General features: G+C 38.8%; 1 protein-coding gene across 1 annotated transcript; it reads right to left on the bottom strand.

The window, feature by feature from the left end:
• Positions 1–17,575: 17,575 nt before the first annotated feature.
• Positions 17,576–69,136, bottom strand: epb41a (erythrocyte membrane protein band 4.1a). Its single transcript, XM_053333765.1, has 20 exons — positions 68,954–69,136; positions 68,321–68,515; positions 66,561–66,665; positions 65,307–65,349; positions 65,121–65,196; positions 61,942–62,160; positions 60,923–61,010; positions 58,828–58,980; positions 58,638–58,735; positions 58,343–58,518; positions 49,157–49,404; positions 47,856–47,930; positions 46,889–46,924; positions 45,178–45,240; positions 40,930–41,100; positions 28,052–28,057; positions 21,591–21,719; positions 20,503–20,604; positions 17,955–18,035; positions 17,576–17,674 (listed from the first exon to the last, which is right to left on the bottom strand). The coding sequence occupies exons 2-20, from the start codon at positions 68,372–68,374 to the stop codon at positions 17,576–17,578; spliced, it is 2,022 nt and encodes a 673-aa protein (XP_053189740.1). The 5' UTR covers positions 68,375–68,515; positions 68,954–69,136.
• Between the last annotated feature and the right edge of the window lie 2,953 nt (positions 69,137–72,089).

The following is a 72,089-nucleotide window of genomic DNA, read 5'->3' as shown; positions in this document are numbered from 1 at the left end:
CAGTAAATGTTTGATAACCCAATCTTTCTATCATATGTTTACATTGACTATCTCTTCAGGATATTCATCTAAAAACAGAAATTTCATGCCAGTTTTGGTCATTTTTCTCAGACCATATAATTTTAATAACTACACCATAAAACCAATAATAGATTGCAGCTTCATTCCTGCTAGACTGGAAGAAACTCTCTCTTTACCTCGCCTTAATAATCTATTGGAATAGCTACTGGAAGGATATTGCTTAGGTGAGTAAAAATTTAATCTTAAAATATAAAGAGAAAATTATGACAATTTTGATTCTGGCAACCAAGCACTACTTTTTTTTGTTTTTTTCCAGGCATGATGATCTATGTCTACTTTACATTTCCGCAAAAACCATATGACTGTGAAGTCTGTGATATCCAATTTTAAATGCCACGTCGGCTTATTGCCTTATTTCCAGGTCACTTCGATCCAGCATGTGTTGGCCCTGACTTTATGACTCTCCAAATCCTTTATGTCTCTCCTGATCAGAGATAATATTCATAATCTTAAATTGGGTTGGACACATAATTGATGAATCCTCATTTAAATTCAATAGCATAGAGTACTTTCTTATTGTCTGACAGCAGCACAGTCCTGCTTCAGATTCAATTCACACAACATGAAATAACATGCCATTTATGAGCATGATACAAAATTGAGAAATTGAAATTGAGCAACATTGTCTTCTTTCCAGTATTCATCTTTCCCTTTCTTCATCTTTGCTTCTAAAGTTAGAAGTGTACTGTTTATTGTTACTTCAGGTGGATTTTGTAGCTTCACTGTGCAGAGTGATGTTTGTGCATCATTGGTACTAGAAGACTATTTTCACATTCATCTGCTGATAACAACAACAACAACAACAACAACAACAACAACAACAATGCATGGGGGATTGTGGATTAGTCTTGAATGTCAACAGGAGGATTTTGAAGTCTATTCGGAACTTGACCGGAAGCCAGAACAGGAGTGATGTGGTGGATGGATGGGTGATGTGGTGGCTGGAGGGGTGATGTGATGGATGGAGGGGTGATGTGGTGGATGGAGGGGTGATGTGATGGATGGAGGGGTGATGTGATGGATGGAGGGGTGATGTGGTGGATGGATGGGGTGATGTGGTGGATGGAGGAGTGATGTGGTGGATGGAGGAGTGATGTGGTGGATGGAGGGGTGATGTGGTGGATGGAGGAGTGATGTGGTGGATGGAGGGGTGATGTGATGGATGGAGGGGTGATGTGGTGGATGGAGGGGTATTTGTGAGGTAGACCAAAGAGAAGGGAGTTGCAGTAGTCCAAACAGGAGGTGACAAGGCTGTGTATAAGAATAGCAATGGAGTGGGGAGAGATGGAGGGGCAGAGGCGACTGATATTACGTAGATGGAAATATGCAGACTGGGTGATGTTTTTGATATGTGATTGGAAAGATAGTGTGCTGGCGAGGACGAAACCCAGACTCTTAACCTGAGGGGAAGGGGAGACAGAGGAGTGGTCTATGGTGACAAACTGTCGGCTTTTGCGAGGGTTGATTTTGTGCCAATGAGGAGGATTTCAGTTTTGTCACTTTTAAGTTTGAGAAAGTTGGCGGAGATCTTCCCTTTGCTCACCTTAAAACTGGCCTGTAAGCATGATTTGTGACATCATAACATCATATTCATAGAAGTAGGAGAGGTAGTTTTAAGGGTGTTGAGTTAATTTGACAGTTTTTTGTGGAAAAACCTAATCAGACATATTGTTATTATTATCATTATTATTATTATTATTAATAATATTCCAAGTTCCAAATGTTTTTCTACAGTATATTTTACAATATGTCTGGAGGCGTCTATCATTTTTACAACCCAGTTTAGATTAAACACCTCCCTATGATGAAACCCTTGACATAACAAACCGTTTCAAAATGCATAGCGTCTCTTCTGACTGTGCTGTAGCGGATATCAGCACGGAGATGAGCTAAACTAAAATCAGTCAAAAACTTTTGTAGTAGGACTGTTAGTTAGTCACTTTCTTAAGATTTATTTTTAGACATTATTAGACAGTAGCTAGCATAGAGGGAGAGAGGGGAATGACCTGCAGCAAAGGTCCTTTGCCAGAGTTGAACCATGGACGCTGCCATTATGTGTCATTAGTTTCTATTAGATTCCTAATGTTTTTACTGGACAGAACAACAGCACTGCCTCCAGGCTCTATATGTACAGATAGCACCAGCTTTACAGAAATATAAATGTATTATTTTATTAAGCATATTCCAGTTCTCAGAAGTTTACTCCTGAAGCTCCACTAGCACATTTTTGTCATACAAAAATCAAAAAGTCTGAAGAGACACAATGCATTTTGGGATATTCGTTATGTCGAGGCTTTGTCATATGGAAGTGGGTGTGGTTTAATCTAACAATAGGTGCTGTCTGGAGAGGATCTTCAAATTAAAGATTTTACATTTATCTTTCAACACCTGCAGAACAATCTGGCCAACATGGACCTAGCATGCTTTGTTTACAAGGTCTCTAAGGTATCACCTGGTTTATATTTGGGAAGGAGACAAGTGGAAAATGTCATTCAAGTATCGGGTCATGCCATTTGGAACAAACAGCACTCCTACTGTTTACCAGGCTCTGACGAATTAATGACATCCTAACCATCTGGAACACAGAACACATCTAGCTGTTGGTATTCAGACAAGATCCAGTCAGTGGCAGATGGGTCTGAGACATTCTCATTAAAAAAGCTTCAGCAAATCCTTGTGCTCACCGATTTTTATTGACTGTTCATTAGAAACTACAGCTGTGTTACTGTGCCACTCACCCAGCTTACCTCCACCACACTATTTAACTGGACTCCTCAAGCAGACACTGCCTTCTCTGAGTTGAAAAGACGTAGAGGTGGATGTCTTGGTCACAGGTGTTTGGAGCAGTCCTCTCCTAGCACTTGCCCTCCAATCAGAGGTTGCATTCCTTCCTTCTCCCATCTTCTGTCCCCTGCAGAACGCAACTATGATGTCGGGAACTGGCAGTTAAACTGACCAAGGAAAAGTGGAGACACTGGCTTGGGGCAACTAAGCTGACTTTCATTGTTTGGATGGATCGCAAAATGAAGTGCCTCAATTCATAGCATGCCTGCTGGGCTTTATTCTTTGGGTCTTTCAAATTTACCCTCACTTACTGCCCTGGCTTCAGAAATGTTAAACCTGTGTGTCTCTGAACAGGACTCGGCCAGTCCTGATTCCATCCTTCCTCTGTCCTGTGTGGTGGCTGGCAGTAACCTGGGAAATCAAGTCAGTGGTGAAGGACATTCAACAGCACCAACAACCAGTGTTGGGAAAGTTCACTTTTAACATGAACTAGTTCAAAGTTCAGTTCACAAATTTTAAAATGAACTAGTTTAGTTCATAATTCAAAATTTTGAAATAAGTTCACAGTTCCAAAAATGAACTAGTTCATAATTCTTTTTTTTCAATATGTAGCTGCAAGCTATTATTTTTCAAAATGATTGCCACAGCCCATATAGAACCACAGACATCAATTATTTTATCAGTTTTAACACTGAAACTATGCATCAGATGTCAAAATTGTTTGAAGTAATCATACGAAGATGCTGTATTAATGGAAATCTGGCTCTTTCTTGAACAAAGTTAAACTGTGAGAGAGTGCCGTTCACAAACGCCATAATGAACGCGTTCACAATAACGTTCATCAGGCAGAAATACGTTCAGTTCATGTTCGCCCAAAATATGAACGAGTTCATGAACGATCGTTCAGGCACAACACTGCCAAGAGCCTTCCTTACCATCTCTGTTTATTCTTAGGTCCTCCAATAGGCTCACATCTCTGCTTGTCAGTCTGGAAGTGACCGTATCTTGGACCTCCTCAAACCTTCTGGCTTCTTTCTAGTTGATGTATGTCGACACTCATGCCTTTGTACACACCTGTTCAGTAATTGCTTTGGGGAAGTCCTCCCACCTGCCGGCTTGCTTCATCCCCTGCTGGTTCCTGCCTGCCTCAGGTCCCACATTGCTCTGGACTTTCCCTCTGAAGATAACACTGCCATGCTCACCATCACTGACAGATTTTCTAAAGCTGTGCATCACCTCCTCAGCCAACACATCTGTCATGTGTTAGCTAATCACCTTTCCAGCATGTTCCCACTCATTGCCAGATGGCTGTTTCTGCCACTTTGGTACCTATACTAAGGCCCTCTTTGCAAGTTGATACTTCCTGAGTTAACTTGCTCATGTTTGTTGCCTGCATGTTACCTCCATCAATCTTGCTGCCTTACCAACTCCATTCCTCCTGCCTTTTTCAGCCAGCCCCAGTCATCTCATAATTTTTTGAAGAACAATGAATCAGCAAAACGTCATCTACCTCTGAGTCTGTGTTCTCCAGATGTGTCCACTAGCAAACTAATAATGATGGTGTCTTTATGACGCACTTTGGTGTAAAACCTGCTTGCTTGTTAAAGTGCTACATATAAATAAAATAAACTTCAGATTCCTTTATTTGTCATTTTTATGCTCCACATAAAAATGAAATTGTGTTTCACACATCCATCAATTAGTAATTCAGTGCAAGACAGAGGACTGTAAAATTATAAGCTAATAAATAAGGGCACTAATAAATAAACAAAGATTATGCTAAAATACAATAACATACGTAGTGTTAATAAAAGAACTCTTATGTGCAGTTCACATTATCTGGTTAAGCAGTCTGATTCCTGTTTAACAGCTGAGTAGTCCTTGATCTGATACTTCTGTATCTTTCCTCAGAGTGTGAACATGCCATGAGAGGAATGAGTGATGCTGTTTACTCTATGCACACAGTGCTCAATGTGGTTGTCCTTCAGATGCGGCAGTGAGGCACCAAGGCCGTTCTCACTATCCTGTTTAGTTTGTGTTGTTTGTCTTGTTTCCATTGTTGTTCCATGGTCCATGTGCAAGTTCTCCTGCGCTGTTACCAAACCAGGAAAATGTGCAGTATGTGAGAATGCTCGCTATGGTGCCTCTGTGTAAAACATGGTCATGGCCAGGATGGGGAGGTCCAACCCCTTCTGCCTGCAGAGGGAATGAAGGCGCTGTTGGGCCTTCTTGGTAACAGATGTGGAAGTCAGTTTGTCCGTCAGATGGATCTCCTTGGTGTTGTGAACCCTCTCCATCTCCCAGCCAGTGATGGTCAGTGGGAGATTACTGGTGCTGGTTACCAGTCCTCCTGAAGTCAACTACCATCTCCTTGGTCTTATTGGTGTTGAGGGCAAGGTTGTGATTTATGCACCACCTCTTTTCTGTAGGCTGACATGAAACTAGCTTCCAGTCTTCATGCTAAGCTAAGCTAAAAAGTGAATACAACTTTATTTAAATATAAATATAGTTTTTATTTAACTTAATCTTCATATTTAGCAGGATGTCCAGTCAGTGGTGCACATTTTGTCTCTAGTCTTCTACTACACTGGTGGTGCACATTGATCATTTCATGCTCTTACAGATATAGTTTCTAATGTGATTTGCTATTGCCTCGTTTTATGCTGCAAGAAACCTAAGAATCCTACAAGGGTTCACAGTGGTTTATGTGAGGACAAACTGGAGGGAGGCTCACTGTTGCTTGCTCCACTATCCTCTGACAAGCGTGTAATCAGATTCTAATGAAAGATGAAAAGTTTATCTCCCCCATGATCTCTACATGCACTATAACATACCTAAATGTATGCAGGGCTTCGTTTAACCATCAGGAGATATGGAGGTCCTGTATAATGTATTTTTGTTTTCTCCTCTCTTTCTGTCCTTTTCAATGAAAGTTACTGCGAAACGTGGTTAGCTCTAGCCTTAAGGGCATATAGTATCTGATATATATTTATTCATCAACTTCTTGTTCGTAGCTAGAAGGACAAGTGTTCAGTATGCTGGCTTGCACCTCTACTTTTAGTAGATGATGTCATCCTGCAGTTTGGACATAGTTGGCACACCTGGGGAATTACACTAGTCTGATGGTTTTGGGGGGAGCTGGAGGAGCTGGAGGATGTAGTTTGGGGAGGCGCTGCCCTCATCTTACCTGCTTTCATTCTGTTACAGACCAGTATTAAGCTGGCTGACATCGATGGGTACATAATGCTAACACACATGGATTCTAAAGTGGCGGGCTGGTACAGAACAAAGCAGATCATTTACTGCTCTTTTTTAAATTTGCTAACTAGCTCATAGCAATGGTGCATTATTGCAACCTTGCAATATGTATTGTTTTGTAGAACACAGCATTGATCCACAAGCTGGCATGATTTGTTTCCACTGAGGGTCTCTCTGTGTGTGTGTGTGTGTGTGCTCATGCTGGTCCCTGCCCAGAATCCTTCAGTGTGGGTGCATCCTATTTTGCAGGATAATGAGAGTCTGGAGCTGCAGTGACTGGAAGCTGTAGATATATATTGTACACTAATGCTGGCGAATCAACCCTCCAAGGTGTGTAAAGACCTTTGCATTCAAACTGTCTCAACTCTTCTGATTTGCACTGCTTGGCTTGACGGTATGCATCAGCCATCAGATGTTATTAGAAAACACATTTTAATTCTACTTTAAGCTAGAAATTTAGTTTGTTCTGTCCAATAAGAACATCTATTCCATATCTCATTAAAACCAGAAGTTCTGCCACATATATATCCATATGTCCATCCTTTGCATGAAGGCAGTCTATTCATGTGAGCTGTGAATTATAAGCTGTTCCTGCAATTTTCATTTGCAAACTCAGCTGTTACAGTGGCAGCCAGCACCAGCTATTTAAGCTATTAGCTGTTCTGAGCTTGGTGTTGCTTGCGGTAAAAGACTTATTAGAGACTTATTTTGCATTCACAATTATCTTTTCTGTGATTTCACATAAGTTGAAAGGGAAAGTTTTTCCTAGAACTTGTACTCAAGGAATCTCATTTACAACTGGATAATGGTGGAATCATCAAAAACAGTGAACAAACTTAAAACAGTTAAAAAACAGCATCACAGAAGAAAATAGCCCCTTCAATAAAAAAACAGTTTTTAGCTTGTTTTATCATTTTATTTTTTAGAGGTTTGTTCATGGACTCCTGCTGCACAAAAGAGTTAAGAAAAGAGTTGAGTTGCAGCCTTAGTATAGATTTTGGGTTGTCAGTATTTCATTTAATGAGTATCTATTTCAGCAGCATTTCAGTTGGATTTCATTAGCAGGCTTTCTGATCTCAGATAAATCCTTTTGAGTTCTCTTTCACTGACAGAATGTTCCAGGAGGACTAATCACACTCAGAATGTGAGAGAAAACATTAATATGGCCACAGTTAATTCTTTCTCTACTATCTTGAAGTATGATGTCACCATAAATACCTGAAGTTAAATTGACAAACACAGAAAAAGCATTTGTGGCCCTGTATTTTCTGGTCCATTATCCAATCATGGCTACGCTCAATACAAAAATAAATGAGACTAATGATTCTCTTGACTTAAAAGGGTTGGCTCTTTTGAATCCCTGTGTATTTTATTACTGATTTGCAATTTCAAAGATACAATTTTAGTATGAAAGGTACTTCTTCTTTTTCCAAATATCTTTTTCTTTGAGAAAACCAACTAGTAGACACAGAACAGGATAATACAAAGTCTACGTTTTTATTGTGTGCATGGTGCTCTTTTATTACATGTTGTATTCCTGTGATGGTAAAGTGAGGGTTCACAATGAACAAAGAACTAAGAAATGTTGGCCTGCTTGTTTCCAACAAGAAAAAGGAGTGCCACAATGACACAGTGAAAGAACTAGAATAAGTTGGAGAACTGTACAGAATATTATGTACCAAAAAAGCATCATGTTTGAAAATTGACAAAACATAAACTACATATGCCATACTAAATATGTTTTGAATAGACAGTGTGTACCCAGGAGGAGGTTGACTTCATTCTACTAGACTTGTATATTATTATATATTATATACTGTTATATTATTAACAGTGTCATGTTGCAGTGTGTTTGCATGCACGTAAGAATATTAGGTAAAGATTTAATTGAAGGAACAACATGGTATGCCAACCACAGTTATTGTAATAAAGGATAGTATCAGTGCCCTGGATAATCAACATTGTGCCTCACTTTTTATTTAACTATCAAAAGCATTTGACATGGTAGACCATGATAACTGAGAAAAACTACCCTTTTTAGTTTTAATTTAGGGTCTATAAATTGTTTTCATTACTGTCTCTCAGGAAGAAGTAAAGCAGGTGTCCTGCAGGGATCTGTTCTGGGTCCTCCTTTTATCACAATGTAAACACATTATATCCATGATACTCTATATTTCAAAATACACTGTTATCTTAAGAACTGCTACAACTCATATTGGGTTGGTTGAAATAACCATGATTCCTACAGTTGGAAAGATTTGGAACATTAAAATATCTTATTTCACTTGAAGACAAAAACATTTTATTCAAGCTTTCTGAATACTACTTGGACCTGTCCTCGTTAATACTGAACTAATTGTCAATTATATATATATAAATCATATTTGAGTTATGTGGGTTAGGGCTAACCCTAACCCTATTTCTTGGACACACTTGAACAAAAGATCCTTAATCTTAGGACTGCCTGTTCAAATAAATAACTAACTACAGCCATTAAAACTACTAACCTGCTAACCTCTGTTTATATAATGGGGCTTATTTCCAAAGGACATACTGTAGCACATTCCTTGCTTATGCTTACTCTGTGCCACAGAGTCTCATACAGTGATGTGAGTGAATTCATAAACAACTGCCTGCAGCCACACTGTGTGTCTTTGAGTGAAAATTAACTTTTAATTCTGGAGTAATTCCTGAGTTTAGTTCCAGCTGTGATTATTTGACCATCATTTTCATGGTGAAAGGTACCTCCTTAGACAATAATGAATGGTGTACACCAATCAGCCAAAACATTAAAACCACTGACAGGCAAAGTTAATAACATTGATTATCACATTAAAATGGCACCTTTCAAGGTGTGGTGATATATTACGCAGCAAGGGAACGGTCAATTCTTGAAGTTGATTTGTTTGTTTGTAGGAAAAATGAACAATTTTAAGGATCTGAGCAATTTTGACAAGGGCCATATTGTGATGGCTAGATGACTGAGCATCTTCATAACAGCAGGTATTGTGGGATTTTTTTGGTATGCAGTGGACAGTGTGTACCAAAAGTGGTCCATGGAAGGACAACCAGTGAATCTATGACAGGGTCATGGTGCCAAAGGCTCATTGATACATGTGGGAAGCCAAGTCTAGCCTGTCTAGTCCAATCTCTCAGAAAAGCTACTGTAGCAAAATTGCTGAAAAAGTGAATGCTGGCTATGATAGACAAGTGTCAAAACACACAATCCATTGCAGCTGGTTGATGAATCACGTTTTCTTTTTTGGCTATGTGTGCATTGTGTACCTGGGGAGAGAGGGTACCACTATAGGCTGATTTATACTTCTGCGTTGGAGCGACGCCGTTGCTACGCCATCAGAGCGACGCCGCTGTTGTCCTTTCAAAGTTCTGCGTCGAGGGAACGTGTTGCTTGGGCGTGTACTATGTGTGTGTGGAAAACACATACCTTTTGTTCATTATTAATAAATAAAGCAACTGCTGGAAGAACTGACGCTTTGACCGGACCAATCACAGCCCTTGAGGTCCCCGTTGCCTTGACGCGTAGTTAGGATTTTTTGGAGGTGCACGTCAGGCTACGGCGTAGGGGTCTGCATCGACGCAAAGAGCTCTACGCCATAGGTATGCCATTGTTCCGACGCAGAAGTATAAATCAGCCTTATGGGAAGAAGGCAAGCTGGTGAAAGCAGAGTGATGCTCTGAGCAATGTTCTGCTGGAAAACCTTAGCTGCTGGTATTCATATGGATGTTTGACACATAAACATTGTTGCAGACCAAGTACACCCCTTCATATCAATGGTATTCTCTGATGGCAGTGGCCTCTTTCAGCAGGAGAGTACACACTGCAAAACATGTTGAGCAATGCTTTGAGGAATATTACTAAGAGTTCAAGGTGTCGCCTTGGCCTCCAAATTCCCCAGATCTCAATCCGATCGAGCATCTGTGGAATGTGCTGGAAAAACAAGCCTGATCCATAAGGACCCCACCTCACAGTTTTCAAGACTGGAAAGGATCTGCTGGTAATGTCTTGGTGCCAGATACCAGAGGACAACTTCAGAGTTGTTTTGGAGTCCATGCATCGATGGAACGGAGCTGTTTTAGTAGCATGAGGGGGGCCTACACATTATTAGGCAGGTGGTCTTAAAGCCTGATCGGTGTCTTATTTTTGTGGTGGTTTTGTGTCACTACTAGATAGTAGTAATAGTGATTTAATATCTCAGGTTGAACCATTGGACCTTCAGAAATATCTTGGCAAGACTTTAGTTGTAAGTTGTAAATTTGCTAGGAAATATCAGCACCACAAATGTTTTCTAATTTCAGGTGTTTTTGTATTTTGGGAAATGTTATCATTATTAGACAGCATTTTATTGGGTCAAGTGTTCGATCAGATATGATCATCATTTAGTTACTCTTATAAAACTAAATATGTATTGGCTCTGATCCCTTGGTTAAGAATGACTGGTTTAGATAATCTGGATAAACAGCTGGTTTCCAATCTCTCTGATTTATTAGTGATTCATGTACCATGTTCCTAGATTAACAATTAAGTTAATTCACTCACTATATGTCAGGAACGGGTGTAATTAATGGGTATGATTAAGCACATTAACCTGATAACCTTGTTAATGTGTTGATGTGACAGTTACAATAATTGGAGTATTGCCTTAATCAGGTTATAATGAAATTACAAGCATGCATGCAAAGGCTCTGGTAGAGTGAAGCGATGTAAAGGGTAGCTTTTCAGTTTAGTGAGACGATGATCATGTTGTCATCTCTTCAATTGCAGTACCGATCAAGCAAAATGTCAACTTTTAGTTCTAATCATCTCCTGTCATTAATATTCTCTCTCTCTCTCTCTCTCTCTCTCTCTCTCTCTCTCTCTAGATGAGTACACACTGCCCATTAAGTAGAAAAGAAGAAATGTGAAACAAGAGACACTGCTGCCATGCTCAGTAGAAATGACTAGAACTGTATCTGGAATGCTCTTCATACAAAATCATGAAGCTACATACACCTGCGCTGAGAGGATTCAGAATGCAAAACACACAAAAAGAAGACAGAGGAGGGAATAAATAAAGAAAAAGTGAGTACACTGCTGTCTCCTTGGTCCTGATAAATCCCCATTCTAGTGACAACAAGCACTACAACAACAACAACAAGAACAATTAAAACAACCAAAAGATGTGAAGATCACTCAACAGATGATTAACTCTTAAATAAGGTGAAAGAAGTAATTGCCCCCCTGTTTTGACAAAATCAATCTTTTTTTTTTTTACACATTATTGAAAAAATATTTTTTCACATTGAGAGGGAAAATAAAATATTTACTATACAAGAAATGACACCAAACTGTCGAGCACAAAACATTTAGAGGGATCCTTGAGTCCTGATGTGTACAATCCCAAGAAAAATCACCCACAATCCATTTGTTTATGCTGTTTGGAACACATTGTTAAAAAAAAAACACTTGACCTCCAAGTTATTGATAACCAATTCTGATGGTAAGAAAAGCTGTAGAAAAATAAAGTACCAGTAATCTCAAGATTAAAAGACCAAATGCCATTGAAATTTTTCTTAAAATCTCCAGACAAATCGGAGAGCAATAAAATCCACAAATGTTGTACTTTACTTTCTTCTTTCTTTTAAAAAATGATGTTTTTCATCAGTCCAGTGGTTGATCTTTTGGCAGTAAGTGGAGCAAGAAGGAGATTGTGGGGAATACTGGGAAGGTTCTTGGGAATTTTCTGGCGACTCTTGTATTCTTCAGGCCGAACTCCACACTCATGGAGGTTAAAGTTCATAGTTCAACGTTCCCTCTGATGTTGACTGGTGGTTCATATCCAAGGCAGTGCAATTGGGTGTGATGGCTGGGGGGCGCTGAGGTAAAATGGTGGGATGGAGACACAAGTGAGGAGGGGTGGTGGGGGGGGGGGGGGGGGGGTAGGGACAGCTGACAGAATAAAGGTAGGATTCATAGATTGGTAGAATGAGAGATGGACAGAAAATGTGGAAAAAGAGAGAGAACTTTAGTGGATTAGAGCATCTTAATGAAAAAACAAGGACATTGGAAGGACTGAGGATAATTACAGGATACGATTTAAAGCTGGAGAAAATAGATGATAAAATGAAATAGTGTTTTTATCCTAGAATGATTAAGTCACAATAACATTAGGATGGTGGCCTCATATTTGAAACCCTCACAGTATGTTCCAGGTCAACTCTGACCCAGTCTAAGAATCTCCTCATAAAAAGTGTCTATACCCAATGTTGAACCACAGATGTGTTTAGAAATCATCAATAGTGGATCTGACTGATCAATAAATGTGATTAAACCTTGATTCATGTTTCAGAGAGCAGAGAGAGTGTATGTTTTAGCTCCTATCACACAATATCATGTCCTATTTGACCTAAGACATGAAAATATAACATAGCAATAATGATGGAAATGTATTTAATGTAAAGTGAAAATGAACTGTGGGGTTTATTGTATAATCATTAGAGCCATCAGTCTTCACTGCTACATCATAAAAAGAATGATTCAAACTATGAACTATTCATTTAACATAAACACATGTCAATAGATACAGAGATCATTTGACCCAGAACACACTCAATGGACAAACATTTGGAGCATCTATATAAAAGTATAGGTTTGAAATATCTTCATCTATGTGCATTTTGGGCCACTGTAGGAAAAGTCATCAAATTTCAGAGTAAAAGACATTTGGGGTGTTTTAACAGTTGTCTAATGTCAAATTCTGGTCAAATATGATCCGAACAGTATGTAAGGTTAAAGGTTAAGGTTAAATTGAAATGATTTTATATAATAATGGAAACCATAAATGCTCAAATAAAAACTGGTATTGAAAGAATAGCGATCAAACAAAAATAAGGCTTGTCTTCAATAAATGACGTGTCATTTCTACTTAGCTGTTTTTTCAATCATTGTTAAAAGACTGTCAATGGTATTTAACACTCCCAGCACATGACTTCATATTAAAAGCCTACCAAGAAGGTACTGTGTTATGCCTTTTGAGTAACTGGAAGGTTTTTCATGTGGAACATCTGCAAGAAATGCTTCATTCCATTGAGAGTAGCACCAATTGAAAGTAAAGTGCAGCAGAACTGAATAAAGACATTCATGTTTCATACTTGAGTATGATGTGACAGATGTTGCCAGCTGTTATTTGAGTCTAGCTTTTACTTGACAATATGCACTTTATATTTATAATGTCAAAATAAATGGTCTTTAACATGACGAAAGTGTAGTTTTCTTTAACAACAAACAGTAAATACAAACAACAGCATAAAGAAAACCTTCTTAATCGTATTTATGTGTTTCAAATAAAAGCTTGCTTCTATGCTGCTTGTCTTATGTCTGCAGTTGAGATCAATAACGGAATTTATACACAATATGCTGTTTGATCCTGTGAATAGTTTAAGTTCAAATTTTAAGTTAATGATGAATAAAATTTGACATGTTGAACAAACATTTTGTCTTCCATAGTGATGAACACAAGGCTAACAGTAAAATGACATCATGCATGTTATAAAACTACTTAGCAGGAGTGTGATGACGCTGCATTGCATTGCATAACCTTTTATACCAGGAGCATGAATGAATATTTCCCCTCCACTAAGCAGCTAACTGTTCAGTGTTAATAATAAACACACCTCTGCAACATCTCAAGCCTACCTACAGTAGTATAGATCTACTGTAATGTTTATCTCCAACAATGTGAAGGCTGCAGAATGTTTTCATGGTGCTGCAGCTTACACTCAACTAAGTTTAATTACAGTAATGGTCTGTGGAGAAGGATTATGTTGTCAGTCAGAAATGTGAAGTGAGCAGGTTAAGAGGGAATTATTCCCACACATGGAGCAGTGCAATGAGCATGTCTATGCTGGAACAGTGGAATATACAGCACAGGACTTTAACTCAGAGTAAAGATGTAGTGGTTAAGGATTGAGGGATTAGCCTTCACTCTGATGTAAACACACTGACATTGATTGAGTGTGTACTGCTTCTTTCCATTACTCCAAGTTAAACTTGTGTGCAGATCATATTAATAATTGAAGGTTACAGAGGTTTAGGAGTTGATTAAACTTCAGAGTTAATATACAGAAAACAACACTGACACTGTTTTGACACAAACTTGGTAGAGAGTTATCAAACACATTCCACTCAAACCAGCAGGGATGATACGACCTAAGAATGATCTATCATATTTTTTATTAATAATTCTTAATGATATCATTAATAAAATGACTGTGGCCTGGACCTAGTTAACATCAAGCATCAGAAAATGGATCAAGTGTTTCTGCGATGTTATAATGAATTAAAATTCTGGGGGAGAATTAAAAAGACTTCATTGCTGGGGGGAAAAGCTGTTAGTAATGGCAGGAAGATATGGTAAAGCAGCATAACATAAAGTCTTCCACAATATGTTACTTTCTCCTTTGGCTGTTCACTTAACATTTGAAATCCGCAGTTTAATCGTCTGTGTAAACCGAGGTGAGCGCCCCCTACTGACGTTATACTATACTGTAACACATACTATGCTGACTTTTTCATACTTTTTTTTTCTTAGGAAGCTTTTTAAGACTTTCAAGATCTACAGATACCCTGATAATAACAGCTGTTGAATGCTGGGATATTTAGAAGGGTGTAACTGCAGCCTACACTCACCCTGACCTTACACCACACAGCAGATGATTGCAGGTCGGTGAGTGTAATTTACCCAGCCTATGTTTACAGCAGCAGGTGAGCTAGCTGTCAATCACAGCTGTCAATCAACGGCCATCTTTCAACTCAGCTTTCTATTACACAGACGACTCTTACTATTACTATTACTATGCTATTACTTTTGCAGCTTTGTGTCTTTCTGGTTTGGAAGACAGCACGGCCAGTACAGACGAGGCAGCCCCCCCCCCCCCCCCCCCCCCACACACACACACACACTGCAGAGACAGATTGGGAGGTAAGGCTGCTGTGTTTACATACCAGCCTGTCAGCCGGCTAAACAGCCCTAGCTTCCCAGCCTGGACCCTTAAACATCACATAAACAAGACCACAATTAAAAGCACATGGGCACCATTATTCAACATACCTCATGCTGAGGCTCCATGTTTCATGTTGGAACACACTTGAATAAACTGTTACCAGACACCCAACAGCCATACAAGACATTTCAGCTATTCCATTTGTAAGAGTCTTGGGTAATAATCCAGAATATTAAGAACTATCAACTCAGTCATCATACTGACCACTGTAATGTTATTTTTTCATAATTATCAGCATATTACATCATTCTCATGAGTGTCCTTGTTGCCACTGATATAATTACAGTGGTGGCTTCTGTCATTACAGTACTTCAGTGACTCATGACCAGTTCCTTTAGAACAATGCCATGTGTAAACCACTTAAGTGAAATCTTGCTTTTGGCTTTATATAAAAGCAAAACTGTCAGTGCTATGTGGCATTCTGCATGTAAGAAGATATACCCAACCACAGCTCAACACAAGATTTGGGAACCTCAGAAGTACAGCACAAAAGTATTTTTGTGCTGCTCCAAAAGGACAAAGAGAGAAGTTTCTAACTGACTTACAGTAAATATGGGAGTGACTGGTAGTGATGTGTTTGGAGGGTGGAGGGGTGAGCATTATGGTGAAGTTATTGGAGTGTACATGTAATGTTAAACAGCTTGTTGCATCATTAACTCATATCCTGTCTTGCTAGCAGCTGCAGCAGTACATGTTCATGTAGATGTTTTGTCACTTTTGGGAGTTGTTAGAGTTGATGTGTTATTGTTTACCACAAACCAAATCACTGGTTTGCACTTTATGACTGAGAAATTCCTGTTACCTTAAAACTCCCCCTTCACTCAAACATATGCTTTTTCTTCTTGTTCTTTCAGGTGGATGTTTGAGTTTCACTCTGGATATATGTATGTGCAGAGTTAGTTTTCACATCCATCTGTCAAAAGTGAAAGGTTTCTCTATGCTCACCTTCAATCTAATTTTAAGGGTTGGGCCTACAAGCATTATTTGTGACATCACAACTAGTTTGGAAGCCAGTTGCGGTCCTGTATGCAACGTACATGAGTGTGATGAGGAAACGTGAAACATGAAATAAATGAGCATACTCATAGATGGATTTTTATGAGGGAAAAGAAGTTGATGAATGAAGATTTTAGCTTGGTAATGATCCTTATTTTTGTGGAAACCCCATATCACACACATTATTCTTCTAAACAGAGTATTGTTTCAGTATTGTATGTCTAAATACATGTCTGGAGAAGATCTTTGAACTGTGTGCCATGTTTGTGTGTTGCCATAACAACTTACAACATAGGGCTTTGGCATTTATACCAAATCTGGGAATGCATGAATAACAGCAGTCCTCTCATTCATTTGAATGAGGGCAGTGTGCTTACGCTGTATGAGGATGGAATCCATAGAGCTTAGCAAAAAGTAACACAGCAGCCACCCAGCAAGAGCCCAACATCACACTGGGGCCAGTCACATACACACAGGCACACATTCCTGGTGGATTACTTTATGATGTCAATGTCATATTCAACTGTTTACCCTGTAATCATCACCATGAAAGATGAAACAGTTGCCGTCATGAAAACTTTCCAGAGTTGTAAAATCTTGTCTGTGAGTTTTAGAACCGGCTTGCGTGTTTTGGCCAACTCTGCCTCAATCTGTCAGACAACAAGCCCCCACCACCAAAACTCCCTGCATCATAGCAACCGTTTGGTTGATTTGGTGTGAATGCAGCCATTGCTATTTCTCTGATCATCAGTGATTTGATTTGCATAAACTCATGGCCGGATCTACCATACGGCCAATTTGGGTAAGAGCCCAGAAGCTCTTGGGCAGAAAGGGGCTCTCCATAATGGGAAAACAATGTGTGCTTGTTGGACTCAAAAGAAATATGATCCAAGGCTTGACCCATTCTCTTGATGGTGATATGGGTCACTGTTGTTTCCACCCGACAGCAGCGCTATCCAATCAGAATAAAATAAAAGTTGTTGGTGGAACATGCATAAACCATTCCATCCTGATATCCTCCAAAGAAAAATCATAAAAATCAGTGCTGATTATTATTTGATGTCAATATTTTATAGAACATATATATATATAAAAATAATATGATTCTAAATGAAGTTTCCTTGATTGTGAATGAAATAGTAATGTAGTCGATAAATCAACTATTTTCATGTCATATCTACACATCATTTTGATATCTGAACATCATCATGACATCATTTTTGGTTGGTAGCAGGTGGTTCAGTGGTGAACCTCACAGCAGTAAGTCACCCCTGCCTGAACGCATGGATGAATGACTTTGACAGCAAAAGGCTAATATTGGTTTGGATGAATGTGTATGTGTGGGGAGGGGCGGGTGGAGGAGGGTGGAGGACACTCACCTAGCAAGAGATCACTCTTACTCTGGGGAGATCTCTGTCTCCTGGTGCACAACCACTTTGGTGACAGACATATCTGGGTGCTGCTCTTTTGCCTCTTTAATGGCCTGAGCCAAAGCCTGAGTGAAGGAAGAAGGAGAAGAAGAAGAAGAAGAAGAAGAAGAAGAAGAAATAATGAGTTTAATTAAAGTGACTTGCATGCAGAACAAATCTACTTGATATAAGCAATCACTCTTTGAGGGGAATTAAGTCTACGAATAAATCCAGCTTCACCCATCAGACACACACGTGTGTCAAGCAGAAATCAACAAAAGCACCTGCACTTACTGATGAGCTCAGAGGAAACATAATTACTACAACATTTAGTCTGAAGAGTGAAGCATCATTTTCATTCCTCACCTTGTCATGATCAATTTCAGTGTCTCCAGTTATGATGATCCTCTTCTCAATACGAGTCTCAGAGATTCCTCCTTTCACCGTCTATAACAGAGACATCAAACTAGCTTGAGTATAATTCCTCAGAGGGAAAATCTAGACAAAACGTATCTTCCCTCCCTTATGGCAGTCTGGGCATCAGTTTGATCCAGACACAAAGTTAACTCTCACAGCATTACCTTGAACAAGATACTACTACTAGATTAATAGAACATGTCACACAATGGTATTATGTTACATATGTTTATTAAGAATATGTGAGTGTGTACATGAATTGAAACTCAAATGACTACATTTGCGCTCATACTCTGTTTTTAATTATGATGCACTTGATTGATTGAATGTTAGATGATCATATTAATTAACATTTTCCTAATGTCTATGCAAGTTATGAATCTTATAATAACAACTGATCTACGCTATTTTTTTGCTTTTACAAACTTTGCATTATGTTGTCACTTGAGTCCATTATTGGTATAAAAATCAGTACACGTACAAAGTAATGAATACACTATAGAGGCAACTATACAGTGACTGACAGGAAACATGTATACCAACATGATACAACAAAGATACAAAACCTTTTCTGCTCTGATCTAAACATTTGAGTATCTCAGCCACATGTTTGGTCTGTGTTGTTGTACATTGGGTCTCATGCAAGAACATTTTCATATTTTCATCCTAAAACTCTGACGTTTGTAAGACGGATTAAACAAACTCTCTAAACTGCACAGACATGACATAAATCTCTGGTTTCAGCCTGATGAATGTTGGCAAGATGTGATCATTAGCATAATCAACGCCCCTAAATCCTCTGCTCCTCTATTTGCAAAATGTTCCCAAAGAGTAAAAAGAAGAATTTGAGCTTCAAGTCATGCTTCCAGAAATCAAGAGACACATTTCTCAGTGTGTCACTGGTCATTAGACAGAAGCTAAAAAGCATCTTTCTAAAGTAGAGCACTCCATGACTAATATGATAGGCGGTCATGTGACAGTCACAGATATTTACAGCCAACTACTACCGGCATAAATATAATCACATCTAAAAAAACACTCAGTATATGATGATGATGATATGCTGAACATGTTTATATTTTATTTTAGTTCATATGATGATTAAACTCATGATTAGAGATGCACCGATCCGATATTAATATCAGATATTGGCCTGATATTATAAATAGCTACATCGGGTATCAGATAATGGGGCTGATCTATTCACTTCACGTTTGACCAAGTTAGTTAAGCTACTTGTTTATTATTTATTCTCAGTTTAAGATGCTATATTTCATATTGGATTTTGAATTCCTGTTTGCACTGAATGTTTACAAAGAAGACTCCTGTTTATTTTAAGTGTTGTTCCAATTTGTTGCTGGTACACAATTATTGAGCATTTAAATGATAAATAACAATTCAGTACATTTATATCTATGTGTTACATTTTGTTTTACAAAAAAGTAATGTTTAAGTCAAGCCTGATGCCTTTAGTCTGTTCCACATGGTGAGGTATACAGTTTATTCATTCAACAATGGTATTGAATCGGTATCGTTATCGACCGATATGCAAAGCCCAGGTATTGGTATTGTGACTGAAAAAGTTGGATTGGTGCATTCCTAATCATGATTACTAGTCTAAGTGTTTTTGCCTTGTTGTTAGTTGGTTGTGGTGGTCTGTTCATGACTTGTATGACAGGTCTGGATCACTTCTGGATTGTGTTCAGACCTCTGTGATCATTTGAAATAGGCGACAATTCATAATGCTACAAAATGTCTAACTAAATCACTTGCACGTTCCACTGATAAACAAACTTGTTAGTACTAGTGCTTCTTGATGAGGCCCAATATATTTTTGCAGAGAAGATGACATATTGCATCTTTACATCACTGATGTGTGTGAATAGCTGAACATGTGGCTGTGATGTCTGTTCATACCTCAAAGACAATCACTTTCTACTATTGTCATTTTGATATCCAACATCCCATGATTTATAAAAGTTAATGTCTAAGACTTCACAAAAACAATACACAATACAAACAATAGTTTCTATGACTTTACTAAAATGACTCAAAATTAAAGTTCACGGTCATTTGTCATTTAACTGTGAAGAAATGTTTTTTTAAGTACAATTTCAGAAGTGTTTGCAGAAACCAATGAAAGAAAACTTTGAAAGAAATACATAGTACAGGAGGACAGTGGAACAACAGTTGTCAGGTAACAGAGCAGGACTTGTTTTAGATAGTTCTCACTCACAGTGCTATTCAAGCTATTCATACAACTGATCTGGCTTGTGAGGCTCCATACACATTAGAACCTAATATTTAAAAAAAAAACTGTATAGTAAGGTTTGGTTAAGAAAAGGGGGCAGGCTATATGGAGTCTCCCTCTCAATTACTCTCCAGCAGGGTCAATACAACTGGCACAGGTGATTGAAACTAGGGATCCATCACAGCATGGTGGTAATTGCTGTATTGATCTGTATTGACTGTGAGGCTGTGTGTGGAGTAAGCAGACCTTGGTGATCTGGGTGGTGGTGGTGGTGCTGATGGTCTCAGAGGTGATGGTTTGGGCACTCAGCAGCACTCCTGAGTCCCTCTCTGCCAGGCTGTCCACCGGCTGTGGGAGAGACACCTTTTCAGTGTTACACAAGAATCTCAAATAATGTCTGTGAAGATTCTTAGTCATCAGTGTAATGGTTATCCAAGAATGGTTGAATCAAGGGAACTGGACTTATCTGACAGGTGGGGACTCCCAGGATTTTCAAGGGATTTGAACTTCATTGTGTTTGTTGTGTACATCAATGAAGATAAGAATCAATGCACATCATATCAATGTTGTTGTGTGCATGACTTTTGTAGCATGCTTGTACAACCCAACAGCGTAGCTAGCTAACTGTTGTAGCTACTTATCACCACAACACCAATCAAAGATCAGGCCAGTAACAGGTTCATTTTAAACCTACTGTGCTCTAACAATGGCTGAATTAAGAGCAAGTGGATGGAAGCCGGTCTTATTTAACTAAATCCATTTCTGCGAATTGATTTTCATAGTGCTGCAAAAGGAACTGACGCCAATAGCTACCTCGAAGGTTGGGCAAACTGAGAAATGGTTGTCAGTAATGTAAGATATATGCCTGAAGTGGTTACAAGGCTGATCATGAAAAACCATCCGTGTTTTGCCAGAGTGACGATCTTACATATTTTTTATTTAAATCAATTTTAGGATATTTTATTTGAAAGATTATTGTACAACTGCTTGTTTTAAAAGTATTTTAACATTTGAAAACATTGGATTCTGTTGTCAGTGAATATAATAGTTATAAAAAGTTTACATTTCTCAAAGTAAAAAAGTATTGTTTTGGTATTGATACTGATACTCAGGTGTTGTATTCACATTAACTTTTCCCAATTCCAACAAATCGACAGAGGTCAGGCTGGGAACAAAATGTCTGGCCAGTATTGTACAATGAACATGTTTCAACAAGTACAATATCACAATCTTAAAAATAACGGATAGACCCTTTACACTTATAATTGTGTCTAATCAAGGGCCTACAGAATCCCTGTGATTCTTTTTTATGCAGTTCCTAGAATTCCTCTCACCTGTGCTGACTCGTATGTGATGGTCTTGGTCTCAGTGTGAACGAGGGGAATGTCCTTGTAGGCCACAGTTCCTCTCAGGGAGTTGGTGACATCTGAGATGGTGATTGTCTGGGTCTTCAGCAAAGGGGACTGAAGGGATCAGACACACAGTCAGCAATAAACTCTGTGAAGGCTCGATCGAGACACAACACTTGTCACACATGATCTATCATTCCCATTCAGCACCACCAGATACAAACACACTCACCCACTGCATCCTTATAAGACTGAGGTTGACGTCATAGCTTTTAACAACCACCATACAAGCAGGCAGAGAAAAGTATTCTTTCTACAAGAAAATGCATGAATACTGGTGTATCATTACTATGAGTGGGGTACTGTAAATTACTCATGAAATTACTATCCTATCTTTAGTTTTTTATGTACTGAATATAATCAGTTAAAGTTAATAAGTTAAAGACCGTGTAAAGTGAATTCAAACATTTTCTTCTAAACACATTAAATAGGTCATACATGTATTTCTAAAAAAGGTGTAAAAAGCATTTCAACCATTTAGATTTGAATTGTGGAGCTAGGCTTCACAAACTGTGTTTCAAGATTTCTGTGTTTGATTGACAGGTGACATTTGGTGGTGGGCGGGGTTTCAGCGAACTCGGTGGGCACTCCCACAGCGTTTGGGACCAGAGAAAGAGGCTGATTTTTATACAACTTTGAAGCCCAATGTCATATATTTTATATATAAATTTGGCAGGGTGGTTAACAACACACTTTTCTGTGGTATGTCAAACTCAGAACACATATTTATTCTTACTTTACACGGACTTTAAGGCAGAGTAACATTATGGCATTTATCACCAGCTTGCTGGCCCCAGTGTAATACTTATTTTTGGGGATATAACAGTAGCAGTAAAAGTGTCACTTACATGTATTCTCCTTACTTTGCCACTGTATACAGTGTACAGGAGAGACAGATGGTCAGAGGGTGAAAACTGTTGTTGTTTCAAAACTTATTCACAAAAAAGAATGAATTAGCTGTTATGAATAAGCTTTAATGGAGCATTGTGTCAGCTGCTCTGTGCAGCATGATGATGTTACTGCTGGACCTCAAGAGGACTGCATCAGAGTTCCCAAAACACCAGACCCAGCAAAAAACCATCTCATTGAATATGTTCCTTAAAAAAAAAACCCTCTCCACTTTTGTACTGTATGTGCAGAGTTTGACACTAGATGGCTGCTTTCACATTCATCTGATGAAGGGGGAATGTTCTCTCATTGCTCACCTTAAATCTCAGTTACATGTGCATAGAGGCATGATTTGTGACATCACAACTGGAAATCAATCAAGTTCTAATATGCAACTTACAATAACATTTTACTATGAAGAAAGAGACATCTTGTGTCCAGCAGTTAAACATTTGAAATGAATAATACTTGCATATTGACAGATTCTAGATTTCTAAATAAAGTAAATGTTATTCTATCAACTAACTAATTAAATATTTTGTGGGAAAAACATTTCAGTCACAAAATATTATTCCAGGCAGAGTTATTTATGTCTCACAACATGGAGCAGATCTTTCACAATTTTAGTTGAGAAGTTGAGTGGTAAAGTTATGGTACTTAGATAAGTGGATGGCAAGATACTGATAATACAGAAATACAGGCTAATATTCTAACTAACCCTAACCCTACGCCTAACATTGAGTGCATGCCAAGACAGATACATGCTGAAAAGGCACAAAATGAAAACTATCTGCATGGTTCCATATCTGGCATAACAAAACACAATTATCCATTAACTCCCTATATTTATGGTTAAAATGTTCATATATGTTCAAAGCAGATTCATAAGTTGATGAGGTCTGCCTGAACCCATCATTAGGTTTCATCTCAGAGAGAATGAAAGCGGGAACTGTCATCCTCTCTTTATTGTCTTTTTGGGAGTAGAGAAGCATATTCAGCCATCTAGCCATCATTCCTCTGAAAGGATACATCTCCAAAAGAAGATGTGACCTATGTTTTGGTAAACATTACATATACCAAACTTTTGTGAAATTCATTTCACACCTCTCTCATTGGAGGAGCAACTCTACCAGTGTCTTGCTTCCTTAAATGAGCATGTTGTATCATGTATCATGCTGTATGTTCAGTATCTTGACACAAGGGAAATATTCAAAACTGTTAAATATATGTTACTTATAGGAGGGAGCACACATGATGCATTTTCTATGGAGTTTGAAGTGAATAAACTGTAGCTTGATCAGCAATCTGTAGTCATTAAAAATAGACCTAAAGCAAAGAACTGCATAGATCAGCCTGAAACATAAAAATACAACCATGGGATGCTAATAGCCAAAGCAGCAACGGTGTAGCAAGCTGACTACTGAAACGGATCACTGTGAGCAGTGAGAACAAAAAACATGTCATCACACAAGTGAGCTGTAACATCATGTAGTGCATGTTTCAAGAAGCATCTAACTGACAGTGAAGAATTAGCCACAGCCAATCAGCTCAATTTGAGCAAGCTCAGTGGCACAAGCATTCAGTGAAGAGGCAGCCAGCAAAATGAAAGTGTCCAAACAAACACTATGACAAAACAGATACTAGCAAAGAGAAACAGAACATTAAGAATAATAGAGGAATAACAGAATAACACATGACATTTAAGATTTAAGTGCAATAACCTATACTTCATTTTTAAACATGGATTAACAGTACTGTTGCATATAAATGGGCTTTCAACATAACTGCAATTTATTGAGCACTGTGTACGCAAATGTCACATACAACATGTTGTTGATAAGCAAACCTATAGCAGTGGACAGATGGTTTGACATAGTACCATTTTTTTCCTTTATTTGATCAGGCAATCTCATTGAGATTAAGATCTCCTTTCTGACAGATAATTGAGCATTGTGTTCTTGTCTTCATAAAACAAGAACACAGTCAGCAGACAGAAACAACACTACTTGTTACTAGTTACTAGATACCAGCTATTAGAATCACAAAACATCAGATAATAAAGCTTTAAAATCTCCAAGAGGAATGTAAGATTCAAGTTTGAGGGCAGTTGGCAGTTCATTCTATTTAAAAGGTGAATAATACCTAAAACCAATTCTACCAGCATCAGTGCAAACATGAGGGATATCTAATGTTAAGCAGTTACTGGTTCATGCACTTTAGTTAGTACTAGATTTAAATGAGAGAAGAGATGTGAGGTAGTTTGTAGGATTCAACAGTAAAGATGAATAACATAAGATGGTTATTTCTTCTCATATGTAAGGAAGTCCAACCAACCTTGTGATACAGAAAACAATGAGTATGAAATGTTTTCATTAGTGATAAAGCGTAATGCACTGTGAAGCACAGGACTCTGAAGTATTGATAGTGCAGTATGACAATACATAGTCAAGGACAGACATGAAGTTTGACTGCACAATCGTTTTACAGAAGAGAACAGACCTTTGATTCTATATTAGAAGCCTAGTTTGATTTTTTATTTCTGAGTCAAATGTGAAATGAAATGTGAATGACAGTCTGCTGTCAAGGCAATTTATTTGGCTAGACACAGTACTGTATAAGTGTTTGTGTGACTCAGTAATATGGGTGCCATTGAGATGGAGAACACCATGTATTTGGTATTTTCTGTACTTGAAACTAGACTGCAATTAAGAAATGATATTTGGAAAGCATCCCCTGTGCTGGGGTTGAGACTGGGGTGTATAACATTGTATCATCTGCAAAAAAATGGACATTGAAGCATTGATGAGGGAGAATTACATTATTTGCGTAGAAGATCATCATTTTGATATGAAGGAGCTTGATCTATTCCAAGCTCTTTCAGGATGGCTGAGCTCCCCAACCTATTTTTAGGACCCTGCCACCCTGCAAAGGAAACTTACCCGAAGCTCATGACAATGTCAGGCCCTAAATTCACAGGTACTGTACCTGAATTACCTTAATTCTGAACATCTTCACCAGCAGAGAATAAACATCAGTTAAAAAAAGTCAAACAATATAAGCCTCAAAGTTTGATTAACAACTATGCAAATATTAGCCAATAAACAATGTTTATTATGTTAACAAAACTTGTTATATGAATTATGTCATATTGCAAGCTGTTTCCTATATTTTAAGACTACATTCAGACAGATTTTAGACCTGCATGAAAAGAAGACATTCCTCTCACTTGTTTGGATGGGGCCAGTCAGGCCTGATCCAGATCTGGGGTACAAACATAAAAGAGTGGGCTCTGCTAAAAAATGCATGGTCATCAAGCAAGAACTCAAAGTTTACTGCAACACAACATTGTTGCCAATGTAAATAGTTGTAAAAAAAAAAGTGATGTTGTGACCTGAAGCAACATACCACCACCAGCACAGCCCCTAATTCAATGCAGGGTTGCTAACGGTCTAAATGCCAGCTAAAGGCTGAATCCTTTGCCTCACTTGGAGCCTAATATGGTCCATACACTTCACTACGAACATTTTCCATAGGATTTACTTCTTCAGCAGAAAGCCTCGCAAACCAACTGAATGCAAAAGCGACTTCTACATATATGACTACCCTGGACACTCTAGAGGTGCTATCATCAAAGGCAGGTGCATCACAGCTGCCGGTGTTACAGGTGGTGCGACCTACTCGCTTCCTACTCACTGTTTCCTGAGGTAGTCTTTGATTCAATTAAAGACTTTTCTGGTAAAGTTGGATTTAATGTGATGTTCTCCTGTTAGCTTTGAAACTTTGAATGAAGAGGGACTGCTTGTGCCCTGTGACCATTGGAGATGAACTGATGAATGGTGCTATACAACCTAAAGGACAACTTGTGCTATTTCATTTCCCAATTAAAGACAATAAAAGGACCCTTTGGGTTCCTACTAAAAGGTACACTTTTTCCCAACTGAAGTCTGTTTTTGTTCAACTTGTCCATGCTCTCTTTAAAGGTAAAGGTACACTTCGGGATTTTTCAACCAGGACCCTCATCACATCATTATGTGTCTAAATGTCTAATGAGGGCAACATTTTTTGAAAATGGTCCAGTATTGAATTGAATGCTTCAGCCATTAGCAGTGAAACAACCTTCAATGTAATCCTTTTGAGTCAATAGCATCTCGTCCATGTACATACACTAAAACTGCTTGTTTTTGCCTCTGATTGGCTCAGATTGTAATTTTAAGTGTCTGACAACCATACAGAGAAACAAATCAACAAATAAACTAAATATTCAGCCATGACAGACCTTGAGAGAGGAGTGCTGGATGATGTTGATTGTGTTGCAGTGCATATAGTATGCCTTAGTGATCATGGCTGAATATTTTGCTGATTTTGTTTCACAGCTGCTGGATGAAGCGCTCTCGCTGGACCAGTTTCAAAAATTGTTGTTCCCACTAGTCACATAGATGCTAAAAGATAGGAAAATAGGGTCCAGGTCAAACAAAGTTTCCCTTTAGGTGACATAAAATAACTGCATATACTACCAGACCCCAGATAAATGAAATGAAATAAATGAAAGGCATTCATTTTGATTTGGCATGTTGTGGAGAATGGAACGGGGACGGAAAGCAGGTAAGAAAAAAAACGTATGACTCAACTGTCATTCTGACCAGAGGATCACAACTATATTATACATATTCAAGTATACACACACCATATTAGATGCATTTATTATTTGTATAGTACATGTATCACACCTTATATCTACTAACTATAAATTATGACTGGAAACGTGTCAGTATAACCAGAAAGACTGGATAAATGAATTGACTGAATAACAGAAAGTCCAGCAGTAGAGAGAGAAAAACAACTTCTATGTGGTAATTACCTATAGTATCACAGTGAAAGTACAAGCTTACAGATAGTGAGTTACCCAAAAATACAAAGACATTAAATCATTAGATCATACAGACGTGCACACACCCACCATTACACTGAGAACATGAACTAAGCATGCATGTCTTTTATGGATATATTTAGTTAAATATTTGTGTTGTAAAAGTAGTAAAGACATATTACAGCTTGTATGTCAGTCCCACCAACATTTCAAAGGGTAAACATAATACTTTCCCAGAGTTATATCCAGCCATACTGTGTTAAAATTAGCAAATGGTCCACATTTCCTACCATCATTAAAGGCCCCGAACATCATCTACACTGTAAAATGTTTATAAATCTTTGAAATGTGAAATATTGTAACGACTTCTCAGAATATGGCTTAGTGAGCCAAATTAAGTGTTACTGAACTCATATAAATACTGTAGATTTCAACACAAAACTGAAAAAAAACCTAGAAATCTCCAGAAACTAAGAAAATGTGTGGCACCACAGCAATAACAGGTATAAAAGGATGATATAATTAAACCATGAGTCAGCCTGACCATGATCAGTGCACCAAACACTTCCTGCATGAACATATAGACCATAGCACCCGTGGTTACATATACCCAGGCTGGGCAAAGATGTACACCTTTCTACCTCAACTGTTAAGGAGCACATTTAAGAAAGATTTGATTTAAAGCTAAATATGCAACTTTTCACACTGAATAATAATATAAGTATAGATACTATCATCAGAATGAGAATTTAGCCTGAATATAAACAGCTAATCTACAGGGCTGTATACATTTTTCGAGAGTACTGAAACTGCAATACCTCATTTTTGGTTCTACCAAAGTGATACCTTTGTATTATATAATACAAACGTGTTCCTCCACAAATATAAAAAAATAAAACTTTTAGCTCTGGTTTGGTCTACACCGAATTACTGAAGAAAATATCAGACTGTTTATCTACTAAATTATGTTCACCAACTTGTCTCTAACTGTGTCTTTCTCAGAGCTTTCTTTCACTAAAACAGCTGCTTGCTGCTGATACTGGAAATTAAGTCAACAAGACTAAGTTTGTGGGCAACTTAGTCTTATAAACTAGACAATGAACAATGGAGGTTCAAGAGGTTGGTAAACCTGAATAGAATTATTCTTTTATCTGCCTGATTAAAGAATAAGTAAAACATGATTACAGAGACTATATTCATACTATGACATAGTCATATATATTGACTGTATAGAATTAGATAATATTGGATATTTTACCTATTCGAAAATGATTACCTTTCTTTAAATTACAGGTAGTTGTTAAAATGCAGTCTGGTTCATTGCACTTTACAGCTAGATTATAATAGGAATTATTTCATATTAGTCGTGTCAACGTTTAGTGCCCATCTAGGAAGTGGCCTGCTCTTTAATGTACTGAAAATAAGAGTTTAGAGGTTGGTAAGCAAGACTTGCTCCCCACCAATCAAGCATTCTCCGATTTAATGTGACATGTGATTGGCCCACTGTCAGAGCAGCTACAGTCCGTCTATGGTAGTGAAGTTGTGGTGAATTTGAGTTAGCACGCTTAACAGTTTAGCAGCCAAAATACCACCTAAATGCTCTAAAGTGTGTCTATACTACACACTGTTCCACTGATAAAAGACAGAGACCTACATGTGTAATGTATCTAATGAAGTACTCAGTTGGTATCGATATCACTTTAAGGCTACTTGGATTGGTTAAATGATACCCAGCCCTAGAGGTTGGGATGGTGAACAGGTATCTAGCGCATTCGACTTTCATATAGGAGAAAAGAGCTTTTGTCACAATCCAGTAGTTCCTGTTCACTTTTAGTGTCCTTCACCATACTCTTTCCCTAGCATGCCCAAACCTTTCCCAAGTGTTTTAGCTGCCCAACCCAAACCATTCTTTGGTGGTCATGCACAGGTCTGAAATGTGAGTTGGGGTATTCGTTTTACACCCATGTATAACTCTAGCTCACTCTGTTATTTCTGTTAACAGAATAGACTATGCATTTTTAGTTGCTGCCTGTGTATTATATGGACCTGGCCAGCAATGAGCTATGTAATGGCTAGTTACCATACAACAGTAACAATAAAGGAAAAAGTAAGAAAAGAGAATTGTCAGCTGTCTCTTTTATGTTACTACAAATAACTTTAACTCAATCAGATCTTATGGCTGCTGTTAACCATCCACTATGTGGATTCTGTCTGATTTTACAGTAGTTCCTTTTTTCAAGTCTTTATCTTGTCCATCTCTAGAATGGACTATTACTAACGTAGACCAGTTTGTCAAGTTAAACTAACTATAAAACTAAATTCTGTTCAAAACACAGCTAGCGCACTGAGGAGTTTTATTCCATATTTGTAATTTCATGCATCAAAAGTGAAAGCGTAAGGTCAGTCCTGTCACATTATGCTTCTTCAGTGTTTCAGTGGCTGGCAGGCTTCCACACTGCCTCCCAAATCTGGTTCACCATCATTACTGTATGTCCATCAACTTTCAATTACTGCTCACTGCTGGAGAGGTTGACTAATTTACACCAAGACAGACTAATATTATTTCTAAGCCATCTTTCCAGTCCTGTACCCTCCATCTTGCACGCTCTTGTATTCATTAGAGCAGTGTCATACAACCTTCAGTCTTTTTAGACAAATATCTAACTCGCAGACCTAAGAGAGCAGGTCTCTTAGGTCAACAAAAGTCATTTGCATTTCATCAGATATCTACAGAGCTTGGTAGTCTGAGGGTAAACAAAATTCATTCATACTCTTGAATTACTTAATTCATATTTATGAATCAGTTTAATTAGTTCATATCATTAGGTTATCACATTATTGTCCCCTCAACACTGCTATCAGGTGCACATGTACCACTGAGTAGCCTACTGAAGTGCAGCATTAACCGTAACAGTTGCCAGACTGTTGCCAGATATAGTTTTATTTAGATGTTGGATGGAGATGCTTTACATTTTGTCAAACTTCTTCCTTATGGACATTTTATATAATGTCAGCATTTTAATTTGGGTCCAAGAATACATCACTTAAATTACTTTTTTTCCTTTTTTCAAAGACACCTACTAGGCCTGCAGATTTTAAATGGCCTGACAAAGAATACTTCCAAGGTACTTCCTTGTTGTTTAAAGAAACTGCTCTACTGGTTTCCTTACTTCTGTCACCGTTAAGCCCTGGTCACATCAGAAAGTAGCACTGTGAGATTCACCCACATGTCACCTAAATAGATGATACTGGAAGCTATGTGATGTAGTCACTATTTGTGGGGCTGACTAGATTACCTGACGATAACATATTTTATCAACTGCCCTCTCACGTATGACTGTAATCCATCCTGTATCTTTACTGGTGATATTCAAGGCAGGGTTAATCAATCTTGGAAGGGACAAGATTACTGAATATTCTCACGGTTTAGACTCTCAGGGTCTCTGTTGCCTCAAAGTTCAACACTGCCAAGACAGTATGCAGTTGTTCAACACTGCAAATTTGAATGCCAAAGATCAACAAAACTGAACTGTTGTTGGCACTTGACAAGTGCAACTGACTTATATCATGTTACTTTATATTCACCTGAAGCCTCCCCTCACGCTATGATGAACAGGCAGGACACATCCACATAACCTCTGCTATGATGATGGTTACAATTTACCGATGAGGCAAATTATTACATTTCTTTATGGGTTCAGGAGGAAAATTTCTTGTTAGGCTCATGAAACCCTGAATTATGTCAAAAATTCAAATGTTTTGATACTATTGTGCTGCATCTCCAAAATTGCCAAAATTGTAATACCTTTAAAGACTGAGAAACCTCAGCCTTAACTACCAATCAGCAAACAAAATGCTTCTGGTGTCCCTTGTGAGAACTGCTTGACTTTATCCCATCCTGACTTTGGTCTATGATCATCCCTGCATCACATCATGGTGGCATTGTTCCATAACATGTTACTGGAATAAAATAAAATTGCTGTGATGTGTTCCTGAGTTATTCATTATCTCCATTGATGAAATCTGAACTTACATATGGCCTGATTGTCTGCTGATACTTGGTCCAACATTAACACATGGCTAACGCACGACAGTCACAACATACAGATTCTTAAAACTGTTTGAGCGGTTTAGTCAACTGACACATGACTGAATATTGTATACAAGGCTGTATTACAGAAATGTCCTAAGTGAAATATTTTCAGTGAGTAACGTTAAGAGCTTGTGATTTAAAATACAAGCTCAAGAATTCAGGCTCTAATTCAGTACAATTAACAAGACTTTAGAGAGGATAAAAAATTAGATCTTGAAATGTAACATGCAACTTAGTAAAGGACATCCTTTGTAATACAACCACAGGAAATATACTTAACGGCAGAAACTACTACTTACAATGCAAGCACAAAATGAAAATTGTTAGTAACAAATCTTTCCTTTTGCTATGTGATGAAAGAAACCTTCACTTTAACTGAAATAGAAATGCTAAATTGCTGATTGCTGAAAACGTGGCAATGTAACTTTTGAAATAGAAAATAGCATTCTTACAAGTGAAAACATGACCTCATAAGCAATAAAAGGCAACCTTGTCCAATATATACATTCAGTGATTTTCCCATTGCAGTATTACCTGGTCTGATATGACCAACAGCTTATGGTTAATACCCTAGTACACTGAAGTAAGTCAACTAACTACTGCTGTAGTCGATTTTATGATGACACTTTATTTATGCTACAGTGCTACATTTTAGCAGTTAGGGTTACCTTAGTTGATCTTTTCCCCCCTGACTAGCGACTGTCCAACAATAATAGCTTAGCAACTGTAACCAGGCATGTTAGCTCTGTCTACCTTTGGATGTCTCTACATAATGAAGCATATTTTATGGGGGGAACTGGGTTATTGTATAATCAAAAACACAAGAGGAAAAGAGTAAATAGACAATTAAACTGTGTGTTTGTCTGTCCTAATGTAAGCTGCAAATATTAGTATGCATGGCTAACTAGCTTACTACCTACAGTAGTAACCCGGTGTTCACTGGAGTCATATTATTTGTTTACTCATAATCATATAATCAGCATACAAATAGCTAAACTACCTTTGGGTTACACTAGAAAAGACCTTGTTCAGGACATTAACACACTAGCTGTTCCTAGATGTAACTTTAGTTTTAGCTATCTCGGTCTGTGTCCTGCTTTTTATCGGATTTGGAAAATCACTCAAAATCAACTTCAGCCAAACTCACTACCCAAGATAGTGCTATGTTCACCAAACTCATTCACTAGTCTTCTTCCCCAAAGTCTTATCTGAAACATACTGTTTAAAAAATACAATCATAAAGCAAACTTGTGTGTTGCTTGTTTATGTATGATTTTTCTATAGAAGGCATCTGAATAAGTTAAGAAATGAACAATGGTCTTACCATAGATTTTCCTAATACTCCTCTGTATTGCTAGAACTTACTAGCTACCGCAGTATAACAGCAATACTGCTCCTTTATTTCAGAGTCAGATATATGGAGCATTAACTGATGTGGATGCTGATTTTTTTCCTGGGAAATGTAGCTTTGGCCTCAGGTTTTTAGCAAGATTCAGATTAATGTATGTATGTATGTATGCATTCTTGGTTTTAAAAAAGACAGCAGCAGACAGTTTAACCAACTATGGAAAAGTTACTTGATTAGATCGCTAGAGGTGATAAAATCTGGCAGTGACAGTTGTCATTCAGACAGAAAAATTAGACATCACGTCTTCCTCTCAAAAATAACTGCAAATTTCCACAAGAAAATCTGCCAATGTTATCACTGTAAACTGCATGTGTGTAGCCTAGAATGGAAAGCTTGACAGGCGAAGCAACAGTTAGTAAAATGGTGTAGGCCTTATTGAAGGGTCAACTACCACTTGTGGCCACTGTGTAGTAAAAGGTACAGGGGCTCACTTTAAAGAGGACATTTCTTTTTGAGTTCAGCCATTTTAGGCAGTGGTGAATGGACAGAAGGAAAGATAATAAATGCAAGTACAGGTCAGTCAGGATAATGAATTCGAGGTAGAGGGACGAAACAGCACTTGAATGAAGCAGTCTCTAGATGACCAAGGCGCCTTGCAGGATTAAATGTTCTTGCCAATCATTTGTCTTTTAAATGAAGGCCAGCCACAGCATGGTTAGGGCCATCACCAGCAGCCCTGACAGAAAGAAGGACATCCGGGAGTGCTGAATCCTAGCTGGGTTTAGCACACAAGGGTTATCCAAGCTCCTCCCCTCATCTGGCACATTGATAGTCACCTTTACAGTGTGACCATGAGCTTGTTCTTCCTCCTCTTCCTCCTCGTCCTCCCCCTCATCAACCCAATCAACCTCACTGTCCTCCTCATCTTCTTCCAGCAGGTAGTCATGTCTGTACAGCGGCACCCCCCCTCGCACTGGGGACAAACTACATGCTCTTACCTTGTGTCCGAACAGAGACTGCCTCCCTCGCTGTGCTCAGCAGTGGTAGACCAAGAGAAACAGATAACAATGAACAGACAAGTGGGATATGGTCAACTGACAAGAGAAGGTGATAGGGAGATAGTAGGATGAAGAAACAGAGATGTTGAAGGGAAAGTACAGGGAGGGGAGGCTCAACGGTATTTAGCATGATGGGGTCATGGGTTTGCAAGAAGTCGCCTATATTTTGTCTGCGGTGTTGTCTGACAGAAGTTTGTTACGTGTGTTACTCTGTGTGTTAGCTTTGAGGAGCTACATGTAAACATCAGAACTGAGCTAGAACTACCCAGGTAAGCTCATACTACAATTATGAGAGGGTTAAGTTGAGTAGCTTCCACATGAAACAGGATAAATCTGGTTCTTCCATCTCTGTAGCATCTTAAATGCTTCTCTTATTTACGTAGTTACAGGATTACTGCAACACTGAATGGATTTTCTGAATCTCCTTATCACCTTAAAATGCAGTTAGGACACAGTGACATCACAACAGCAAAGTCTGATAGGACAAAAACATGGTCAGATTGTAAATAAGCCAACAGTTTAGCCAGACTATCTCTAAAAGTTGGACTAGGGTTAGATTTGGCTAACCCTAGTGTTAGGGGGTTTCCTGGAATACGACTCTAACCCTTACTGTTAACCTGTAATGTTGCTAATAATTGCTAATAGCACAATTAAGCCATGAGTGCCATGAACTACAATATAACTACAATATAACTACAATGGATATTAACAATTTGGATAATCATTTTACGTATCATGGTCAGATATCATGATCATCTGACTGCTCATGTTACTTGACCTCTGACTTCTTTTTAGTGATGTCACCACTTACCCACATCTCAGCATTTAACATGGGGGGTACACTGTTACTACTACTCATTGAGAATGAAGAATCAGTAGAAGAAGCAGAAGAATGATAAGATCCAAGTTGTAATAAACTGGAATTATCCTACATTTCTGCAGTACAAAGTATCCAGCTCTTAGTTGTAACTGGTGAAAAGGTGTTTAGTAACCAACAGGTAGGACAGTGTTGTCATCTACACAATGGCAATGTTGTGTTTGACAAGTTGAACAAGTTGGAAACTTGTTAGCATGCAGATAGCTGCAAGATACTGCAAAGTACAGGTGAATGCAGATTAAAGCAAAGCTGCAGTGGCTACAGATGGTTTTCCATTTGAAACCAATGAAATGCCTTTGTAAAAAAAACATCTTTGAAATCAACTTTAAGGGTACATACAAACTATTGACCACTCCATATTCTTCCCCCAAACAGTGACCTTCCAATCACAGTTTAGCAACTGTAGGGATTTGACCACATGATGAAGCAGGGAGTGTGCCACATTAGCGCAATACTTGGCAATACTTGGGAGGGTATCTCTATCATCATCTTTCTGTAACCAAAAATACAGGGACAAAAGCTTAAGGGATATATTTAATAGTGTGCTTATCTGCTCTGACAAGCTACTGTAGTAATTATGCATTACCTCCAAACGCATGAATTAGTATATCATTAATTAAAGGAAGAATTCACTGCTGCGAATATGATGATGTCTTAAAAGGAGGTCAGCTAAGTATTATAAATGTGCAATTATTTTTTAAACTTGCTGCCAAATGACTAGAGAAAATGGAGAAAAGGGATGTTGGTTCCCCATACCGCTCTTAAGGAGGAATCCAACAGCAACCACAGTGCCATTTTCCTCCATTTTGTGGATCTCTTCTATTCATGGTTACAAAATGCAGGGGGTGAATAAGAAGACAAAGCTAGTGAGCACCATTATATGTCTTTACTGAAGCTTATTTTCATTTACAAAGTTGGTTTACAACGTTTGTCCTTGTAGAGTCTGGAGTCTTTATTGTACTGGTGTGCAAGGATCATAAAAATAACTGCACTGGAGTCAGTTATGTTATGTGGATCAACTTACCAAGTGCTGCACGGTACTGCTGGATGTAGCCACAAGTTAAATGTAATACAGTCACTGTTGGCTGTTGTTCTGTATTCAGAGTTGGCAAAGTCTGATAGGAATATATTCTGTCAGAAAACAAAGTCAGGTTTAACAAAGCACTGCAAAGTTTGATGGGGTGCAGATTTTTCATTCTGTCTCTTTACACTCATCATTGTGATGATCGCTGCAGCCACTCTTGCTAGAATGCCTCTCTAACAGCTGCAGTCATTACTGTACACCTGGTCACTTTGTCTTGTCACTGTTTTGTCTTATGCTTCCATGGCAACATGGAGGGAAGTTAAATATTTTTTATTTGCATATAATACCCGCATTTTAATGATACAATGCTGGTTGGAAATCATTAAATGTTCCCTTTAACTAACGTACATTATGATGTAGTATTATAGATGATGTTAGAAATTTGAAAGATTTGTCCATCTTTAAAGCCTTTTCTCATGTAAATGTGAAACATTGTTTTTTAATATGTAGCATAAAGCACACATCTAATCTCTCTGTTGCTTATGCAAATAATTTATGAATTTTTCATGCAAGAAATGACAGTTTGATCATGTTTCTTTTCCGCACTATAATACTAGAGCTAACTAATTCAGTCTTGCAATATCAGAACAAAGCTCCTCTTTTTATTTCCAACTCTTCTACACAGATCAAGTAGTGAGGATGCTGAGTTTTTGCCTTAATCTTGTGCTTTTGTCTTTTTTGCTTCATCATGTGACACTTAGCATGATGTATATAACTATCAAATTCATATTTAAGACATAAGGTTCTAATTTTGACATGTTTTAAGCAAAGTTTTCAATAACCTTACATTTAAAGTTGATTTGCTAGCTCACTAGAGCTGATCCAATCTGGTAGCCACAGTTGTCATTTCAGCCAATCTACAGTTGCTGACTAAAAATGTTGACATTTATTTTCCTGTTTGAAATCATTTTTACCCCAAATTTGGTATAAATATGTATAAAATATGCTAATCTGTCACTGTTATCTGCATATGTGCAGTGCAAGAATGCAAAGCTTGACAGGTGTAGCGGGGCGGAGCTTATTGAAGGGCAAATTACTACTGCCATGTGTAATAATCTAACTATAATTTGTTTGCTCAGGTAAAGGAAGAAGAGGGCAATATAATGCGATGTGGCCTAAATCACACGATATCAAAAGCTCATTAAACACTTAAAGTCAATAATTAATTAGAGTATGACCACTGGTTGAATTACCCTGACAGGAGAACAGCCACTGAGTGATACTGTAAAGTGTTGAAAGATGGCAGATAGGGACAGTGAGGTGGTCTAATCAGGCTGCACCTTTGAGAGAGCAGCAGCGGCAGAAGAGGAAAACTTATTTAAGGAAAAGGAGGATTCTAATATAAGTCTCATCTCCATGGTGGGAATAGGAAAGGCATCCTCTGGCAGCAAAAATTCTAGCTAGTGCAAACCATTTTGGCAGTGCAAAGTCTTCTAAATGCCAACAGGAAGGAAGAAACACCAGAAAAGCTGCCTGGTATGAGCTGTCAAAACCATATGTCATCCGCCCTGCTTTATATTGTACCAACATTCTGTCAGTTGTCTTGGCAACTCAGATGACAGGAACTCTGGAAGAGCTTCAAACACTTTGGAAGGGAATTCTACATTGCACACAATATGATGGTGATGTACTAGGCAAGATCATTGTTTATCCTGCAAGAATCTACCAGCTCAGTGAAAATCTGGGAATTCTTAACGTGTGGCTGGTGATGCAATGGAGACTATTTCTATTTTTTCATCCTATGTGTCATCATAATTCCTAGCATTCAGCAATAATATGAAATTACGAAATTGTGCCTCAGGCTGTCAGCAAAAAAACTGCAGTTATGGCTAGATTCTTGAGTATTAAAAAAGGAAGATGTGATAAAAGGATGATATCTCATGTCTGGGATAGAAACTGAGTCTTCAAGTCATGGGTAGAGGAGGGCCCAGATCCAGATGGAAACACTGGCATACTGGAGGATTGAGATCCTCTCTGACCTTCAGTGTCATTGTCTAAACGTGCAGAAAAGAATGGTGGAGGTTGTGGGGAAGAGGATGGAGTTGGTGGGGATTTGACAGGAGAAACTGGCCCGAACTTTAAAGGGGGTTTGGGAAAAGAAGATGAAGACAGCAGTGGCAGAGATACAAGACAGACACACAAAGACACAGAAAGACATCCGGTGAGGGATAGATACAGGGAGGAGGATTGGAGGGTGAGAGAGATGAAGAGGAGGGGAGGAGGGGGGTCAGTCTTCTTCCTACTAATCATTGGTCTTTAGCTTGCTTTCCTGCGTTCTTTTGCTTTTCAGTTTTTCACTGGTCAAATCAGGCAAAAGAGTCATGCGTATTCACAATTATAAGGATAAACCCATCCATGCGACTGTTTGGCAGATCGAGCAAGATGACAAAGCTTGCAGCAGCCATTCATAGAGTAAAGGCAGTGGGTGTGAAGTTAGGGTTAAAGGGTATGGGGCACCTACAAAGATGTCAGTATGCTTCAAATAAAATGCTTGTCAGATGTCAAACACTGCCAAAACCCCCTCCCCTTCCCCACCACCTTTTTAACATTGGAATTCAGGGGACTTTGTCCAACAATGAATGCAACGTTTCTGAAACTGACAATGCGACAATCCCACCAGGTGTGTGGAACACCATGCATGTCTTTGAGAAGAGGATTTCCAACATTGTGTGCACCCTTATCCCTAATTTGTACAATTCATCACATCCTACAACTCCCTCTGACCACAGGCTTTACAACATCGACTATTCGACTATTTGTGCTAAGTGGTGGTTGGTTTGAAGCATACTGAACCCTTTAGGTTACAGCTGAACGCAATCTGGTGAAGTTGAAGAGCTGCTTCTTGCCAGTAGGCCATGGACATAGCCTCCAGGTGCCATTCTTTATTTTGCTCATAAAGAAACGCTGGATAGTGTTGACATACTGCAGCCTGCGCCAAAAAGCACCAAATTAGACATGCCGCCAACTCTGTTTATGTATGCAGGTACAACTGTGGACATCCTCCCCTGCACACACATACACACACATGCCATCTTTCACTCAGCAAAAAAACATTCCCAATGTGTCTAGTCTGTCTGTGACTGCAGTTACAGTCATGCTAAAGCAATGGAATGACATGGAGAAAGCCAATAGCACCACCAAGTGGAAGATCAGTGTACAGTTCAAATTATAGAGTAAATTAAAGTGTGGACATCTGTGATACACTGCATGAAGAATATGTATACAACTATTTACTGATCAGTACTGTACATTTGTGTGTGTCTTCCCTGTGGTATCCCTTCATGCAAGTCTGTGCATATGATTTAAAACATTTAAAATGGTGTAACTATAGAATTATCTAGAGGTAGCAAGGCTCTATGTTGCTCTATGTCACTTTCTACAGGTCTTTTGAAGACCAACATGGGATTATTAGCCAGTGTGTGCCCCCAGGGGCCCTCAAAGTGGTGATTTGATTAATTTATTTGGCAATATGCACTCAAACACTACCAACTAAAAGGGTGGATCTTAGGTGACTCAAACCTTTAGTCTCAGCCTTGAGGTATTAAGATCTAGTTTTAATATCTTTAATATCTCAGTTGCACACACCAGATCATTTGTTTTCAGTTATTCTAGCTGATTAGACCTTTAGTCAGGTGGAAGTGGGGTGGAGCTATGATGGTAATTAAATACAGTCACCCAACTCAATGGACTAATAAGAATGAAAAAAACATAATTGGGCAATTTCACTACAGAAACTTTCACATGGGACCATGATTTTTTTAGTAACTCAGGAACTAAACCAGTGTAAGGAGGAACCAGACACTTCCCTACTCCAGTGGTACTATCTTCTGCGAGGAGAGGACACATCGCTGAGTGTTTAAACACAGATGCTGCAGCAACAACGACATGGCTACTGCTTCATTTCTACAATAGGCAAGTACATGGCGTGATCATTATTGATTATATGACAAGGTACGAACATGTCTTGCTGTTGATTTACATCAAGAACAATGTTAGTCCCTGTTTTCGGTTTCCCAACAACGCAGCCAAACTAAAGGCCAGAGGTTTCCATGTTCAACATTTGCAGACAGCTGTGGACTTGCACATGGACCATGAAACAACAATGGAAACAAGTGTTTGTATTGCAGCATGTGAGTGTTATTCTAACCTTTAAATGCAATAATCTGTTACTCCAACTGGATTAGCTGGATCATATTTCATAGAAAGTGTGAGAACAAAGAACAACAAGGGACTCAACTGTGTTGTTGTTTGCTTATGTGTGAAAATTGCAATCAATCTGTTTTTTTTTGTTCAGTCATTGGCCCCATTTGCCTAATCTACACAGATTCTCAGTAGATCAGGCAAACAAATGGTGACTGGCACTTTTTCTAGTTTAGTTCCTGAGATTAGTTCCTCTGATTCCATAGTTCCTGGAACTTTTTCATTATAAGGAGATAAATTGTCCCACCTTAACAGATGCAGGACAGTGAGGGAGATGTCACGTAGTCCTAAGAAAAGGTCTAATCAGGCAACATCAATGAAGCATCAGTGTGTAAAGAAGGCAACGTACTTTGAGGCAAATTGGGCTATATCATTTTGCTACTAGGCTAATCAAATCATCACATACTAAATCCTGAATGATAGCCAACTTAAAGGCATTCCATTGTAGAAATCCTGGCTGGTGTATGGGCTTTGGGTCAAACTGTATTATGGGAATGTGTGTGGAGGGCTTATTAGGGCCCAATGAGTAATTTTTGCCCTAGGGCCACCTACTGTAGATTTACTGAGCAGCCTGAACTCAAACTACAACTCAGATCATTTGCAGTAAAGACTTGGGCTTAAACACCAGTCTACGATTTGGGAAAAATCCTCATGTTAAAACTTTACTCATAGTCAAACAAGAAGAATGATAAAAGTTTAATTTGACCATGAATGTGTTTAGAATATCTTATCGCAAAGCTGAAAACAGCACCTTCCAACACATTCATTGTAAAAATTGAAGAAAATTATGGCTTCTCAAGAATAACCAAAACACTGATGAGTATTTCCACTCAAGGTTGTCAGACTCACCGCTGGTTGCAGCTGGCCGTTGATGCTCGCTGTGCGGAAAGGCGAGTTGGTGGAAAGACGCTTGTCCCACTCACTTGGCCGAGGCTCCGGTACAGACTCCATGAAACTCCTCTTCAGCTCACTGATGCTAGTGTGGTGACGCATGATCTCAGTCTGGGTCTTATCCACGTCCTTCAACAAAAATGAGGAAGTCAGAGGAGGTAGAATGATAGTAATTGAAGAAAACAATACACAGTGAGGGAGTAAGATGTGAAGGAAAGGAGTTCCACAAAGAAAATGAAAGTTTATAGAAAAAAGAAGGATGACAAATAGACAAAAATGGTGAATCAGATCAGATTAGAAAAGGAAGGTTTAAGAAAAATTTGCCTCAATTTCAATATGACTTTAAAACAAAATGCTTTAAAGCCTTGTGTTATTTCAAAAGCATGTGATTGAACTAAACTTGCATATTCCCAATGACTTACTGAGGTCATGGAAGAACATTTTTCAGACAAACCAGACACCAGACTGCATTGGGAGGAGTCATCATCTGCCTCCTGTGATCCATATTTCAGCCCAGCAGCAACCACTGAGATTTCCAGTTTATAGCCATTGCAAAATCTGCCTGTGGGTCACGATAACATAATATAGCAGCAGACACACAGAGGAATCTCCTGATTAGTGGTTACTGGTAAACCACATACATTATGTCAGTGTTTATAGATCAATGCCAGGAAGAAGATGTTTAATGTTAAGGGAAACAGGAGGTGCTGTATTTGTCTGAAAAACCTGTTTATGGTGAAAATTAAAGGAAAGAAGGTGAATGGTATACACATCCTACCCCTTTTTTGGTACAGGCACACAATACAGAGCAGTATACAAAGACTACCTTCAGTGTTGGTGCTAAGTTAGGCTAAATATGTGTGGGAGATACAGTACAAACTGATATTAACCTGCTCTTCAGGGTTTGACAGTGAACACGCTATTTCATGAAATAGCATTGTAATAGTGACTATCAAATAGTGTGTAGTAAATAGTGTGTTAACTGCTGCACTGTTAAAGGATGATTTCATAGGTGATCTGCAGGCTGAAAGGTGGCAAGTTTAATCATTGATTTTCAAATATACACACAGTACAGAAACACTGAGAAGGGGATGACATGTGACATCATTTGCAAGTTGGAGCTGATCCAGGTATTACTTTACAGATGCTAAAAATACTCAGTGGAGATGCAAAGTTGGTGACAATTAGCTGTGTGTTCATCTATATGACTGACTAGGGCTGGGCAATATATTGAAAGTATATCGATATCGTCTTACATTTTGGATATTGTAATATCGCGATATGTCATCAGAGTTGTCTTTTTCTGCTTTTAAATACTGCATTACAGTAAAATATGTAATTTTCTGAACTTATCAGATTGTTCTAGCTGTTGTTATTTACCTTTTACCCACTTTATCATTATATCCACATTACTGATGATTATTTATCAACAATTTCATAGTGTAAATATTTTGTGAAAGCATCGACAGTCATCTCTACAATATTGTTGTAATATTGATATTGAGGTATTTGGTCTAAAATATTGTGATATTTGATTTTGTCCATATGGCCCAGCCCTACGACTGACCCCTTTCACATTTCACAGAATCTTTATATACACTGGATGTAATGTAGAAAAATATTGATGAATGCTGCTTTAAAGTGAGTATTTCACACTATACATGTCATCCCTCTCTCGTAAAATAATACAAACTCAGCACAGAATGTCACAGAGCACAATGAAGTAATCAGAAGCTAAAGTAAGAGTCACAGACAGACAGTAAATACAGCATACTGTATGAGGGAGTGATGTTGGTGTGGAAAAATGAAATGAAGAGACGTCCACAGTGACCATGGGATTCACACCATGTGGCCATACAATGAGAACAGCAGCAGTGTACAGAATCCTGTTTGTGACATCATGGTGACATACATGACTGGGAATGATCAAATCTGGATGATATTATAATGTTCTCTGGCAAAGCAGCAGACCAGGTAACTGAAACAAGTCATTAAAGGACTTTTTAAAGTGTGAAGTCTATCATAAAACAACAGTCAGGTGCTCAAATTAACATTAGAAATGGTTCTGTTTGATGTAATCATTCCTGCTTGATCTTAAATATTTTAAGTTATTATGATGCTTCAGTCAATCAATCTGTCAATTTTTATTTATATAGCGCCAAATCACAACAAAAGTCATCTCAGTCAGAGCTAGACCAATCAAGTGAGTCTGTTTACTGCCTAATTCCCTTTTTATATTAATATCCTTTCACTGCAGCTCAACATAAAAACTGAGCATTTATGCTAACATGATTTTAAACCTGCAGTAACTTAATTTGTAGCCACTTAGGGGCAGTGGAAACAAATAGTGAGCACAACACTGACATATCATAACCTTTATGTTGATATGTTCAACTTGTTGGCATACAGTTATTTATTTCCAAATCCAGTTATGGAGTAACACTATCATTCATTGTCCACCTGCTAAATGTAAGTCCAGTATTCATTCTCTTTTAGCTCTGTTTACTCTCTACCAACTCCTGAGGAAATGTCTGGCTCTTTAGCTGCTGAATGCTCCACTATGTATGTTTAGTCTACAGCTGACTGTCTGTTTTCTGATTGGTGCTGAGTAGGTAGTGTACAGTGGCTTTTTACAGTGTTTTCTCTGAAAACAGCTGCCTGCTGTTGTTGATAAGGATGCTATGAGAGGGCTGAGAGTGAACCAAAACAGTAAAGTTGTAGCTGGACAGCTAAAAAATGAGCTGAACATGCTATAAAGCTCCGTCAAGGTGAGGAGAGCTGCAGAGTCTCTGATAATTCTCTGCAGGTTCATCAGTACCAGCCGCACCACTGCACACCAGCCACAGTGCACCGCAGGATAAATCCACATGTTGCCAATGTCTCCCATATGAAATGCAGTTTGGGGACATTTGAGGCTTGCACTATCCACTAGTAGCTCCCAGCACTGACACTGCACAGAGCTGGCCTGTGAAAGCTGTGGATCTACAACACATGAATCCATCCTGTGGTGCACTGTGGCTGGCGTGTGGCGTGTGGCTCCTCGGTGCAGCATCAGCAGTAGTCCTGGGAAAAGAGATATGACAAGGAAGGAAGAACGAAAAAGGCAAAACAGGATCCCTGAGCTGCCAAACCGTCGTCTTGCCTCACACAGACAGCTACTTTCTCTTAAGTTATCTGCAGTAGGAGAAGACTGTAAAGAAGACCGCAAGTAAAAGAGAGTTGGTGCTTTCTTGTCTCATTTGTGGTTTAATAAACAGTAAATTCATAAAATTCTATTTTCCAAGCTACACATAATGCTTGACTGTTAGAATGAACATTTTACCATTACTCATCACCAGACAGCCACAGAGTTGATCTATGCACTCGTTGATCAACCAATAATCAGAAAGCTAACCTCATGGCATTCTTTGAATGACATTCCCCTCATGTGCATAATGAAGCAGAATTGCATAAATAAATGTAAAAAGAAATACAGGTATAAATAAGTTTGGGAAAATAACCAGTGCCAAAATGCTAAGAGAAGTAAATCAATATAAATAAAAATGAATAAATGAATAAATTAAGTGATAAATTAAATTAAATTAATCCAAAGAGAAACTCCACTTTAATCTGAACCACAAATAAAAACAGATAAACACATGTGCCTTAGGTACATGCGTACACATTCTGAATACTATGGCTCATTTATATGCATTTTTTGAATATGTGTTTGTGCTTTAATATTTCAAATAGACAGATGGTGTGCATTGATCTCTGATGCTGATCTTACAGTAGCAACTTTGAAAACTGGCCTGTAAATCTTCTCTGTTCTCTGTGTAGATTGATACATGTAAGTGTGACAGATGACAGCAGTGTTTGTCTCAGACATTTCAGCTTTGTTGTTTTTTGTTTCAGCACCAAAGGCTGCAGCTGCAGTACCAGTTTCAACTTAATCAAGTCTTTGTTAAAGAAGAGATGACTCCCAATCATATATTTCATAAAATGAAAATAGGAAATGACAAGGTCAAAGAGAAATGAGAAGCTACTTGCATGAGAATCAGAGAGGAAAATAGTGCATGCCAAGCCTTTAGGGTTAAGCTGAAAACAAGGCAAGAGATGATCAACAAAAGTGTCAGAGAAAAGTGAAAATCAACAAAAAGTCCATGCAGACAGAGAAACGTGACGGCAAACAGTCAGAACAGATATCTGAAGACTTAAAATACAAACCTCCAACATTAAATTGCTATGTCTGATATAAATAGTTTCACCCTCAAGTTTCTTAGCTCTTTTCTGTGGAAAATGAAGAAAAAGGGAAAAGCTTGTTGGAAATGCAGATTTCATTCAAACATTTGAATATTTGATTTGCAGTGGAGTCCAATGAGCAGCAGGATCATGGCAATGACTTCAATCACAACCAACATCCAGTGTGCTCAGCTCAGCAGGGATTCACTCATCCACTGCTGAGCCCTCCCTCCCTCCTCCCTCCCTCCCTCCCTCCCACGCACAAACGCACACACACCAGTCATGTTTATGAGAAGCCAGGCAGATACACACTCACTGCTGTGAGTGGAAGTGGAAGCAAGTTACATGCTGTGCATGCAAATGCTGCTGCAGTGCAGTGGAGTGTACAGGAGGAGAAGCATCACTGTGAGTCTGCTTGTCTGTTGAGTTTTTCACTACAGTCACTTCAGGGATTTGCATAGTTTAAAAAAACATTAATTTCTTCCACTTCCATTCTCCCACTCTCCTGACTGATACATGAATATTTTGAATCTTAGAATTTCAGAAGTGATTGACTAGCCTCAGCTAGTCTAGCTCAGTTTAGTATACAGATACAAGCTACAGTATGTTTTATATATGCATCCCTGACTCTCTGGCTGACAGTATACTGCAAATGGGGGGGGGGGGGGGGGGGGGGGGGGCTTTGCTGGCGACACTGATTGGGTATTTGGGTATACAAACTTCCATCCACAGAGCGATGTATAAATGTCATCTCCCCTATACCTTTTGCACTTACGCAGCCCCATATCAGCACACTCCCTCCTCCATGTTTACCAGTTGGCACTATGGTCCACTCCAAACATGTTGGATCTCATTTGAGCCAATATTAATCAGGTTTCTTTTCACGCTCTTTGGCAAAGTTAATCTGCAGCTTTGTGCCATTTTCTGAGCAATGTTTTTTACTTTGTTGTCTGTAGAGGTTGACTTCATGCAATGTCCTTTGCACTGTCTGAGAAGGGTTAGGGGTTAGGGGTTAGGGTTAATGTCCACAGATAATCCTTGTGCCAAGTCAGAAGCATTTGCCTGTCTGCTGTTCAATGTTTGATGGCATTCTTTTGGAACTTTGCTCAGGCAGGTAGTCTTTATTGGAAGTCACAGTTGTACTCATTTTTGTTTCAGTGATCACAGGTGTACTCTCTTTTGTTGCACTGAGGGTGTACTTTGAGGCCTGTATTTTCAAATTAGTCTATTCAACCTGTTTGTTTTAATGCTAGATAAGATCAAAAACCCCACTTCACCCTGGAAATACTACAATTATTATAAGATGATACACTATTGAATAATTATTAGTTATTTTGTAAAGCAGTATATCTGCATGTTTGCTTCTGGGGGAAGAACCAAGAAAAACACTGCCTTTTATTAAAAGAAGCAGTAAATAATTTGGCCATGTAATAACTTGCACAATTGATTGATTTCTTTGTGTTCTCACAGCAAGTTCTGTTACAACTCACAGCACATGGACAAATCTTCATAGGGAGACAAACAGCCGGAAATCATAGAACAGTACAGAGATTAAAAAAAACACTCAAAGTCTCTTTGTGTGATAAGAAACAGCACTGTTTGAAAACAAAAAGGAAATGAAAAGTCTCATGGTGTGAAACTGATGCAGGGATGAGGATGGTAAGTCAGCAAAACACCAACTGAGGAGCATGCTAACCTTCCTCACTCGCACCATCTCCGTCTTTGATTTGTCCTGAGGAGAGTGCTGCTCAGCCATCACAAGAAAAGAGATAGTTATGTTTGTATTAGAATACGGCCTCACGCTCATTTGTAAGACACATGCATGGACCGGTGATCTAACTAAAATCTGGGGCTCAAATAAGCAGGAACAAATACAGGTCAGTCACTTATAAAGGTTCAGTGAAACAAGCAGGGCTATCTGCTCACACCCACTTTCAGACATTCTCTCTTTTACTTGAATCTGCTGCTGCTAGCTTGTTGTGCCACATATCACAACCTCTTGACTTTGTACTAAGGTTCTTTACAATGTACAGTGTAGTACAAAGTCATGTGTTAGGAAACACAACAAGCTAGACAAACACTGTAACCAGAACTGTGTTCATACACATGTGCAGTGGCATCTGCCATACAAGGAACTACTCTCCTGAGACTGAAAATATTATTGCTGTTTTTACTCTTTGAAGACATTTTTAAATAAACTAATGTGAGCAATCTCCTCATAATGAAGGAACATGCCACCCAATGCAGTGGTGTGGCTCACTAATGTGTTTTACTCACGATACTTGTAAGTAGATCAGTTCATTGTTGGTTTGGCTCTGCACATGAGATTTGTTGACAATAAGAAAAATATAGAAAATCATCATCCATACCTTCTAATACTTTCATTCTCCATACTCTTTACATTTAATTACAATTTCTTTCACATTGTTCTTTTTCTATTTTTCTATCTTCCTTGATTTTTTCCCTTTTTTTCTCTACATGCTGCTGTATCCCCATTTTGACAACTGTCCATGCTTATTGTGTACCTGCTCTTTTAAAATATACTGCATGCAGTACTTATCATCTTTATTTATTTATTTATTTTGGAATTGCTCATTTATTTAACTATATATCTATAGTTTTATCTTCTTCTGGTTCAGTCTGATCATGCAAAGAAAACAAACCTGGCTCTTTTTCTCTCTTTCCCCATTGGCGGTGGTCACAGAGGGGGAATGCCTCCGCTCTCTCCTGGCCAATGTCTGGTAGCACAGATACAGCTCACACATGAGGATCAAATCCATGCACAGTCACGACTAAAACCTTCCTTCAAACTATTCTGTTCTATATTGGCTAAAAGAAAACATGTGCATTGTCCTGTTTATGGCAGTGCTCCACTAATACTTTATTTTATTAGGTCCATTCAAACACTCTAAATAATAGTTTAGTAAGTCCATTTATTCTGCTTCTTTCTATGACTTAGATGAGAGAATGAATTAAGCTCATGTCTGTATGTTAAGTACAGAGCTGGAGTCAGGATGTGGTTAGTCTAGTTTGCTTGGCTCTGTGCATACTTCAAAAATACACCCACCAACACCTCTAAAGCCTGCTAATTAACTGCTATTTAGTAAGTTGTAGTTTACAGGGTGAGTTATATGCTGGACATATTTCTTGGCCAGGAGCAATGACTGTGATGCTTTCCAAAATCTTGTTGTCAAAGTGAGGTTGCCAGGTTTATACCTGCACACAGAGGCATCCTGCTGATACCAAACACCAAACCAAGCTGTTACCACTTCTTATCTGCTTTGACTTCTATGTTTATGATCAAACTGTCCCCATATCAGTAACTATCTACAAGTATGATTGATTGACAATTTTGACACTAAATTGAATTAAATACTGAAATATTGAAAAAGAAATGGTTAGCGAAAATGTTGTTAACTATAAAATTAGCATGTTAGCTAGCCAGTACTGTACATTACTGTAAGTAGTCAGAAGAAAGCTCACAACTAAATGTAGCTACAGTTACTTATATACTATTTCACTCTTTAAATCTCACTTTGTCCATCTCATGTTTTGCAGGAAACATTTCAGAGCTGCACATTTGTTTAGTCAGAAACAATAATGAATATATCATAACAACGTGTCTCTAATTATTGAATCTCTCTGGACTTGAGACTGAGATGAATCTTCTCATCTCACTCTCAGAAAAAGGTGAATAAATTAACAGTCCTTAAAATTTCAACTTACAGTAAATGCATGGCACACTGTTTCATAAATATGTCTCAAGCATAATAATGATGATTTCATTATTCAAATGATAAGCGAGCAACCAAACACCTCAAAAAACAGTGTATTTCATTAACCAGTAAGAACTTCTCTCTTGCTTTGTCTCTGATGTCTGAAGTTAACTACCTTCACATCTCTCTTCTTGTACTTCATAGAAAAAAACGCCCAGCTTAGTGATGTAAAGAATTGTTTCCACTACCTTTATTTCTGGAGTGGACTCTTGTTTGGGACTGTGGCTCTTGGTGGATTCTGCTGGCCGACTCGCTGCCTTTAACTCTGACTTCCTGTCTGTTGAGCGGCGACCCCTGGGTGTGGATCCATCATGGCAGTCAGTGCGTGGCAGGGTAGGTAGCAGCGGGGACGGGGTCGCCTCCCCGGGAGACACCGGTGACATGATAGGAGCGCTGACTGGACGAGTTGATTTATTGTCGGGAGTGGACGCCATGGCTGGAGGAGACAGAAGGGAGAGACAATTCCTTCAATCAGTGGCGATTTTAGGATCAGACCTTTAGGGGGGGTCAGCTCAGAAATATTTCACAGACTCTTACACTCTATGTGTTTTACTTACCTGCCTTGTATTAATTTGACCTGCCTTTGTTTAGTTTTGTTGTTTAGTTTTATGATGGGTCATGATTGATGTATGTATGTATGTATGTATGTATGTATGTATGTATGTATGTATGTATGTACTGTATGTATGTATGTATGTATGTATGTATGTACTGTATGTATGTATGTATGTATCTATGTATGTATGTATGTACTGTATGTATGTATGTATGTATGTATGTACTGTATGTATGTATGTATGTATGTATGTATGTACTGTATGTATGTATGTATGTATGTATGTATGTATGTACTGTATGTATGTATGTATGTACTGTATGTATGTATGTATGTACTGTATGTATGTATGTATGTATGTATGTATGTATGTATGTACTGTATGTATGTATGTATGTACTGTATGTATGTATGTATGTATGTACTGTATGTATGTATGTATGTATGTATGTATGTATGTGTGTATGTATGTATGTATGTATGTATGTATGTATGTATGTATGTATGTATGTATGTATGTATGTATGTACTGTATGTATGTATGTATGTATGTATGTATGTATGTATGTATGTATGTATGTATGTACTGTATGTATGTATGTATGTATGTATGTATGTATGTACTGTATGTATGTATGTATGTATGTACTGTATGTATGTACTGTATGTATGTATGTATGTATGTATGTATGTACTGTATGTATGTATGTATGTATGTATGTATGTATGTATGTATGTATGTATGTATGTATGTATGTATGTATGTATGTATGTATGTATGTATGTATGTATGTATGTACTGTATGTATGTATGTATGTATGTACTGTATGTATGTATGTATGTGTGTATGTGTGTATGTATGTATGTAAAACTACCACTCACTGTGATAGGCACTAGCAATTTCATTGTATTTTAAGTACAGTGACAATAAAGGCATCTTATCTTACAGTATCTAATGAGAATTTGACATGAAATACCCTGGAAGTGTTTAAACCCCCCTGCTTAACTTTTTTAACTGGATAACGTAAATTACAACAAGAAATCTTAATACATAGTAGAGTGGTCTACTGAAGTGTATAATAATAATGGTTCAGAATAAATCATCACAGATTTCTACATAGAGGACACTAAGATAGTCAATGAATCCTGAGGGAAAGTATTAGCATAGCTAAGTGTGTGTCACATCTATAACAGACAGCAGACAGGCTGTTGTTGTATAATTTTAAGATTATTTATTTATTTATTAAGGTGTGCTGAGAACACCCATAAAAAGGGTCTAAAATTGCCGCAGGCTTCACTTTAGGAATGAAAAATGTGTTAAAGGATAAGGCTGGTCATTTTCAGTTTTTTTTTCTTGTGTGTGAATGAATCTCATGTGCAGAGCCAAACCAACATTGAAGTGATATACTGACAAGTATTGTATATATGTATGTACTAAATTTATGAGTATATCCAAAGCCTGATATATCGTATACCTCTGTCTTAATGTGTACAATGATATTTGTGTTTGTGTGGTTCATTGCATTGAGACTAAAAAGCCTCATTCATTTAATACACTGGTAATAAAAGATTCATTTCACTGTTCTTGGTTCAAAAATGGACAACAGTTGCAATATTTTGTAAAGAGGATACACTACTCTGATATGTTAACCTCTTCTAATGTAGGATTTGGTGTCTATGTGAAAACAATTGTTGGCCTGAAATGTGAATTATGGAATGTTTTTACTGGTCCAGCCCCCTTGATATCAAATTGGGCTGCATGTGGCCCCTGAACTAAAATGAGCTTGGCAGCCCTAGTTTAAGTATATTAGAAGAAGAGGGGAGGGTCCAAAGAAAATATACATATATACACTTTTACACATATGAATAGTAAAGAGTTTTTTTTCTCTGTAATCATTCCTCCTGTTCATACTGACTGTTAAAAGATCTCCTTCACATGTGCTTTCAATGGAAGTGGTGGAGGATTTCATTTTGAAGTAGATGATCAGCTTCTATTGAGCTTCATCAGTGTGAGTTAGTCATATCAAGTGATATCTGACACATTTACAGTGTGTTTAGCATCAGATTCCCTCTTAGTGTTTCCTGTTGAGCTGTGGTGGAAGTATTTAACTGTAAAAGAAGGAGCCTCTGTCTGTCTGTCTGTCTGTTCTTTGAATTACACAATCATTGTTCATCTGATTGACTTCACACATGGTAGGTGCAAGCTCAATCTACTCATTACAATTCATAAATTGTTGACAAAGCATTTCTATTTTAACCACCAAAGCTTTTGTGGCCTTTACGGTACTTGTTTAGTGGCCCAGGAGACTCACAGACCAATTGCATGCATTGTAAATGAAAGCTGTGCATTCGACTGGAGTCAGTGAGTGAGATGCACACAGACAGAGGAGAGACAAGACCAGAGTCTACAGTCGGAGAAATAAGCGAGTCAGAGAAAAGTAATTTCACATGGCATGTTCTAAAAAGAGAAAAGTAGACAGCGGAAACAGAGCTTTTAATCAAGAATGGACAAACTCTTACATGTTCCTTTTGCCCACGGGCATTTCAACGTCAGTATGTCTCATATACTCTGAGAACGTGGGGACTGTGAAGAGCTACTTCGTGACAAAGCACAAATCTTTGTATCAAACAAACCCACCCACATCTGAACTGAAGGCACAGAAAATAAATTATCTAAGAGCCAAATATGATCAATCTACTTTATTTTAGGATGCGTTTATTTTATTTTTAAATGCAGCCCTGATTTTACTTGAAATGAGAAAAAAACATGTATTCACTAGTACTTATTATTCACTTATTAACATGTGTGTGTTTATAATAGAATTCTTTCATGTTGTTGGTGTATATAGTCATTCATACTGTACCTCACATCAGCTCTATTCATTTTACTATGTGTTAAAGTAGTGGCTGGAGGAGCACACTGTTTCACAGTCAGGCACATGTTGAACAGACACTGCACTAGTAACAAACAGAGGCACTAAAAACACTGTAACGTTGAAAGGTAATAATAAAAAGAATGACTTATTATTATTATTATTGTTAGTTGTTAGTAGTAGTAGTATTTATATAGCACCTTTTAAAAACAATGTTTACAAAGTCCTTTGACACACAAAGCAAAGACACACAACACAGAGAACAGTAACAAGGCCAAGATGAAAGTAGAAGACAATGAAATACTGTACAGTAAGGAGATCATGAAAATTAAATAAAATAAAATAAAAGACAGTAACAATAAACAACTAACATCACATGAAAGCAAGTCTGAAGAAATTAGCTTTAAGAAGTGATCTAAAAGAAGTTAACAATTCTGCAAGCCTTATTTCCTCAGGCAGGTTGTACCAAAGCAGAGGGGCCCTGATTTCACACTCGACTGTGGAAGAGCCAGAAGGGCCCCAAGGATCTAACACTGTGGGCCGGCTATTGCAGGATGAGCATTTCTGCTATGCAGCTTGGAGCTAGACCCAGGAATGCTTTAAAAGTGATGAGTAAAATCTTTTCTAATCAATTCTAAAACCAGCAGGGAGCCAGTGCAGAGAATCCAGGGTCGGAGTGATATGTCTGTTAAAACCAGTAAGAAGCCAATGAAGACTGTGGACTTTGTCCCCTATTACATTGGCATAGTCTGTACTTTTTCAAACATTAGCCATTCAATGTATTTGCTCTAATAACTTCTCTATAGAGTAGTGATTAGGCCTGGGCAATTAATCGAAACCAACATTTTTTTTTTATAGTATATTTTTTCAAGCTTTTTTTGCCTTTATTGTACAGGTTAGTAGAGAGAGACAGGAAAATGGAGGCAGAGAGGGGGGAATGACATGCAGGATAATGGACTCTAATGGACTTAATCTTGCTCATGTCAATTAATGGTGGTGTTCACTGTTGCCATGACAGTAAAGGTTGCATATCTTTTTGTCCTAGATGTGTACCAACCCCTTTTCTCCTGCCTGTCCACTCTTTTCTCTTAGGCGTCTCTTTGCTGGACCTATTAGCTGCCATTTCCAGAGGTATTGGATCTGGCTCCTCATCCTGCTGGAGATTCAACCTCACCTCATTCTATTCTGTCTTGACATCAGATTCCTTAAATATGTTATCAATACATCTTTCCATCAATCCATCGTGTGTTTTCAGTGCTGTATTTCGGTAACTTTGTTTCTTGGTCTATTCTGTGCACATAACATCTACTGCATCTCTGTCTGTCCTGGGAGAAGGTTCGCTCCCCTGTTGCTTTCTTCCATCTTTTCCCTGTCAAAGGATTTTTTACCTTATTTGAATCAAGGGTGAAGGATAGAGGTTGTTGTAAAGGTGTATAGATCGTAAAGCCCCTGAGGCTTTATACAACTCTGTTTTAGTCATGGATCTACAAAGAGTTTTATGCTTGTTGGTCCCAAGATGATCACTGCATAAAACTGGTGATTAGCTTCAGGAAGTGACAACACCATCAGATTCAAGACCTTCAAGTTGAGACCTCAAGTTTTATGGGTATGGGTATGAATGTGTAAGTGGGGTGAGATGTGTTTTGGTTTGTGTGTGTGTTAGTGTTATGTGTATATATTTTATATCCTATTTTATTTCTTATGCTGCAATTGGACTGCACAAATTTAGTTTAATTGTTTACTTGCAATGACAATAAAGATCTATTCTATTCTATTCTATTCTGTTCCAGCAATGGAAAGCGGTGCGAGGACTTTTCAGATACAGTTTGATGATCTACCCACCACTTTGTCATCCAGGTCATCGGTTATCTAATAGTGTTGAATCGAGGACAACTAGACCTGGTTGTAGAGACATTTCTCATCCAGGGGGCTTCTTTAGTTCTAACTGACTGGTGGGGGGTCTCAGGTATTTAACCTCTGCGAGGTTGTTATAAAGGTTGTTGATACCGCTTGGTTAATTAGTGCTCCTGGCTGTTCTATCAACAGTCATTTTTGGAGTCACCTGAGGCCAAGTGTTGGAGTTGTCACATGAGACTAAATGCAAATGGTTGTTAAGTGGGAAGGGGAACTGGGAAGGGATGATACTAAGACCACTACGCCTTGTCCCCACCGGACAGGTAAAGCTGCACAGAGCAGACCGAGCTGGGCACGAAGGCAAACACAGAATCAAGTCAGTTTTTAAAATTGCACACCTCTGATTGTATTTCAGCAACAAACATGATTAAAGCTGATTGCTAAATAGGCCATTTAAATATGTAGATACTTAGAGTAAAAAAAAATTCAGGAAAATGACAAAATTAACTAAATCTGAGCAAGTAAACAAAATCGGGCCATTTAGTTGTGCTGCTACTGCAGTAGCCCAAGGGCACTCATATGGCTTTGACTACTAATTACTGTAGTAACAGCACAACTGAATTTAAAAGGCGGATGGCTTGCCCACAGTCACAATGCTGTGATCTAAAATGTCTCTCTGTAGGGTAGGACGGAACTAAACTATGTCGGAAACGGAATAAAAATGCGACCAGTGGGATCTCAGTGTTAAAACTCATGTCTGGATAGTGTCCGGTGTAGACATTGCTTGGGGCCCTGCAACACGTCTATTACCATCTCCTGGCTCAGTCTTCCACATAGTGACTGTGTGTCTGGGAGAGATAGAAGGCGGCAGGAAGACAGAGCATTTCTCAGGAGAGTTGACACCGGTAGGGAGCCTCAGGGGAAGAGGATTTCAGTGTTTATAAAAAAAACCTTCATGTTTAATTTATCTCTTTGCATAAAACAGTACTGTCAATCTGTTAACATCATATCTGAGATGATGCAGAACTGAATGTAAGCACCTGTCAAGACTTGACAGATTGTTGGCAATTCTAAATAGATTTGTTGATGATCTCAGTTCCGGTCCTCTGAAATGAGGCCAACGCAAAAGGTCACTAGGGGGCGACCGTTTTGGTGTCAAAAGGACTTCCGTCTCTATACAAGTCAATGGGGAATTCACCAACTTCTCACTTGATTTCTAACCTCAGTAAACGTTTTCAAAATGTGTTTATGGTCTCAATCGCTAGTTTAAAGCCTTCTTCAATGCAGTATGATGTTCATTTGTGAAATGTTGGCCTCCATGATTTTATATTTGACGATAAAACAGGGTATGCATTAGGGCGTGGCTACGTTGTGATTGACAGGTTGATACACAATGTCCTCGAGATCCAGCCCTAGCAACCTCCCCGCTCTGCCCGTGGCTCCACCCATGGCCCCGCCTCATGCCCATATAAGTAGAATCCGTGTTTTCATTTTTCCCAGCATAAACCTGAAATTTTCAAGATGGCGCTGCCCAGATTCGAAACTATTGGCTTCCGAGCAGCAGTCCACAAACCAATTGTTGACGTCACGGATGTAACGTCCATTTCTTCTATACAGACGACTGGACCTTAGCGGACACAACGTTGGTTACACCGATGCAATAATCAGTAGGGGGTGTAAAATGTTGGTTGGCAGAATAATGTGCATCTGCTTGAGTGCATGATTGTACTTATTAAATGAGGCAATTATGAGATTAGATTAAACAGATAATGTGATATCTTGTCTACAGCTGCTAGCACTGCTAGCTATAAACGTGTTATTTAATCCAGAACACTTCCATGAGATGCAACGCCAACAGTACATAAAGTAGAGCAGCGTCAGTGATTTCTAATTAAGCCCTAAGTATCACGTTTAATATAACCATGTCCAACTCCGACCCACTGTAAATAGTAGGAATAGAACCAGGGAGAGGAAGCTGCATACAAGGAAGAAGATATTAGATAACAGCAGCAGAAGCTTTTGAATGTAGTCTAGTTTAATCCACCAACCCTGCTCTGTGTCGTCAGCAATTTAAAAACAAAACTGAAGTTATACAGTAAGTACACAAGTTACGTAATGCTCCCAGATGACAGGGCTGTGAGGTACGGAGCAATGCGTCATCAAAGAGTGAAGATATAAAGTAACAGCAGGAAAGAACAGAACTAGTCAACGTTGAAACATTCTCTGTTTTAACGAAGCAGGAGCAAGGAATGCAGTATCATGTCATTGTCTGCATACTGTGTGTGTAATTGGAGTATTTAAAAGCATATCCACTAGGGAACAGATAAAGGCCAAATCATTCTTTCAATTATGCTCTGCGTAAACAGAAGTGAACAATCATACAGGCTCAAAAAATCCAACCATTGCTAATCACCATTGGGTGACTGTGACTCAGGTCAGGAGTTAGACCAGTTGTCCACCAAACAGAAGATTGACAGTTCAATTCCCAGCTAATAATTTATTTATTTCTCCACAGGGACATTTTCAGATAACTAAAAACGTAAATGCACCCCATGGCAGCCAAGGGCTGATTTCCATTGGTAGTCCCCCCTGCCAGATGTTACCGGCACAATTCCTACAATAAAAAAATGTAACTTCATTAAACATAATATATACGAGGCTCCTCCAATCCACATGTCGATGTGTTCTTAAGAAAGACACTTAACCCCAAAATATGCCCGGTGGCTGCACCAACTGTGTATGAATACACATTCATGGTTAGTTTCCTCCTGATGAGCAAGTTGGCACCTTGAGTGGTAGCCCCCGTCATCAATGGGTGAATGGGTGAATATGACATGTAGTGTTAAAGTGCTTTGAGTGGTCAAAGTGCTGTAAGTACAGTCCATTTACTACTCAAACATTCACAAGCCACTCTGCCCAAACTTTGCAAATGTCTCCTACCACATAGGAGCCACAACCTATAGAGCATCAATCCCATTTGCTCCTGGAACAGATGCACAGACTGGTTTTCCACTTACCCATGTTATAGTGTCTCAAACAAACTCACTACAGTAGAACTTTACACACATGGATTTCACTAAATGATGCATTAAAACACATCCTTTAAATAATGAAATGCTTCATATTGAGGCAATTACAGAAAATATGTCTATTTGGAGTTGAGTCTGTTCAGTCATGTCCAACACAAACATGGCTCAGGCCTCAAACAAGCATTAGCCTCTTTCCATATGTATGAGTAAATGCATGGTTAGAGAATGAGAACAAAATCCACCGTCAGTGTTAAAATGTTTCCCTAGTTCAGATCAAGCTAAAATGAGACCATCCTTTTGTTTTCACAGACACTGTTTACTTGCTGAGTTATGGTGGAGGGATATCTGCTGGTAGATGCTTGTACTGTAGTCTGTTCACTCTCAAATAATGTTCCCCTCCTGTTAAAACTGTGTTTCACGTAGCACCACCTCTGCAGTTAGAGTTATGACTAGGTTATGGTTATGATTAGTAATAGCAGAGATAACTCGTTACGATTAAAGTAAGCTTGTGATCAGGTTAAAGCCACTGGAAACCCAAATCCACAATAGCCTTCTAACGATGTCACACTGTGTCCTAAGTGAATGCAATGTGACCGAGTGTCAAGATCATTTTAATTGCTTCCTCTTCTATTGGAAAGTCAAGTAATGCAGTGCTGGTCAGCACAATGCAACACCCTGTTTGGAACTGAACTTTTGTTGGACCCTCTGTTTCTATTTTTAATGTGAACGGATGTATTTGCAAAAACAAGCTGAAAATCCTGCTGTGGTGTGTGATGTTGTTTTTTAAGGTAGAAGTAGACTCAGACTGCTGAAGCCTCACATTAGTTTTGGCTGAGCTTTTGATCTTCACACAGAATGGATCATTTTTAACAGTGCAGTTCAGCTACAAATGGCCAGAGCAGGGATACAGTAACCAATAACTAATAAGGGTTATATTACAAAGACTTGAAAAGGTCTGAACCTAATCTTGCACACAGAGCCAAGAACTCAATAGCCAGCACTGCATTGATCACTGCTTTACAAGCTGTGATGAGACCAGCAGATGGAACAGTCTACTGTACCTCCATCCAGGCTGTGTGAGTTCCTCTTGCTGGAGGAACGCTGGAACAGAGGAGCTGGTCTGTCGATCAGAGAGCTGGCCTGCCTGGTCTGAGCCTGAGTCCGACCACTGTAACGAAACTTAGAGCCCAGTGCCAAGAACTTCCTGGGTGTGGTGGCCATCTCAGTAGAGGTCAGTCTGCACACAAAGGAAATGTGTTAATCCTCTAATTTGACCTGGGGCAAGCATATTAAGAAAATATTTGCATTGTCATAAACAGCCACATGAATGGGAACTTTAACATCACCATCTGTTACCTGAAGAAGGTATGATGTTCTACACACACTTTCCACAGCTTCTTGGCAGCCTTGTAGTTGGGCAGTTTGAAACCAATAGCGCTCTCATACTGCTCCACCTGTCAAAACAAGACAATAATTCAGTTAACTTTATGGTTTTATTACATCACATATCACATGTGGATGAATATTTGTTGAAAGCCCTCTGTACCTCAGATGGTCTTATTTTGATGAAGAAGCTGCTGCGTTTGTAGGAGACCTTGAGGACTTTGGGCCAGGGGAAACGGTTGATCCTCAGTTTGTCTTTATAAACCATCAGACCACTGGAGCAAACACCCAGCATGATGTCAACACCATCCAGATCCTGAGACACACACATACACACACATACACATAGATTTGATTAACTGTCAACAAGATGTGCAGGTTTTAGAAACTTGCTTAACAATAACGATAGAGAAAGATTTTGAATAGATGACAAATGAAAGGAAGTGAGTTGGTAAGATCTTCCTCTACTGGAGGCATTTTTCTTTAAAATGTATTCCTTCACTTGGTCTTTTGATGATGTTGGTGGAAATTATTTTCTAAAGAGCAAAACACTGCAGACCCTGTTTCTCTGCATCACTGCTCACTACCTCTTCAAAAAAGCTACTTTATCACATTCTCTTGCTGGATCAGCACATCTGGCTGTTAAACCTTCACAAAGGATCAGTGGTGGAGTAAGTCAGTACTAATGTACTAATACACAATTTTGATACACAAACTTGTACATTACTGAAGTATTTCCATTTGATGTTTTTTTATAATTCCACTCAGCTAGATTTGAGAGGGACATATTGTAATATTTCTATACCACTACATTTATTTAACAGCTTTAGTTAGTTTTACATATTTGTTGATATTGCAATTGTAAAAGCTTTTGTATATTTGGATCCAGAGGCTAACTCCAATATATCAGATAAATATTTCCAGGTCATGTCTACAGGTTTTAAACATTAATCAGGCTATTACTAAAAATCCATCAAAAGGTGATTACACATCTGAATTGAACTTTTGTATTTTACAATAATAAAACATTTCAATTACTTGCTAAAAACTTAAAATTTCAATTCAGAGCTGATTCTTTAAACATGCCACATCCCTTTAAGTGTCCAATGCCATACATACTACTATAACAACAGGTTATTCTAACTAATTGTATTAAACACATTGTATTAAATGTTTACTACAGTATTTACATAAAGACAGAGTGCAGCACCACACTAAAAACTGTGGAAAACAATCAGTGCCATAATATGCAACACTGACACAATGACATTACATCTGCAGTAGAGAGAGATATGGCAAACTCTGCCACATAGCAGGCTGGCATTATACTTTTCACAGCTGATATGGTGACTACAGTTTGACATTGACAAAACATTTTTGAGGAAAATTTCAGCTGTATGCAAGTTAGCTATTCTATGATTTAAACATCTATAACAAACACTGCATACCTTTCAATTGAACAGCTGTAGTCTTTACTGTCATATGTGTTCTCTGTGACTAGCAGCGTGTCTAGGTATATGAGGTTTTTAGGCTGCAGGCTGTCCTTGCAGCTCTGGTTGGGTATGTCTCTCCCACCCCTCAGCTGACAACCTTGTAACATTATCCACTTTAGTCTTGTTAAAGCTTCAGTATTTCAGTTTGGCAGCTTATAAAAACTTAGTTCTGAGCTCTTCACCCTGTTGGTAGTGCTTCCCAAGTTAACACACAGCTGCTTTTAGGCATTTACTGTTGTTTACCAGCAGAGAGACAAGGAGGCAATATCACTGAATATAAGGTTAATAGATTAGATGATTATCCTCGTAAATCAGACTACACTCTCCTGTTTTTCCATATGCAGCAGCTATTTTATGATGCAAATATCTTGTACTTCTCAACACCCGCCACAGAGGGGCAGCACTCTCCTCTGAAAGTCCCTTCTTCCATATTTGGATTAAATCCCTGCTGATGCAAACAGATTGACCTGATTTCTGCTGTAAAACCTGACAAGTCACATGTCCTGCTGTTGTTCAGGCCAGGCAGGCACACTTATGAGATGACATGAAATTAAAAAAAATACTTGACATGCATGATATTAAAAACACACAGAACATCCGAGGTTGTATGTGGTTTTTTTTGGTTATTGTTTTTTTTTTTTTACCATCTGGGGGGCTGCATGAAGGATACTTGTAAGGATGTCTTACATGAAGCACGTTTTTAAATATTTAACTATAAAGAGGTGCTGATGAGCAGAGTGCTGCAGAGATGAGGCTCCTGCTCACCTTGGCCTGGTGGAGGTCCACTCCGTACATGGAGAGCTTCTTGGCATTCTCCAGGAACATCAGGTCAGCCTGGGCTGGAGTCATCACCCTGGCAACACACCACAGCACTCTTTAATTACTGTGACAGTGTACAATCTGTGATACAAATATTGATATGGAATCTGGCCTCACAGCATGGTATGTATTCAGGGTTAGGGCATTTTAGATATTTTCATGTGGCTTACAGTGTGGAGAAGTTGTCATTTCCACCACACTTATTCCATCAGTACAACAACAGAGTCATGTTATACTCACCACTCTGCACAACACTACAACAAATACTGTTCTCATTCACTAATCATCTGCAGTCCATTCTCCGTGGTGTTTTTATAATCATTCAGTTAAATCAAATAAAATTCAACACAAGCCTAAAGTAATTACATTAGTTATGAATAAGTTATTCTTAAGTATTCAAACCATACAAATATTTGTTTTTAGGGAAGAAAAAAAACAAGACACAGGCCGGGATTCAGTTCCATTCAGTTCCTGTCTACATCATTCTCCTTTGCTCCGCTCTACTGCCTCTCTGTGTGTCATAGATGAATAAAAAGCTACAGGACTGTGTGTCTTGTGGTGCTGACCTTTATATATGAGGACCAGGATTTAAGACCAGGAATAGGAACGCTCCTTCGTGAGACCATATTTCACTGGGATTTATAATATTTAACCCTAACCCTTTTTCATCCACTACAATGTGCAAATAATTAACCTATTGTCATTTCATAAATAAACCACATCCACATGTCTCAGTTGAAAGCCACTATTTTAAATCCTGATGAAATATAAATGTGAACATTTAATCAAATACTTCGTTAAAATGCTGCTTAAATATCAATGCATCACCATCACCGTACTTTTACTTCTGTAGAATTTGAATACTGAGTATGACTTGTAAAATAATTGTCCAACAAATCCACTTCATTGTGGTACTTTTACTTATATTAGTTTCTATCACTGGCTGACTGAGTCAGTGTTCTGACCTGTATGTGCGGTGTAGCTCCATCATCTTGTCCTCCAGCTCCTTGGTCTGACCCTGGGCCATTTTCATTTGCTTAGCGTATTCATTGCCATGCACCTCAGGGTCATACTCTCCCAGCTCTGACTGCAGGGCGTAGGAGCCCAGCAGGGCCAGGGTCACAAAGGAACAGGGCAGCCGGCCATGCAGGATGTCCTTACGCAGCTGCAGACACAGGTAGTACCTGCAATACACAAACAGGGATCACACGTATTAAGTATGGAACTCCAGTCATATGAAAGCAGGTGATCATAGATATCCTTACTGCAACTGTAACTCATGAGCTCTGGTAAAGACCACTACATGTACTTAGAGATTTTTAATCTTCTGTCAGCGGTTTTCATGTTTACCTGCTGAAGGAGTTTCTGCTCACTCAAAATGTCAGTTTAACACATGTAAATGCAAGCATGATTTGTGACATCACAACTAATTTGTAGCCAATCGTGGTCAAGTGTGCAAGTTAAATGTGGAACATGTGGAAACTTGAAGTTTAGCAGTTTAACTTGAATGACATTTCATAGAACTCATAGATTCTGGATTTTTTTAATTAGGAAGATTTGAACTGGGTAATTGAACTTTTTAAAAAATTATTATTATTTAATTAATATAATTAATTATTATAAAAGGCAGAATATATTTATGTCTTAAAACATGGCTGGGCAGAGCTTTTTTAGACAGTTCATTCCCATCAGACAGACTGTTTTTACTTGACTAGGTTTAAATGGAATAAGTTGAAAATTTCCTTTTTTAAATAATATGTAACCACCAATATAACAAAAAGATAAGTGGAAGTATCATTACCATTCCCATCCTTGTTTTTATAACTTATTGTATTCATATTTGTGATTTTATTAATGTCATTTGGAATGTATTGTATTAGTTTGTCCGTAATATGATTGACTCCTTCATCTTTGCTCACTGTACATCAAGTGCCTTGGATATTTCAAAGTTGTGCATGATTTAATGTTTAATGTTTATTTTGTAAAATATTTTTATATCTTTTTATAAACTATAATAAACATATACACTCCAGAGCAAAACCAACAATGAATGCATCCTTCTACCAAGTACTGTGTATGTATCCAAAGCTTGATATATCTTATTTCTCTGTGTCATAGACCTCCATTGTTGTCCAGGAGCTATTAAAAACACATCAATGAGTCTACATACCTACACATATACAGCAGATGCCACTGTGCATCAGTGGGAATGTGGTTCTGTTTATAGCTTCATTCGCTGTGTATTGTACTACATATCACAACCTCTTGACTTTGTGTATTGTATATTTCTCATGGAACTTTTTGACAGTTTTTACTACTATTTAGAAAAAAGAGGTCTACAACACAGAGGAATAAGATATATCATGCTTTTGATACACATACACAATACTGGTAGAGATGCACTGATACCACCATATATATGGTATATGGGTCATATACTATATGGGTCTGTTACTGAGTCAGATATGTCAAGCCTGACGTTGCCTTACACATAAAAGAATGCTCCCAATCTCTTCCACATAGTGAGGCATATAGCTTATTAATTCAACACTGGAATCAGATTGGTACTCGCAATTGGCTGATACCCAAAGCTCAGGTATCAGCAATCAGGACTGAAAAAGTCAAATTGGTCCATCCCTACTTGTTAGTAGATCAATTCATTGTTGGTTTGGCTTTGCACATAGGATTTGTTGACAATGATAAAAATATAGAAAATCAGCAGCCAAATCCTTCAAGAAAAAAAATGTTTTGTTATTTTACCTGTTTACCAAAACATATAATGAATATGTATTTAAGTGCACACTGGTGTGGCCTTTGCATTTGGAAGCTGTTCCTGTGAACCTAAAACATGCAATCAAAAGAACTCTCAATGCAAGTGAAATGCAAGGTCATCCTTTCCAAAAACAACAAAAAGCCCATCAGAGAGATCTCAATAACATTTGGAATAAAAAATGCAATGGTGAACTCAGTCACACAAAAAGGCCTGTATGTCTACAGAATACAGCAGTGGTGGACGACTGCAGGATCCGTTCCATGGTTTAGAATAACCCCTTTATCCAACGCTACCATAAAGAGAAGACCTCAACAGAGCAAATACAGAGGGTTCACCTCAAGGAGCAAACCATTCATAAACCTCAAGAATAGAAAGCCTAGATTAGACTTTGCCAAAAACACATCTAAGAAGCAGCAATGTTTAGGAACAGATGTAACTCATGATCAACCTGAACCAGAATGATGGGAAGAAAAAAGTGTGGAGAAGGCTTGGAACGGCTCATGATCCAAAGCATACCACATCATCTGTAAAACAAGGTGAAGGCAGTGTGATGGTTGGGCATGCATGGCTTCAAATGGCAATAGTTCACTAGTGTTTATTGATGATGTGCAGAGGACAGAAGCAGCTGGATGAATTCTGAGGTTTATGGGATATACTGTCTGCTCTGATTCACCAAAATCCAGCAAAGGTCATTGGACCACGCTTCACAGTACAGATGGACAATGACCCAAAACATATTGCACTATGAAATTAACCCAGGAATATTCTGCAATGGACAAGTCAATCAACTGATCTCAACCCCATCAAACATGCATTTCACTTGCTGAAGACAGAGGCAGATAGACCCACTAACAAACAGCTGCAGGCCTGGTAAAGCATCACAAATAAGGAAACCCAGCGTTTGATGATGTTCATGGCTTCCAGACCTCAGTCAGTCATTGCCTGCAAAGGATTCTCGGCAAGGTTTTAAAAATGAGCATTTTATCTATGATTATTTAGTTTGTCTGATTACTTTTGAGCCCCTGAAATAAGTGGACTGTGTATAAGAATACTTGCAATTCCAAAACATTTTTAAAGCATATTTTTGTCCAACCCCTTGAATGAAAGCTGAAAGTCTGCACTTCAATCACATCTTGATTGTTTCATTTCAAATCCATTGTGGTGGTGCACTGAGCCAGAATTACGAAAATTGTGTCACTGTCCAAATATTTATAGATGTAACTGTAAATTAGTCTTGAAGTAGAGGGATAAAATCACACCTGTACTCCTGAAGTAATTGAATTCCCAAGTCAAAGTCTAAATTGACTAAATAAATAAATCCTTTCCCCATTGAATGTTTGCTAATATTGATCAGTGGAACAGCTGCAGTACCTTGTTATGTCCTCAGACAGCTGGGCAGGGTCCGGTGGATAAAATTTCACATTGAAGGTGAAGTCATAGTTGGCACCTTGAGACAAAAAAGGAAGGTGCGATGACATAATTGTAGACATATATCAGGAATAAGTAATGTCAAACACACATGACAGAAGGTGTATTTGTAGGAAAACTTCAGCTCACCTTGTACCTGCCTGCGGATCTCCTTGGCCAGGTCCATCCAAACCTGATCAAGAAAATGTGGGATGTAACATGAAGTTCGATGTCATCAAACACCATTCAGTACTGAGGTCTACCGGTTCATCCACAGCAACAGTGACATTTACATATTAAAGACTGTTTAAAGAAAATTCAGATCTTTTTTTCTAAACACATTAAATAGGTCATAAATGTATTTCTAAAAAAAGGTGTAAAAAGCATTTCAACCATTTAGATTTGAATTGTGGAGCTAGGCTTCACAAACTGTGTTTCAAGATTTCTGTGTTCAGGATTTAGTGGGCGGGTCTGAAAATCATGATTAGCATAAACCCACCCTGCTGCTGTAGAGGCATAAATACATTCAGCGCACACTACCACTACTACAGTCTACAGTTAGCCAGTTAGCTGAATTAGCCGCCGAGCTAACCGCTGAGTTAGCTGCTGAACTAGCAGCCGAGTTAGCTGCCGAGCTAGGAGCTGAGTTAGCAGCAGAAAGCTCTCAGACGTAGCGTCCATGTTTCTGGTAGAGGTGATGATTTTGATTGACAGGTGACACTTGGTAGGGGGCGGAGTTTCAGCGAACTCGGCGGGCACTTGAATGATTTTTTTAATCATTCAAATTTGGCAGGGTGGTTAACACACTTTTCTGTGGTATGTCAAGCTCAGAACACATATTTATTCTTACTTTACACACACTTTAACATCTGCCTTTTCCTTGTCTTAACTGAAGGCTGAGGTAGGGATTGTTTGATTGAGTGGCAGGTAAGGCTGATTTATACTTCTGCGTCGGAACGACGGCGTACCTACGGCGTACCTACGGCGTACCTATGGCGTACCTACGCAGAGCTCTCTGCGTTGATGCAGACCCCTACACCGTAGCCTGACGTGCACCTCCAAAAAATCCTAACCACGCATCACGGCAACGTGGACCACAAGGGCTGTGATTGGTCCGGTCAAAGCGTCAGTTCCTCCGGCAGTTGCTTTATTTATTAATAATGAACAAAAGGTATGTGTTTGCTGTTATTAGAGCACATAGTGCTACATGCTACTGTGACCCGGAAGATAAACAAGGATACAGATAGAGACTCATCTGAAACCACACACACACAGTCACACCCCCAAGCAACAGGTTCCCTCGACGCAGAACTTTGAAAGGACAACGGCGGCGTCGCTCCGACGGCGTAGCAACGTCATCGCTCCGACGCAGAAGTATAAATCAGCCTTTAGAAACCAGCTCACCTTCATAGTGGTTGTCTCCCAGATGACCAGGCCATAGTAGTCTTTCTCCAGCAGGTTGAGGTGGTCACACACCTTCATAAACAGCTCCTGGCCTTTAGCATGTTTCTGACCCAAACAGAAGAAGAGAACAAGACACAAAATAATTAGACATTAGCCTGCTAATGTAACTGACCTGACTTCACATACAGGACAATGTATTCAGTAATATGTTTAGCATGTCTGAGCAGATGGTGAGAGCTGTGCAGAGCCTCAGGGGAGGTAGCAGCTTCTCCCACGGGTATGTTAATAGCTGTCAGGTTCCAAATTAAGCCAGGACTCTGTAGAGGAGAGGACTAGACTGAGATAGGATTGTAGCCACAGTGATCTTTTATTTCCAAGTAAACACTATACAGTAGCTCATTACTAAACTAAGTTCCCATAGGGCCTCCTGGATGTACTGGTGCCTGCCCGTCAACACCACAGAGCAACAGAGCTTGTAATGAACTTCTGCAGCTGTACTGACCAAGCTTCTGAAAGTAGGAAATCACTCTTGAGTGGCCAAAAATTCTCAATTTTCTCATATGTTGGCACAATTTTCGCATAACCGTAAAAAGACAACATAACTATACTATTTTAGCACTTTGAATTTGACCACTATCTAATATTTAAAACTGAGATGTAAGAGAAGTACAACACATCGTCATAGTCACACTCTCTCCTAGGTACAAGATGAGAAGTTCCTCTGGAGGTTCTACAGAATCTAGTTTCAGAACTGGAAGAACTGGAAGTTTGCTAGAGAAAGCGAGACCTCAGTAACAGATGACTTAAAACTCAGAGAGCATCTCAGTGAGGAGTTCAGAGACAGTGGAGGTTCTATCCATGGTGTGAAAAGACTTGCTGGGTCAGTGGTGTTTAGGTAGTTCTATGAATTGTTCTGTGATTTTAATGCAGGTCGAGTCTGTGATTGGCTACTAGATGGATGGTGTTTGTTGGTGCTGATAATGGAAGTCATGGATCTTATTAAGGAGTATGATGTTTTTCTATGTAGAGTTCTAGAAGATGCTATGTGATGGTGGATTGGTCTAGTAAGGCATGACAATCAGTGGGTTTAAAGAAGACGTTGATGTAATTGTGTTGACAGAAACATGGCATCAAATTGATCTGCTCACTCACTGTCTTCCAGGTTATAATGAAGTCATGGTGTCCTCTATTAAATTTAAAAAATATATGCAAGGGTAGAACATCACAGCTCACCAATAAAACAGGTTAGATCAAACCATGGGCGTGACTGATAGGGATCTACAGTACAGTATATCTCTGTACTAGTTATATACCTCTGGTAGATTTTCTTTTTTTATTATCATAAATAAAGGAATACTAGATTTCCTTGATGAACACTTGAGTAGAATACAAATTGGTTTCCTCCCAAAACACCATACCACCAATCATGTATACTCCTCAAACTTGAATTAACGTGTACTGTACAACATTAGAGTCAACCAAACTATAATGCAACTTAAAGATACCTATTCGGAACATTGTAAAGAAAAAATAAAAGCCAAAGTAGATTAAAATGTTATCTGGCCCTAAAAAGAGATTGTGAATTGGCAGAATATCAAACCTGTCAGACATAGAAAGCAGATACAGATCCTACCCAAAGTACAGGCTTAGTGACCACAAATTGGTAATCAAAAGAAAAATAGAAAAAAATCATGGAAATAAAAGAACAAAAGAATGTCACTGTTTGACACAGACTTCCAGCAGCTGTGTGTGTCTTTTACCTCGAGCTCACACTCATACAGAGTGTCGTCCAGCAGGGTGACTTTAATCTGCATGGTCTTGGGTCGACGTGGAGCTTTGGGAGCTTTGGCCTCCTCCTCTGTGATCCTCTCCTCCTTTCCTTCCTTACTGCTTCCTTCCCCCTCCCCCTCCCCACACTCCTTCTCCTTGTCCTCCTCTTTCTCCAGGGCAGCTTCCTCTGTTTTCTCCTTGTCGTTCTCTTTGTCCTTTCCACTCTCCCCCTCCTCTTCTTCCACTTCTTTCTTCTCTACCTGGACAACCTGGCAAAGACACTTTGATTACAATGCAGTCTACAGTCTGCTAAATCAGTTGTGTTATCATCACTCATATTAGAATTAGATGTTTGGTTAAGTAGGAAAATCCTATCAAACCAATGTTACCCTGTAGAAACTACTTTCATAGACCACGAAGGATGTAGTAACTTGTGTGTAATCAGACTTTCTGATACACCTGATACATGAAATGACTAAGTCATGAAAGTGGGGCATTAAAACACTAAAGCAGACTCATTAATGAAATCCCGAATTTCATAACAATAAGTAGCATGTGGTTGCAGTTGGAACAGCAGCCATGCAGGGAAACTGCATGGCTGATATCACAGCATGTATCCTGACCTGAGCCTCAGCACTGCTGACTGAGTGCTGATCCAGGGCGACCTCTCCCTCTGTCCTCAGTTCAGGTTCAGGGTCAGCAATGGGGGCTTTAGCTTCTTCTTCTTCTTCCTTCTCCTCCTTCTCTCCCGCCTCGCTTTCACACTGCGAGCGTCTCTTCAGGAAGGAGGAGAAGAGGCGGGAGAGGCCGCGGCCGGCAGAGTTGCGGTTTCGAGGCCGGAGCTGCTCCTCCTCCGGTGAGGGCGGCCGGGCGTCCTGGCCGGCCTCCTCCTGCTGCCTCGGCTTCTTCTGGTGACTCTCCGCCTCGTCTGTTGTCATGGCAACAGCTGTAGAGATAAAGGACAACATCGTGTTAAAAAAAGAATGGCGCTGTATATATCCATATATAGAGGAGCATGGGACTGGACCTCCAGCTCTATGACTAGTAGCCAGCTGGTCTACAACCCAAGGAACACTTGCTGCAGTGCAGCAGTCATATTAAATGATGGGGTTTAATCAATGATGTGGATGCTGGATGAGACATTATTTAAAGCTCAGGATGAAAATATTTTACATTTCCAGTGCTGCCTGTTGTATGTAACACTGGAAATTCATGGTCAGGTTGTGTTTCTTGTTTCAAATCTTTTATATCTTATTTACCCATTCTGAAAATCACTTCAATATAAAATATAAAGAATTATAAATGTTGTTTTGATGTGTAAAAAAATCTTCATCATGGTCCTCATCAACAAATGAAGATGCATCAGTTATCGGACTTTGGTCAAATTATTACAAGTAGCCTTACATTGGGGAAAGATTTAAGACAACTGAGTCAATTCCAGAGAGAGAGAGAGAGCTATTTCCATGCACAGCATCTTATAAGTTAAGAGGAGGATAGACACAGGGAGGTGCAGCAGGTCCAATAGGATATATCAACACCATGAGAACCTTAAAATCTCTGCTGGTACACCCTAAAGATAAGACCCCCTGAGACAAGACTAGAGGGGTTTTTGAAGTATTGCTGACATCACCAGTTATGACCAAGTATGGAGGGATTTCTTTTGGCTTCTAATGAGGACTATGTTATGGACAATGCATTGTGTGTAAACAATGTTAACTGATACAAGTGACATTATCATATGATGGATTGGATGGCCTATTTAAGGGGAGAGATGTTGGTTTGAACCCTAAGCCTGCCTAAGTTTGAGTTATCCTGAGTTAGGCCAGTTAAGATTAGTCTGATTTACTTTTATTCATTTCTTTTTTTCTTTTGAGACACTTGATTTTTGTTACATTTGACACAGTGACATTGACACTGTACAGACTGACAGTCCAGAAAGCTGCCTTAATACTAACCTTTCAGTCTGCTACATTACTGACTGTACTGATAAACTGTAACTGCTAACATAGTGAACATGTAAAAACGTCAGGGATGGACTTAATGTTATATTAGTTATATTGACAAGGGGAAATGATGGAGTCATTGTTCAATAACTTCTCAGTATGTATTTCACAAACTCATGATAACTTACTATGGAGACTCCAGTCCGCACTACCGTGATCTCTGACGCTAGTTTCGCCCCTCATGCTGCCTATAGAGTAGAAGCGTGCTCTGCTGGACAAACTATGTAATGACACCATGTCCAAATCACAGCAAACATCATTTTCTGCATATGTTCTATAAAAAAGTTTGCATATCGGTGGAAAAAATGCACGCCAGTACCGATATATCTGTGATATGCACATATTGATATCATGTTTGCTTGACTGAGCGTATCTCATTCTATCACAGTCAGCCGTGGTGGTAGCTGTGCAATCATACTTCTTTAGCTCCACCCGGCTGACCACATCTAAACTCAACTTCCCAAGGTCTAATGGTAAAATCAAACCAGGCTTCAAAGCCTCCTTTGTGAGACAGACAGATGACATCACAGACATGCCAGCCATTGATTTTCAACAGTTTATATCACAGACCACAGCTGTGAACTAGCACCAACTGTTTACATCTAATGACCAGTGATACCATTGGACTGGTGTTAATCCGCCCTTCAACTGCCCTACCGCCAACTGTGCTGCCATGTCAGTACACACACACACACACACACACAAACACACACACACACACACACACACACACACACACACACACACACACAGCACATGCAATATCCTCCATCATCTGTTTACAATGAACCTGCTCCCTCTCTACCTCAGCCTGTTAAAAGCCATGTTACCTGTACACAACAGATGAGAGCAGGTGAAGAAAACATGATCAACATCACCATCCATCAGATGGCCTTCATTCTGACAATCAGTTAATCAGATTTATTAACAGTAAATACAGGCTACTGCATGGCAAGAATTATTTATTTAAAGCAACATTGTTTCATAACCTTCAACTACACACATAGTGTCTCAAAAAATGCTTTAAGGACAAATACTTTTTATTAAGATAACTGTCATCTGATTGACTGGATAATTATAAAGGCACTGTTAAATATTCAAGAGAGGTAGGGGGTGGTGCAAAACTGGGGAGGGACTTGTGTTTTTTTATTTTGGCATTTACATCACCACAACTACATGGCCTATACAAACACAAGTCAATGGAGACTGACAAGACAGAAAAAGTACATACAATCACATTGTTAACATTACTTTCCATACTCCAAACTGTTTTTCTGGCATCTATCTATCTATCTATCTATCTATCTATCTATCTATCTATCTATCTATCTATCTGTCTATCTATCTGTCTGTCTGTGGTACCCTCGCATGGTCAAGCCCCCGTGTTACCGCTCTCAGCCACTGGGAATTCTTGGCACTGTTTCACACTTGCTATGGGCATGTACATTCCACACGCTACGGGCGGGCTTATATTTTCCTTTGCTGGATTGATTAACAGGCCCCATAGGCGTCGTCTGAATGCAACACAGTTTGAGAAGTTGGTTGTGCTTAAAGGCATCAACTGAGGAGACACCACTAGCTAAGGTGGCTAAGGTTACACATACTCCTTTGCTCACACAAGGACTTGAGTTCACAAGCTTTGATAGCAACACTTGAGTTTGCTATTTTTCTTTCATTTTTCTGTTTTACAGTTTTTTTCTAGACTTTAAATGTGTCTATGTTCTCTGACCTATGAAATATTTCAGTGCTATGGTGA

Source organism: Scomber japonicus, chromosome 15 (assembly GCF_027409825.1).
Source record: "Scomber japonicus isolate fScoJap1 chromosome 15, fScoJap1.pri, whole genome shotgun sequence".
NCBI classification, from domain to species: domain Eukaryota; kingdom Metazoa; phylum Chordata; class Actinopteri; order Scombriformes; family Scombridae; genus Scomber; species Scomber japonicus.
This window is presented reverse-complemented; position numbering and strand designations above follow the sequence as displayed.

What these genes read in the sequence shown, in the direction of transcription:
- epb41a (XM_053333765.1), bottom strand. Translation starts at nt 68,374, where the DNA reads ATGCAGATTAAAGTCACCCTGCTGGACGACACTCTGTATGAGTGTGAG. An exon ending in CTCACACAGCCTGGATGGAG is followed by an intron (nt 49,405 to 58,342) that starts GTACAGTAGACT and finishes TGTCTCCTCCAG; the next exon opens with CCATGGCGTCCACTCCCGAC. An exon ending in CTGAAATTGATCATGACAAG is followed by an intron (nt 17,675 to 17,954) that starts GTGAGGAATGAA and finishes TCCTTCACTCAG; the next exon opens with GCTTTGGCTCAGGCCATTAA.